Genomic DNA, 72089 nt, shown 5'->3' on the forward strand with positions numbered 1-72089 from the left:
TTCAAATTGAAATGACAACCTTGCCAGGTAGAATATTCTTTGTTCAAGGCCCTTCTTTTCATTGCATTAAATATATCATGTCTCTCTGTTCTTTCCTATAAGGTTTCTGTTGAGAAATCTGATGGTACCTGATTGGATTTCCTTTGTATGTGATCTTTTTTCTTTCTTTAGCTCCTTTTAAAAGTCTGTCTCATCCTTGCTCTTTGCCATTTTAATTATTATATGTCTTGATGTTGTCTTCTTTTGTCCCTTGTGTTGGGAGATCTGTGCACCTCCATGACCTGAAAGACTATCTCCTTCCCCAGATTGGGGAAGTTTTCAGCAATTACCTCCTCAGAGACAGTTTCTATCTGTTTTTCTCTCTCTTCTTCTAGTACCCCTATAATGCATGTATTGTTCCATTTGAATTGGTCACACAGTTCTCTCAATATTGTTTCATTCTTAGAGAACCTTTTTTCTTTCTGTGCCTCAGCTTCTTTTTATTCCTCTTCTCTAATTTCTATTCCATTTGCCGTCTCTTCTACTATGTCTAATCTGCTTTTAAATCCCTCCATTGTATGTTTGATTTCAGATTCAGAATTTCTTAATGATTGAATCTCCATTTTAATTCGTTCCTGAGTTCTTGAATATTTTTCTGTACCTCCATGAGCATGTTTATGATTTTTATTTTGAGCTGTCTTTCAGGAAGATTTCTGAGTTCAGTTCCATTTGGCCCTTTTTCTGCGGTTTTGAGGTTTTGGTCTGAATGAGGTTCCTTTGACATTTCATATTTCTATGTGGCACCCTCTAGTACCCAGAACCTCTACTCTCTGGAGCTGCTCAGAGTGACATTGGTTCCTGGGGTAAGGAAAGAGCTGTTTCCTGTTTCCTGGCTGCAGCGTCTGTCTCCAGTGTCAGAGCCAGTGGGACGAGCACACAGTTGTAAGCCTCTGTGCTTTGCATCTCTACATGTCATAGGCAGGCCTCCATCTGGCTGGCCTGATGCCAGTGCAGTGACTGCTAGTTTGTGAGTATGTGGCCGAGCTGTTGCCAGCAGGCCAGGAGGATGGCACGGCCAGTTGCATGTCACAGTGGGTGGCCTCGGAGCTGAGTAGCTAGCCAGGGGGATGCAGTGCCTGAAGCTCCTCAAAGTTCCCAACCTGCTGGGCCAAGTGCACCCAGGCAACCTTGTCCACCTATCCCTTCTCTCACACAGCAAGGTCCATGCAGGCCCCACCCCTTCAGCTGCCATCTTGCTGCTAGGAAGCCTTTTAGACCGCCCACTTTTCCTTTGTCCCTGAGCAGCTTGATGTGGATCCCTGTCCTCCACAAATGGTCAGAATCTCTCATGCACTCTGCCTGTCCCAGCCCCCCAACCACACAACCTCCAGAGCACCACACAATGTTTGGAGCACACTTTGTGCAGATCTCCAGGGCTGGATGCTCAGCAGTCTTAGGCTTCCACCCCCTCCCTGCTCCATTTCTCTTCCTCCTGTTTGTGAGCTGGGGTGGGGGAAGGGCCTGTGTTCCACAGGATCAAGTCTTTGGTACATTACGTGTTTCATGAGGTCTGCTCTGTTCTCCAGGTGTATGCAGTCTGGTGCAGCCTTCTTTCTTGTTGCTGTTTTAGTATTAGTTGTGTTAACTCTATTTTCATACTGTATTTGGTTTTCAGAGGAGTTCTCTGTCTCACCTCTCATGCTGCCATCTTGAATCTATACCTCTCCTGAGTGACTTTTAAAATGAAAAATTAGAGGAGTCTGAAGAGTTGTGTGAAGTACTTTCCCAATATGGTATTAGTACGTGGGATAAAACATCTTCCTTCCTGATATGTGTCAGCAGGGAAATTTCATTAAGAATGGAAGTACGGAGGAATAGACTATTAACAAGTGAATGAACATCCTATGACAGATGGTGATAAATACTGTGGAGAAAAATAAAGCAGAATTTTATTAGGATTTATGAGTTGAGAGTGGGGGTATATTTTATATCAGGTGTTCAGGGCAGGCCTAACCGAGAAAGTGACATTTGGGCAAAGACCAGAAGGTAGCGAAGACTCAAACAACACCCAGGGGAAAAGTTTTCTAGATAGAAAGGGGAAGAAGGGTAAAGGGCCTGTGGTAGGAGCCACTTAGTGCATTTAAGGGAGAGCAAGAAATGAGTAAGGCTGAAGTACAGTGAGCAAGGGAACAATGGATAGAAGGCCATTTCATGATATGTATTATATTGTATGGAGGGGTATATAGTATGTCTGACAAGCCTAGGCTAAAGCATCCTTGTTTGCCCTATATTTAGGATAAAATAGATGGAATGGAAATAAGTAAACAACTATGAAGAGAAATCAGATTTTAGTGCAGAGCCAATAAAATTATGATTACTGTGTGCCTGGAAAATACTTAACACTTTAAATGCATTATTTCTTTAACCCTCAATATTTTCGTTATTTTGCACATGAGTTACAGAGGAGTTAAGCAGCTTTACCCACATCAAACCAGGATTTAACTTCAGACAGTCTGGTTGTAGAGTCTACACTCTTAATCACAACAGTAGGAAGACTTTCTGTTCATAAGAGAAAGGCACAGCTGGTTGCCAAAGAGGATTCAGAAACCCAGGTTCTGTATAGCTCAAGTAAATGAGGCCCCTAGTCTGTGCCCAGGACTATCTGTTAAGCTAAACAAAGTTGGCCCCTTTAATCTCTGCCACATCCTGGTAATTTGTTAAACTCTGTATACAATTGGCTTTGGAGCCTACACTACTGAGGCATGAGATTCTCAATGGTATTCCCTAAACAACTGGCTGAGTATGATCATGATAAATCACTACTTAGGAAGTTGTTAAGGAAGATCCAGGGTCAGCTCCATGATGTGTTAAAAAAAAAACCATAACCATTGCCTGGTGCCATGTTAATGAACACTGCCAAGAGTGCAAGGGTTTTGTCAAAGATGATAGCATCCAATTATGTGGGAGCATTGTGGGAATGATAGCACCAAGAAGAAGCCTGTTTTCAAGAATGCAGGAAGTACTTTAGGGTGATAGGATGCCAGAAGCCAAGGCAATAGAGTCTGAGTTGTTCACAAGGAAAATAAAGTTGAAGGGAGGTCAGAAAAATTAGATTTTCTTTTTCCCTTTTAAAGGAGAGTGAAGACAGCTATGTGAACATTAGGCTCAGATGTACCCATCTGGATTTGATTAGGGAAAGAGAGCCACTATGAGTATTATGGGACTGAGATTTAGTGTAGGATTCGAGGTTATGTGAATGTGTGAGGAGCTGAGAGTGAAAGACTCCAACAGACTGTAGAAAAAGTCACTGAAGGGAAGTTCTAAAAATTATGTCTGGCTGCCTGACTCCTTGAAATAATGGTTTCTTCTTTGCTTCCACCTTCCAAATTTCACATGTCCCTTTCATTGACAAACTGTAATCTGAAACTACACAGGAAGGGGTTCTGAGGAATGTTGTTCATAGACTTAGAAAGGCATGGTTGAAGATTGGATTAAAGATGGCGGTGTGAGAGGTGAGACAGAGGCCTCTTCCTAAAACAACATATAATATGAAAATACATTTAATAAAACTAATGCTGAAAGAGCAACAAGAAAGAAGGCTGCACCAGACTGAATACACCTGGAGAACAGAGCAGACCCCACAAAACAAGGTAACATACCAAAACTGTGACCCGGTGGGACCCAAGCCCTTCCCCCACCCCAGCTCACTGGTGGGAGGAAGAGAAACAGAGTGGGGAGGGAGTGGAGGCCTGGGACTGATGAACTCCTAACCCTGGAGATCTGCACTGGGAGCACAAACATACATTTCATGGTGCTCTCATGATTAGAGGGTTAGAAAGCTAAGACAGGCAGAAATCCTGGAGAGACTGAGATTCCAGCCACTTGTGGAAAGCAGGGATCCATATCTGGCTGCTCTGGGACAAAAAGGCAGACAGTCTGAGAGACTTACTAACAGCAAGAGGCCTGTCAAATGGGCAAGGATTGCATGGAGTTTACTCCTCAGGAGAAAGGACAGGTAGACATAATTGTCCATGTGCACTCTGCCCAGCAGATTGGGAACTTTCACAATCTTCAGGTGCTCCAGCTCCCTGGCTGGCAACACAGCTCCAAGAACCCCCTCCATGATATGCAGCCTACTGTGCTTTCCTCCTGGGAAGTTCCACCTGGATCACAAACCAGAAAACCCTACCTTAGCATTAGCCCAGCCAGAGGGAAGCCCTGCCTACTGCAACTACAAACCGAAAGCATAGAGGCTTATACCTGTGGCCTTGGCCCACTGGTTCTGGCAGTAGAGACAGGAATAATAGCTGTAAAGCAGGAAACAGCTCTTTCCTCCCCCAAGGCACCAACACCACTCCCATGTGACCCCCAATATTGATCCAGGAGCTGAGCAGCTCCAGAGAGTAGAGATTCTGGGCACTAGAGGGTGCCTCATACAAATATGAAATATCAAAGAAACCTGGTTCAAAGCAAAATTGTGAATACACCAGAGAAAGACTGAAATGAAAGGGACCTCATGAATCTCCCTGAAATATATTTCCAAATAAAAATCATTAACATGCTAATGGAGGAAAAGAAAAATATTCAAGAACTCAGGAATGAATTCTGGTCAGAGATCCAGTCATTGAAGAGCACAATGGAGGGTATTAAAAGCAAATTAGATATGGTGGAGGAGACAACAAATGACATACAAAGAGGAATACAAAGAAGGTGAGGCACAGAGAGAAAAAAGGATCTCTAAGAATGAAAGAATATTGAGAGAACTGTGTGACCAATTCAAACAGAATAATATTTGCATTAAAAGACTACCAGAAGAAGAAGAGAGAGAAAAAGGGATAGAAAGTGTCTTTGAGGAGGTAATTGCTGAAAACTTCAGCAGTCTTGGGAAGGAGATAGTCCTGTAGGCCATAAAGGTGCACAGATCTCCGAACACAAGGGACCTAAGGAAGACAACATGAAGACATATAGTAATTAAAAAGGCAAAGACCAAGGATAAGGACACACTATTAAAAGCGGCCAGATAGAGAAACAACATCACATACAAAGGATAGCCCATCAGACTATCAACAGACTTCTCAGCAGAAACCTTACAGGCCAGAAGGGTATGGAATGATGTATTTAATACAATGAAGCAGAAGGATCTGAAACCAATACTTTATCTGGCAACATTATCATTTAAGTTTGAAGGAGAGTTTAAATAATTTTCAGGTAAGCAAAAGCTTAGAATTTACCTCCCACAAACTGTCTCTACAGTGTATTTTGGAGGGACTGCTATAAATAGAAGTGTTCCTAAGGTTTAACAGCTGTGACCAGAGGCAATAAAACCACAGTAAACAAAGTAGAACAGTTAATTACTAAGCAAATGCAAAATTAAATCATCTACCCCCAAAGTCAATCAAGGGATAAACAAAGAGCCCAGACTATGACACCTAATATATAAAGAATGGAGGAGGAAGAAAAAGGAGGAGAAAAAAGAATATTTAGACTGTGTTTGTAATACCATACTAAGTGAGTTAAGTTTCACTCTTAGATAGTAAGGGAGCTGACCTTGAACCATTAGTAACCATGAATCTAAAGCCTGCAATGGCAATAAGTACATATCTATGATAATCACCCTAAATGTAAATGGACTGAATGCACCAATCAAAAGACATAGAGTCACTGAATGGATAAAAAAACAAAACCCATCTATGTGCTGCCTACAAGAGATTCACTTCAAACCCAAAGACATACACAGACTAAAAGTGAAGGATGGAAAAAAATATTTCATGCAACTAATAGGGATAAAAAAGCAGGAATTGCAGTACTTGTATCAGACAAAATATACTTCAAAACAAAGAAAGTAATGAGGCAAAGAAGGACATTACATAAAGATAAATGGGTCAGTCCAACAGGAAGATATACCCATTATAAATATCTATGCACCCAACATAGGAGTACCTACATATGAGAAACAAATACTAACAGAAATTAAAAAGGAAATAAAATGCAATGCATTCATTCTAGGAGACTTCAACACTCCACTCACTCTGAAGGACAGACCAACCAGACAGAAAATAAGTAATGACACAGAGGCACAGAACAACACATAAGAAGATATGGACTTAACAGACATTACAGAACTCTACATCCAAAAGCAGGAGAATACACATTCTTCTCAAGTGTACATGGAACATTTTCAAGAATAGACCATATACTAGGCCACAAAAAGAGCCTCAGTAAATTTAAAAAAAACTGAAATTGTACCAGCCAGTTTCTCAGACCACAAAAGTATGAAACTAAAAATAAATTACACAAAGAAAATTAAAAAGCCCACAGAAACATGGAGGCATAATAACATTCTCCTAAATAATCAATAGATCAATGACCAAATAAAAACAGTGATTAAGCAATAGATGGAGACAAATGACAACAATAATTCAACACCACAAAATCTGTGGTACACAGCAAAGGCCTTGCTAAGAGGAAAGCATATTGCAATACAGGCCTACCACAGGAAATAACAATGCCAAATGAGCAGTCTAAATTCACAATTAATAAAACTAGATAAGGAAGAACAAATGAGGCCCAAAGTCAGTAGAAGGAGGGACATAATAAAGATTAGAGCAGAAATAAATAAAATCAAGAAGAATAAAACAATAGAAAGAATCAATGAAAGCAAGAGCTGCTTCTTCGAGAAAATAAACAAAATAGATAAACCCCTAGCCAGACTTATCCAGAAAAAAGAGTCTACACACATAAACAGAATCAGAAATGAGAAAGGAAAAATCACTATGGACACCAGAGAAATACAAAGATTATGAGATAATACTATGAAAAATTAAATGCTACCAAACTGGATAGCCTAGAAGAAATGGACAACTTTCCAGAAAAATACAGTCTGCCAAGGCTGACCCAGAAAGAAAGAGAAAATCTGAACACACCTATTACCCACGACAAAATTGAATTGGTAATAAAAAAACTACTTGAGAACAAAAGCGTTGGACCAGATAGCCTCCCAGTTGAATTGTATCTAACATTTAGTGGAGACCTAATACCCATCCTCCTTAAAGTTTTCCCAAAATTAAAGAAGAGGAAATACTCCCAAACTCATTCTATGAGGCCAGCATCACTCTAATACCAAAACCAGGCAAAGGACACCACAAAAAAAGAAAATTACAGACCAATATCCTTGATGAACATAGATGCAAAAATACTCAACAAAATATTAGCAGACTGAATTCAAAAATACATCAAAAAGACGATCCATCACGATCTAGTAGGATTTATTCCAGGGATGCAAGGATGGTACAACATTAAAAAATCCATCATCATCCACCACATCAACAAAAAGGACAAAAACCACATGATTATCTCCATAGATGCTGAAAGAGCATTCAACAAAATTCAACATCTATTCATGATAAAAACTCTCAACAAAATGGGTATAGAGGGCAAGTACCTCAACATAATAAAGACCATAAATGACAAACCCACAGCCAACATTATACTTAAGAGAGAGAAGCTGAAAGCTTTTCCTTTAAGATTTTGAACAAGACAAAGATACCCACTCTCCCTGTTTTTATTCAACATAGTTCTGGATGTCCTAGCCATGGCAATTAGGCAACACAAAAAAATAAAAGGCATCCAGATTGGCAAGGAAGAAGTTAAACTGTCCCTGTTTGCAGATGACATGATATTGTACCTAAAACACCCTAAAGAAGCAACCTAAGTGTCCATCAGTAGATGAATGGATAAAGAAGATGTGGTACATATACACAATGGAATATTATTCAGCCATAAGAAGAAAACAAATACTACCATTTGCAACATGGATGGAGCTAGAGGGTATTATGCTCAGTGAAATAAGCCAGGCAGAGAAAGACAAATACCAAATGATTTCACTCATATGTGGAGTATAAGAACAAAGAAAAACTGAAGGAACAAAAGAGCAGCAGACTCACAGAACCCAAGAATGGACTAACAGTTACCAAAGGGAAAGGGACTGGGTAGGATGGGTGGGAAGGGAGGGATTGGGGTGGAGGGAAAGAAAGGACGCATTACAAATAGTATACATAATGTGGGCGGGGGCATGGGGAGGGTTGTGCAACAAGAGAAGACAAGTAGTGATTCCACAGCATCTTACTATGCTGTTGGACAGTGATTATAATGGGGTTTGTGGAGGGGACTTGGTGATGGGGTGAGTCTAGTGAACATAACGTTCCTCATGTAATTGTAGGTTAATTATCCAAAAAAATTCCTAAAGAATCCACTCCAAAACTACTGTATCTCATATCTGAATTCAGCAATGTTGAGGGATACAAATTAATACACAAAAATCTGTGGCATTCCTATACATTAACAATGAACTAGCAAAAAGAGAAATCAGGAAAATAATTCCATTCACAATTGCATCAGAAAGAATAAAATACCTTGGAATAAACCTAACCAAGGAAGTGAAAGACCTATACTCTGAAAACTACAGGACACTCATGAGAGAAATAAAAGAAGATACCAATAAATGGAAACACATCCTGTGCTCGTGGATAGGAAGAATTAATATTGTCAAAATGTCCATCCTGCCTAAAGCAATATACAGATTCAGTGCAATTCCTATCAAAATACCAACATCATTTTTCAATGAACTAGAACAAGCATTCTAAAATTCATATGGAACCACAAAGACCCTGAATAGCCAAAGCAGTCCTGAGAAGGAAGAATAAAACTGTGGGAATTATGCTCTCCAACTTCAAGCTCTACTACAAAGCCACAGTAATCAAGACAGTTTGGTACTGGCACAAGAAAAGACCCATAGACCAATGGAAAAGACTGGAGAGTGCAGATATAAACTCAAGGAAATATGGTCAATTAATATACGATAAAGGAGCCATGGATATACAACGGGGAAATGACAACAACTTCAACAATTGGTGTTGGCAAAACTGGGCAGCTACATGGCAAGAGAATGAAACTTGATTATTGCTTAACCCCATACACAAAGTAAACTCGAAATGGATCAAAGACCTTAGTGTAAGTTATGAAACCATAAACCTCTTAGAAGAAAACATAGGTAAAAATCTCCTGAATATAAGCAAGCTTCTTCTTCCTGAATGCATCTCCCCGAGCAAGGGAAACCAAAGCAAAAATTAACACACGGGACTACATCAAACCAAAAAGTTTCTGTACGGCAAAGGACTCCGTCAACAGAGCAAAAAGTTATCCTATAGTGTGGGAGAATATATTTGTAAATGGCATATCTGACAAAGAGGTAACATCCAAAATATATAAAGAACTCACATGGCTCAACACCCAAAGAGCAAATAACGTGATTAAAAAATGCACGCAGGATATGAAAAGACAAGTCTCCAAAGAAGAAATTCAGATGGCCAACAGACACATGAAAAGATGCTCCACATCACTAATCATCAGAGAAATTCAAATTAAAACCACAATGAGATATCACCTCACACCAGTATAAGGATGGCCAACATAGAAAACACTAAGAACATCAAATGCTGGTGAGGATGTGGAGAAAAGGGACCCCTCCTACACTGCTGGTGGGAATGTTAGCTAATTCAACCATTGTGGAAAGCAATATGGAGGTTCCTCAAAAAACTAAAAATAGAAATACCATTTGACCAAGGAATCCCACTCCTTGGAATTTACCCTAAGAATACAACTTCTCAGATTAAAAAAGACATATGCACAACTATGTTTATCACAGCACTATTTACAATAGCCAAGGTATGGAAGTAACCTAAGTGTCCATCAGTAGATGAATGGATAAAGAATAGGTCATACATATACACAATGGAATACTATTCAGTCATAACAAATTCTACCATTAGCAACAACATGTGTAGAGCTAGAGGATATTATGCTCAGTGAAATAAGCCAGGCAGAGAAAGATGAGTGCCAAATGATTTCCCTCATTTGTGGAATATAACAATGAAGCAAAACTGAAGGAACAAAACAGCATCAGACTCACAGGCTCCAAGAAGGAACTAGTGGTTACCAAAGTGGAGGGGTGTGGGAGGGCATGTCGGGAGGGAGGGAGATGGTGATTGAGGGGTATTATGTTTAGTACACATGGTGTGAGAGGTCATGGGGAAAACAGTGTAGCACAGTGAAGGCAAATATTGAATCTGTGGCATCTTACTGCACTGATGGACAGTGACTGCAATGGGGTATGCATGGGTACTTGATAATATGGGTAAGTATAGTAACCACATTGTTTTCTCATGTGAGACCCTCATAAGAGTGTATATCAATCATACCTTAGTAAAAAATTTTTTTTAATAAAAGAAAGGCATTGTGGTGGTGATGGCACCACGTTTGTGGAAGACAAGATGGCAACATGTAGAATCTCCAAAAATGTAAGGATCAAGTGATGAAGAGAAATTCACCAACTGTTCTCACCAATACAGTCTGCATTTTGATCTCCATCCTTAACACTTGCTACTTCAAATCCCTATTTTGGATTAGTCTTAACCATTTACATCTTTCTGTTGTCTACACACATAGGAAATTATTCAGCTCCAGCTTTACCCCAATGTCTTCTTTCAGTAGCTGTTCTAAATTATTACTACTTTCGTTGAGCTGTAAGTCCAACACCAACCTCACTCTCTACTTGAAGAGAATATAATGATCATTTCTTAATTTTTTGTGATACTTCCTTAAGTAATTTCAGAGTTACCTTCTCCTGCACTCCTCCTGATCTCATGTTCTCTTGCAGTGCAAAAGGTGTCCCAACTCTGGCATAAAGGTAATCCTTGGTGGGCCACATCCAGTCATCTCCCATATTCTCTTACATCCTTCAGCCTTTCTTCTTGCTCTATCTAATCTCTCTGAATATTTCCTTTTTCTCCTTAGCATAAAAATGTGCTAATGTCTTTGCCATCTTCAAAATAATTTCTCCCTTAATCTTGCCCCATTTCTTAATTTTCCTGCAGAGCAAAGCTTCTTGAAAGAGTAGTTTCCCCTTGACACTCCTCTTCCTCCTAATTTTACCCATCCATTTCAGTATGACTCTGACTCCTTTTCTGCCACACACCACTGTAATATTAAAATAAAGGCCAACCTAATTGCTAAATTCAATGGCTATTTTCAGTCTTGACATTTTCTTGGTCTCTCTCTAGCAATTGAATATTTGACAGCTCCATCCTTTATATTATCTCCTTTGTTGGCTTCTGTAATATAACACTATCCTCTAATTCTCTTATTATTCTTTCATTGTGATATTGATTTTTTTCCTCCATGAACACTTTAAAGATTATATTCCCCAGTGATCCATCTGAAGCCCTCTTCTTTTCCTTATCTGTATGTTTTTTGTGACCTCAATATATCCATGCTTTGACCTTAACCAATTTGATTATCTACGCTTGTGATTTGATGACTTTTTTGTAATGATATACTGTGATCATTTTCTTTTTATCTCATGTATCTTCTATAGGTTTTTTCTTTGTGGTTACTATGAAGCTTGCATAATACTTATTGTTGGGATAGTCTATTTTGAGCTCATAAGAACTTAACTTCAATTGCATACCAAAACTCTAAGCTATTATCATCTCCCTCAGCATACACTGTTATTGATGTATTTTTATATCATGTATTTGTTAACCAATTTTTGTGGTTATAGTTTTTCTTAATACTTTTTTGTCTTCTAACTTTTATACCAGAGTTAAAAATGATTTATACACCACTCTTAAGGTATTATGTTATTCTGTATTTGTCTATATACTTACCTTTAGCAATGAGATTTATACTTTCATATGCTTTGAGGTTGCTTCTCAAGCATTATTTATTTCAACTTGAAGAGCTCTATTTAGCACTTCTAATAAGGCAGGTGTTTTCATGATGAAACTCCCTCAGTTTTTGTTTGAGAAGTCTTCATCTCTCCTCCACTGTTAAAAAACATTTTTTCTGTGTACAGTATTTTTGGTTAGGAATTTTAATTCTTTCAACATTTTGAACATAACATTCCACTCTTGAATATATCATCTAAGGCCCTGTACAAAAGCCCTGCTGAGAAGCCCACTTGTAGTTTTAAGGTGGTTCCCTTCTTTGTGACAGATCACTTTTGCTGCTTTCAAAATTTTCTTTTCTTCAGTATATATATAATGTAATTCAAGATGGTGGCATGAGAGGTGAGACAGAGAATTCCTCCCAAAACCACATATAGTGTGAAAATATAGTTAATACAACTAGCCCTAAAACAGCAACAGGAAAGAAGGCTGCACCAGACTGCATACAGACCTCACGAGCAGAGCAGACCTCACGAAACAGTGTAAGATAAGAAAGCCTTGATCCAATGGGACCCAAGCTGTTCCCCCACCCCAGCTCACTGGTGGGAGGAAGAGAAACAGAGCAGGGAAGGGGGTGGAGGCCTGGGACTGCTGAACACCTAGCCCTGGAGGTCTGCTTTAGAGCCCAAACCTACATTCATTGGTGCTTTGGAGGTTGCTGGGGTTGGGGAGCTGGGACAGGAGAATGCTTGAGGGACTGAGATTATGGCCATTTGTGGAGGACAGGGATCCACATACAGCCACTCTGGGACAAAGGAAAGGCAGGTGGTCTGAGAGGCTTCCTAGCAGCAAGAGGGCAGCTGAAGGGGAGGGGTTTCCACGGAGCTTCCCATGCCAGAGAAGGTATAGGTAGATAAGGTTGTCTGGAAGTACTCTGCCCAACAGCTTGGGAACTTTTAGGAGTGTCAGGTGCTCCAGCCCCTTGGCTGCCTACTCAGCTCTGAGGCCCACCACTGTGACATGCAGCTTGCTGCACCTTCCTCCTGGCATGCCGGCACTGGCTCTTAAACCGGCAGTCACTGTGATGGTGTCAGTTCAGCCAGAGGGAGGCCCCACCTACAACAGCTAGAGATGCCAAGTACAGAGGCTTACACCACTGTGCTTGGCCCACTGACTCTGACCCTGGAGCCAGGCACTGCTGCCACTAAACAGGAAACAGCACTTTCCTCCCCCCCAGGCACCAGCGCCACTCCCCATGACACCGAACTTCACTCTAGGGGCTGAGCAGCTCCAGAGACTAGAGCTTCTGGGCACTAGAGGGCACCACATCGAATTATGAAATGTCAAGGGAAGCTGTTTCAGGCCAAAATCTCAGAAACCCAAGAAAAAGGACCACATGAAACTGAACTCACCAATCTTCCTGAAAGACAGTTTAAAATAAAAAGCATAAACATGCTCATGGAGATACAGAAAATTATTCAAGAACTCAGGGACGAATTTAAGACAGAGATTCAATCATTAAGAAATTCCATATCTGAAATGAAACATGCAATGGAAGGATTTAAAAGGAGATTAGACATACTAGAAGAGATAGTAGATAGAATAGAAATTAGAGAAGAGGAATAAAAAGAAGCTGAGGCACAGAAAGAAAAAAGGATCTCTAAGAATGAAACAATGTTGAGAGAACTGTGTGACCAATCCAAATGGAACAATACACTCATTATATGGGTACCACAAGAATAAGAGAGAGTAAAAGGGATAGAAACTGTCTTTGAGGAGGTAATTGCTGAAAATTTCCCCAATCTGGGGAAGGAGATAGTCTTTTAGGCCATGGAGATCCACAGATCTCCCAACACAAGGGACCCAAGGAAGACAACATCAAGACATATAATAATTAAAATGGCAAAGAGCAAGGATGAGACAGACTTTTAAAAGCAGCTAGAGAGAGAAAAAAGATCACATACAAAGGAAAACCAATCAGGCTATCATGAGATTTCTCAACAGAAACCTTACAGGCCAGAAGGGAGTGGCATGATGTATTTAATGCAATGAAGCAGAAGGGCCTCAAAACAAGAATATTCTACCTGGCAAGGTTATCATTTCAATTTGAAGGAGGGATTAAACAATTTTCAGATAATCAAAAGCTGAGAGACTTTACCTCCCACAAACCACCTCTACAGTGCATTTTGGATAGACTGCCATACATGGAAGTATTCTTAAGGCTAAATAGATGTCACCAGGGGAAATAAAACCACAGCAAAGTAGAACAATTAATTACTAAGCAGATGCAAAATCCAATGAACGACCCCCAAAGTCAATCAAGGGATAGACAAAGAGGCATAATATGAAAGCTAACATATAGAGAATGGAGGAGGAAGAACACAGAGTAAAAAAAAGAACCTTTAGGTTGTGTTTGTAATAGCATATGTAGTGAGTTAAATTAGACTGTTAGATAGTAAGGGAATTACCCTTGAACCTTTGGTACCATGAATCTAAAGCCTGCAATGGCAATAAGTACATACCTATTGATAATCACCCTAAATGTAAATGGTCTGAATGCACCAATCAAAAGACATACAGTCACTGAATGGATAAAAAAACAAGACTCATCTATATGCTGCCTACAAGAGTCTCCAAACCCAAAGACATATACAGACTGAAAGTAAAGGGATGGGAAAAGATATTTCATGCAACTAATAGGGGGAAAAAAGCAGGAGTTGCAGTACTTCTATCAGACAAAATAGATTTCAAAACAAAGAAAGTAACAAAAGACAAAGAAGGACATTACATAATGTTAAAGGGGTCAGTCCAACAAGAGGATATAACTATTATAAATATCTATGCACCCAACACAGGATCACCTACATATGTGAAACGAATACTAACAGAATTAAAGGGAGAAATAGAATACAATGCATTTATTTGAGGACACTTCAACACACCACTCTCTCCAAAGGACAGTTTAACCAGACAGAAAATAAGTAAAGAGACAGAGGCACTGAACAATGTATTAGAACAGATGGACCTAACGGACATCTACAGAACACTCCATCCAAAAGCAACAGGATACACATTCTTCTCAAGTGCACATGTATCATTTTCAAGAATAGATCATATACTAGGCCACAAAAAGAACCTCAGTAAATTCAAAAAGATTGAAATTGTACCAACCAGCTTCTCAGATCACATAGGTATGAAACTAGAAATCAATTACACAAAGAAAATGAAAAGCCCACAAACACATAGAGGCTTAATGACATGCTCCTAAGTAATCAATGGATCAATGACCAAGTAAAAACAGAGATCAAGCAATATATGGAGACAAATGACAACAATAATTCAACACCGCAAAGTCTGTGGGACGCAGCGAAGACCATGCTAAAAGGAAAGTATATTGCAATACAGGCCTACCTCAGGTAAGAACAATCCCAAATGAACAGTCTAAACTCACAATTAATGAAACTAGAGAAGGAAGAACAAATGAGACCCAAAGTCAGTAGGAGGAGGGATATAATAAAGATTAGAGCAGAAATAAAATTGAGAAGAATAAAACAATAGAAAGAATCAATGAAAGCAAGAGCTGGTTCTTTTAGAAAATAAACAAAATAGATAAACCCCTATTCAGACTTATCAAGAAAAAAAGAGAGTCTGCACACATAAACATAATCAGAAATGAGAAAGGAAAAATCACTACTGACACCACAGAAATACAAAGAATTATGAGAGAACACTATGAAAAATTATATGGTAACAAACCAAATAACCTAGAAGAAGTGGACAACTTCCTAGAGAAACACAACCTTCCAAGGCTGACCCAGGAAGAAACAGAAAATCTGAATAGACCAATTACCATCAAGGAAATTGAACTTGTAATCAAAAACCTACCTAAGAACAAACCACTGTACCAGATGGTTTCACTGCTGAATTTTATCAGACCTTTAGTAAAGTCTTAATATCAATCCTCCTTAACATTTTCCAAAAAGTAGAGTAAGGTATACTCCCAAATTCATTCTACAGGGCCAACATCACTCTAATACCAAAACCAGGAAAACATAACACTAAAAAAGAAAATTACAGACCAATATCCCTGATGAACATAGATGCAAAAATACTCAATAAAATATTAGCAAACTGAATGCAAAAATACATAAAAAAGATCATCCATCATGATCAAGTGGGATTCATCCCTGGAATACAAGGATGGTATAACATTCTAAAATCCATCAACAGCATCCACCACATAAACAAAAAGGACAAAAACCACATGATTATCTCCATAGATGCTGAAGAAGCATTTGACAAAATTCAACATCCATTCATGATAAAAACTCTCAACAAAATGGGTACACAGGGCAAGTACCTCAACATAATAAAGGCCACATATGACAGACCCACAGCCAACATCATACTTAACAGCAAGAAGGTGAAAGCTTTTCCTTCAAGATAGGGAACAAGACAAGGATGCACACTCTCCCCACTTTTATTCAACATAGTTGTGGAGGTTCTAGCCATGGCAATCAAAGAAATAAAAGGCATCCAAGTTGGCAAGGATGAAGTTAAACTTTCCCTATTTGCAGATGACATGATATTGTACATTAAAAATCCTAAACCATCCACTCCAAAACTACTAGAACTAATATCTGATTTCAGCAAAGTTGTAGAATACAAAATTAATACACACAAATCTGTTGCATTCCTATACACTAATGATGAACTAGCAGAAAGATAAATCAGGAAAACAATTCCATTCACAATTGCATCAAAAAGAATAAATTACCTAGGAATAAACCTAACCAAGGAAGTGAAAAATTTATACTCTGAAAACTACAAGACACTCATGAGAAAGTAAAGAAGATAGCAATAAATGGAAACAAATCCCATGCTCATGGATAGGAAGAATTATTATTATCAAAATGGCCATCCTGCCTAAAGCAATCTGTACATTCAATGCAATTCCTATCAAAATACCAACAGCATTCTTCAATGAACTGGCGCAAATCATTCTAAAATTCATATGGAACCACAAAAGACCCCAAATAGCCAAAGCAATCCTGAGAAGGAAGAATAAAGTGGGAGGAATTATGCTCCCTGACTTCAAGCTCTACTACAAAGCCACTGTAATCAAGACAATTTGGTACTGGCACAAGAAAATACCCATAGGCCAATGGAACAGACCTGAGAGCCCAGATATAAACCCAAGCATATATGGTCAATTAATTAATGATGCAGGAGCCATGGATATACAATGGGGAAATGGCAGCCTCTTCAACAGCTGGTGTTTGCAAAACTGGACACCTAGAGGGAAGAGAATGAACTGGATTATTGTCTAACCCCATACACAAAAGTAAACTCAAAATGGATCAAAGACCTGAATATAAGTCATAAAACCATAAAAGACTTAGGAAAAAACAGGCAAAAATCTCTTGGACATAAACATGAGCAACTTCTTCATGAACATATCTCCCCAGGCAAGGGAAACAAACGCAAAAATGAACAGGTGGGAATGGGTTGTTTTAATTTGTCTGATTTTTCTCAAACTATTCAAATTCAGTTAGATAATAACCATCATATCATTGATAAGTTTTCACAAATGCCTAGGGTGCCTAACTGGTTTTCTTGGTTTCACTGGAGATGGCTGGTAAGTACAGGTATGCTTTGGTTATGTAACTATACTCCTATTATGTTAATGTGTGTGCGCAATTTAAGTAGTAGCTTAAAATATATACATGCTGAAGTTACTCTACAAGAAGATATGTCAAAGAAATAATCAATCTTCCCATGTTTTCTCCCGCCTGCTACTTCTATAGCTTTTCTTCTTCCTTCCTAATTACAACGAATTCTTAAATAGAATTCATGCCTCATATCAAATTTACCGAGTATCATAACTCCTCCAAGTGGTAAAGATACCTCAAGACAAATGCTGGGCATAGAAGCCACAGGGCATAAATATGCAAAGAAATAAAAAGCTAACCATTTCAAACAATAAGGCTTCTCTCTCACTTACCAACTTAACATTTCCCTGTATGGCCCCGGAAGATGACTGGTTAGCCAGAGACGGGTAAGATTCCTCAAGGGAGGAACAACCTAAGACAGGCACAGTCGCAGGGGGGTCATCAGGTGAGAAATTGGGGATCAACAGAGGTGAGGCTTAGAACCTCACCCCCCCTGTTCTGAGAGAAATCTTCTGCATATGTGGATGTTTTATTGCCCTTGTCTAGCTTGGATTAACACATAGTCTACAGGCACACACCTGATCATCTACATTTGCTCTCTTACAACACTAAACTATGTTTTCTACCTTTATGTTGTATCTACCTACCACTTCAGCATCTTATTAAAAATAATAAAGAGAGAAATGTGGTATCCACATATAAATCAAGTATAAAAATCAAATGTGTATTCATATTTGAACTGACTGTTTATAGTTCATAATGCATGAGCAAAACCAAAAGTTTCTGTGATGACTGCCCTTGTACTGTTCACCATGTAACTTATTCACTATGTAAGAATTTGTTCTCCATGTAAGAACTTGTTCGTTATGCTTCAGAAGATTGGAGACTGACGAAAATTAGGCTTGGGGTGGATTAATGATTGTGCATTGAGCATTGACTCCCCTATACAGAATTTTATTGTTGTTAACAACCATTTGATCAACAAATATGAGAGATGCCCTAACAACAACCAAGAAAAAGTACACACTTCCAATTGTAAAATAAATAAGCAACCGGGATGTAATGTATAGCATAAGGAATATAGTCAAAATATTGTAACAACTTGGTATGGTGATAGCTGGTACTTAGAATTATCATGTATATAAATGTTGAATCACTGTGTTGTACACCTGAAACTAATGTAATGTAATACTGTGTGTCAACTACCCTTCAATAAAAAATAATTATCTCAAAAAAAAAAAAAAAATGAACAGGTGGGACTATATCAAACTAAAAAGCTTCTGTACAGCAACAGATCTCATTATTAGAACAAAAAGACATCCTACAGTATGGAAGAATTTGTTCATAAATGAGATATCTGATAAAGGGTTGACATCCTAATTATATAGAGCTCATGCACCTTAACAAACAAAAATCAAATAAGCCAATTAAAAAATGAGTAGAGGAGCTGAACAGACACTTCTCCAAAGAAGAAATTCATATAGCCAATAAGCACATGAAAAGATGCTCCACATCGCTAATCATCAGAGAAATGCAAATTAAAACCACAGTGAGATATCACCTCACACCAGTTAGGATGGCCACCACCCAAAAGACAAACAACAAATGTTGGCGAGGATGTCGAGAAAGGGGAACCCTCCTACACTGATGGTGGGAATGTAAATTAGTTCAACCTTTGTGGAAAGCAGTATGGAGGTTCCTCAAAAAGCAAAAAATAGAAATACCATTAAAAAAAAAAGAAATACACACGAATATTTTGCCAAGACTACATTTTAAATATTCATTTACACTCTAAGATCCGTATCTTGATTTTTGCTATCACATATGAATGGAGCCTTTTTATCTTGTTTTCTTTATCTAGCATTGTATTGAATCTTTAAAATTTGAGATTGCCTGTCTTGAGAGCAATAAGGAAAAGATAGAAGAATGCTGACTATCTCTTGATTGCTTTGTAAGTATTTCCATATTCAATGATGTTTCAGTAGGTAAACTAATTCCTAGAAATCTGAATTCTTTTATGGTAAATACTGTTAAGCAAGAATGTGGTACACAGTTTGCCAAAGTGTGAATTTCTTTAAATAAACTCAATTAAAAATGTTTACAGCTGTTTCTTTTTCACATTGTTATTAGGCAGTATGTTTTATTGACAATAGAAGTGAATTTTTTAGAAATTCACTTTTAAAGAAAATTCTGCTTTTAAAGAAATTAAACAGCAGCGAGTGAATATACTGCCTCAAAACCATCTACGCTTAAAGTGAGGATCTTTGCCAACAGAGGTGAGATGCTCTAAGTCACAAATGGTACTATGAAGAACTCCAATCTCCTCCTTTTCTTCTTGAAGATGTTAAAGCTTCCTTCTGTAGATACTCTGCGGCAAAACAGTAGAATTTGGATATGATTTTGATTCAGTTTGAACTCTTGCTAGTTTGGCATCTAACTCCAACTGTAGTCTTATTATTTCATTTTCCTTTTCCTTTTCTCGAGTTCTTTGCATGTAACTCAGAAATTTCCACCCTTTTCCTCTATCAGTTCTTAATGGTTTTCTTCATTTAATGCAACTTTTTCCTGCATATCCTGATAAAGTTTCTTTATTTCTTTCTTATATCCCTTCTCTTTGATTTTCATTTCATTCATGAGTTTGGCAATATTATTCTTATATTCCTGTTCATAAGATTTTAACTTTTCTTTTATAAGATCAGGATTTATTTGTAACTTCATTTTCACCTTTCAAATTATGTTGATATTCAATGGTCTGTTGTAGCCCTTTTATCATACTATGAAGAGTAGCACATTCTTCTTTAATAGAGATCTCCTTTGTTTGCATTACTTTTAATAAACAGTTAGCTCTTTCCAAATGCATATCCAATACACTGTTCTTTCCACTGGTTTCTATAAATTTCTTTTCTATATGTGAGAAGATTCATACTGCTCATTTTTTTCGTACATCCTTGGCTGCTCTGATTGATGTCTAAACTGCTGTCACTCCTGGTTCTCCACAATCTAGAAATACCATTTGACCCAGGAATTCCACTCCTAGGAATCTACCCTAGGAATGCAGCAGCCCAATTTGAAAAAGACATATGCACCTGTATGTTTATCGCAGCACTATTTACAATAGCCAAGAAATGGAAACAACCTAAGTGTCCATCAGTAGATGACTGGATAAAGAAGCTGTGGTACATATACACAAAGGAATATTATTCAGCCATAAGAATAAAACAAATCCTACCATTTGCAACAACATGGATGGAGCTAGAGGGTATTATGCTCAGTGAAATAAACCAGGTGGAGAAAGACAAGTATCAAATTATTTCACTCATCTGTGGAGTATAAGAACAAAGAAAAACTGAAGGAACCAAACAGTAGCAGACTCACAGAACCCTGAAATGGTGGACTAACAGTTACCAAAGGGAATGGGATTGGGGAGGATGGGTGGGAAGGGAGGGATAAGGGGGAAATAGGGGCATCACAATTAGCATGTATAATATAGGGGGTGGTGACATGGGGAAGGCAGTATAACACAGAGAAGGCAAGTACTGACTCTATAGCATCTTACTATGCTGATGGACAGTGACTGTAATGGGGTATGTGGTGGGGACTTGATAATAGGGGGAGTCTATTAACCATGGTATTGTTTATGTAATTATACATTAATGATAGCAAAATAAAAAAATTCTCTCTTCGTTTTTGACTTTTGGCAATTTAACTGTAATGTGTCTCAGTGCAGACCTCTTAAGATTCAACCTATTAGGATATTTTGGGCTCATGAATTCGAATGTTTATCTCCCTATATGAGTTCTATAGAGAGAAATTATAGAGTATTAAGGAGACAGTATAACAGGGACACCTAATTTTGATTAGGGGTTCAGGGGATAGGAAAAGTTTACCTGAGGGAATATATTTAAGCAGAAATCTGGAGCCTAATTTTGGTACTTCTGTGATCACTTTCTTACTTCCCATTTACTTCTTAATCCACTGCTTTACCTCCTGCCCTGGGTGTTTATGTGTACATTGTTCCTTTGCCTCAAATGACTTGCCCTGCTGATAGTAAAATCCTTGCCATTATCTTTCATGATTTAGTTTCAGCTCCTTCTTCTCTGTGAAAACTTTCCCAACTCCTCCAGGCAAATTTAGTCATTTCTTCCTTATTTTTAATCTGCCTCTGTTCCAAACTAATCACCTTGAATATGAGCTCCTTGATATGAGAACCTACCCTATATTTTCTGCATCCTGCTACTGTCTTCTTCCCTTAGAACCTATGGAATATTTTGCGCAGTCTAAAAATCCCTGCTTCCCCCAACTTTCCTCTATTACATGATTTAAAATCCTAATGATCTCCTTTTTAAATGTGTTTTGACTTACAATATGTTTCTTGAAAAGTGTCATCTTTATGACACAGTTATTCATTCAATCAAAAGGTGTGATCTAGCTACATAAATAGAGGAAGACCATCATCTCCATTATTCTAAAGCTAGTTCTAATATTGTACTGAGTTTTTTGGCATTTATAACAATATGAAATCATACTGAGTTGGCTGTGGGAGAGTGACTAGTGATAAATCAGTTTAGTCTTATTTTATACCCATGCAGCTGGTTTTTTTGGACTCAAGGTAAGGACTTTACATTTGCCCCCTTTACACTTCCTGTTTTATTCAGCCCATCAATACAGCCTGCTAAAGTTTTTTTTTTTTTGAAATTAATTCTGACTTTAAAGTCTTTATCATTCTTTCCAGCTTTCTGTCATCTGCAAATTTGATGAGTCTGTTTTAGAAATCATTGTCCAAATGATTAATTAAATATTAACTAGAATAGGATGTCAATAGAATGCTAGCATGATACTATAAGCTTTATTAATAAAGGTGCTATTTTATTAATCATCACTTTTATTTGTGGTGATTATATAATTGTCCAAGCATCCAAGAGTTCTCTAACTTGTCCACAGGATGTTATAAGCAATCTTGACTAATGCCCCACTGAAGTTCAATGACTTCATTGAACTGACTCCTGAGTACTTGTTGAGGACTTATGAGACGGGGACCGTTGATGTAGTCAGAGTAGGGTGAGGGCCTCCAGAGGGGGCAGGGCGGGTTATTTGCAGTCAGAGCAATGTAACTACATGCAGGGAAACCCCCCTACTAAAACTCTACGTTAAACATTAAGCTCTAGAATCATTCTTCAGTGAGATCAGTTAATGTTCCCCAGATAAAGAGGAGTAGCAATGTTTTATTATGCTAACCATTTATAATCATGTGTAAGATTCACTTTAGCATACTAAAAGGCCCAGGCCTATGTGGTCTTTCCTCCTTCAGATCTGATGAAGTAATTTTGTGAACTGGGCAACTAATTAGTAGGTAAGCCCAGGCATAAACAACACAGTAAAAGGCAAGAAAGATTCCACCTTAAAGATAAGATTGCATTTTAATACCCAAGAAGTTAAGACATCAGAAATTCTTAACTTACTCTTTAGCACACAATACCTCAGCCCACTTTGGGGGCTGAGCAGGTGGCCTTGTTTTATATGCTCCCAGACCAAGATGCTAGTATCTCAGGGAGAAATCATCAGAGGAATTTGCTTGTGTAAGTTAATTCTAAATATTCAGGGACCACTTAACAAGTCCACACCCCTAAGTTTTTTTCATGTTCTCGAAAAATCCTCAACTGCCTATAAAACCCCCTAGACAATGCACCACTACGAGCTCTCTTGTCCCCTCCTGGCATGAACCAGGAGCTCTATTCTCTCACTTTATTTCTAAATAAAAGCCTGTACCTTGCTCTCCTACCTTGAGTGTTTGTGAAGCTCATTCTTTGGCTTCGTGAACAAGAACCCTGGCATCACTTACATGAAAATCACTGAAGAAATTACATGCAAATCTTGGCTGTAACCTTTCAGCATAATAAAATAATTATGATGTAGATTTATGTTGAGAGTGAAAATAATAGTATTGATACAAGATGGTATGAACAAAGAACATCTATTTTATGCAAACATGACCAATGAAGTAGCACCAGAATCTCACATGTGTCACTTTTAGGAGGTAGGACTTTTAGAAGAAAAATTTGAAAGTAGAGAAATTAGGACAATGGGTAGCAATTCAAATGACTGTAGATGTGACCATGAAAAGAGATTTAAAAATGGGAATACAGAAAATAAAATTAAGGGAAGGTACTCAATAGAGTTTTGTTACATATCTTCCTTATTTAGGTGTGTATCCCCAAAGAAATATATTTTAAAGGCTTGAAGAGTTAGGTAACTTGTAGCCAGAGGTGGAGCTGTGATTTGAACCTAGATATCTCTGACTGTAAAAGACTAGGAGATTTTGCTATAAGAGACTGCTTAGTTAAGGGAGAGTACTTTCAGGGAAAATCTAGAGGGTTAATGGGTGGCTTTGGGGAGAACAATGCAGAATAGGCACAAAGGACAGATCTTGGACTCAGAGAGAGAGAGAGAGTATTGTTTTTCAATGAATAATAAAACTAAGCCTGAAATAATGTTAGCTTGACCTTCAAGAGCAAGTCAAGTTGAAAGCAGCAAGGAAGGGCTGAGACACACTTTAGGTCCAGGACTGAAAGAATCACCTTTCCAGCCAGGGAGAGAGCCTAATTAATAAATTAGTAACTAAAATTGAAGCTTTGGCTTGAGAGAGATGGTTCTTCATAGCAAGACAAGGTTGATGAGAAAGCAGATCATGCTGGACCCAGACCTGGGAGCATGTTCCATAGACAGACCCCGGAGACTGAGCTGTCTACAGAGGAGATTACTAAGTAGATATTCTTAGTATCACTCATTTTATAGATGATGAAATTGAGGGCCAAAGACATTAAATAACTTGCCCAAGGTTACATATCCAATGTATGGCAGAAACCTGATATGAACCCAGGCCATCTGGCTCCAAGAACCCACTTTAGCCACTGATACTGCATTACCTCTTCAGATGTTGTAAGACCCAACGGCCTTATTCCGGTCTGTGCTTCCCCCCCAGTGAGGAGACGAAGGCCACGGCAGATCGATGCAACAAGCAAGAGGTTTATTGTTATTCCAGCTAGCTGGGGTCCAAGTGTCTGCCCGACACAGCGGGTTTCAACAAGGACCCCGAGCACTCAGAACCAAGGGTTTATATAGCATTTTCAAAACACTTAACTCTTAGTAATTTTCTACAGCTGCACATTATCTTTGCAAGACATACATCCTGGGGTTAAGCAAGAGCAAGATAAGACCACTCCTCAATTGTTAGGGAGGTTCTGCACGATAAGCTTGGTATGTAGGATTAACTGACCAAGGTTAGCTGACTGAAGGCCACAGCTGCCCCCATCCCGGTGTTCATGATTAACTTGTTTTCCAAGGCCTTACCCAGTTCCAGTTTTTTTTCTTTTAAGTCACAACTTCAGAAAACTGCTTCTAGGCCCTTAAGATGGCTACTCTTATGCTAACTTATTCTCATTCTTACAATGTCACCTCTTCTGTGAAATCTTCTTAGACTTGCCATCTGGGTTTCCACAGAACTAAGTTATACTTTCATAAGTGTTCATGCTGTACCTTTAATTACCCTGCATTGTAGTCTTTTTTTCTTTTCTTTAATTTTGTGCAGATGTGAACTCCTTAAGAGCAGAATTGGAGCCTTTTATTCCACCTGCCTTTCTGTACCAGCACTCCCTGGAATTAAGTGACACTTGCTTGATAGATGCCTTATCAGATAAGATTATTGGTTGTATGCAGCATTCATCAATTCTGGCTTACTTAGGCAGAATAGCATTTTATAGGAAAGATATCTAGTGGTTCACAGAACCCATTAGAAGGCTTGAAGAATATGTTAAGAAAATAGTCAGGAAACTAAGGAAGTTATGCAGCAGGAAAAAATCTATTCAGGATGCAGCTGAAAAAGTGAGTTACTACTATTAAGACACATTGAGCTTTATTAGTCACCTAGTAAGGGATTGATAATGTTTGCTACTATTATGAGCTGGGTCTTGAAGTGTATCAAGTTCATCTGGAGGAGGAAGGACCAGCATATGCATAGACATCCCTGCCTAACAGGGCATGGTATGTTAAGGTAATTTATGGAAGTTTGATATAGCCAGGGGATAAGGTATACCAATGCAGGCAATGCAAAGGTAAAGCACAGCAAAAGCAGAGTTTGGCAAAGGACAGAAACCAGACCAAGTAAAGGCCCTGTGAATCTTCATCAGAATAAAGTCCTTGTTTAGAATTTTTTCTAAGGATAAAGGGGAACCAATAGTGACTTCTAAACAGGGTAAGTGATGTGCTCAGAATACATAGGGTCTGTTTGTGAGCTGCCTGAGACCCATTTAACTGTAAATGATTGAGATTCTATGCTGGGAATGAAAGGGCAGTTAAGATTGGAAGACTTTGGCTGACTCCTGAACACTTGTTGAGGACTTACATGAAAATCACTGAAGAAATTACATGCAAATCTTGGCTGTAACTTCATAGAGGCACATTTGAAGCCATGACTGCTACAGTGACCCTCAGAGTCTGGAGGTGTTCATCAGGGAGGGCTCCCTGGGGTGGGCAAGTTGTGAACTTGGCTTGAAGAAGAGGGTTTGCTTGATCCCCTCATCTTATCAATGAAGGAAGGAAGGGCCAGAGATGAATGTATGGCCAATGGCCACACTGCAGAATTTCGATGGCTGACTTCTGTGGCACATTTTCCAGTACTGTGTGGCTGCCCCCTGAAGCCTCCACATGACCCTTCTGGCTGTGAGTCAGGGAAAATGTTCTCCTCATAGCTTCAGGGGCCATTGGGAGGAATCCTTTGTGAAAACAGCCATCAATTCATCTGTAGGATTCAAAGTGACCTTGTAAATGCTCTTCAACAATGCGCATGACCTTGAGCTTTGCAGGCCTGAAACTACCTTGTAAAGACTAAGGGCAGGGCTTGGAGAGGAGTACTTCCCACTGTGGAACACACATGTGTCTACCTGTAGAGCCAGCCTCCTCCTTGGTCAAAGCAAAGGGTCCAATCAAGGAAACCTGAATGGATTTAAAGAAACACACTTTTTTCTACTATAAAAGTAATATATATCTGTAATTAAAAAAACATATATATATATAAAATGCAGAAAAATACAAAGTAAAAGTCTCTTATAATTTCACAATTGAAACTTCACAATTCACTGCTAACATTTGGTTCAGTGTTTTGTTTATATGTGTGTATGTATGTATATGTAGTATATAAATGTATATGTGTGTGCATGTATATATAATATATTTTTATTGTAGTAAAATATATACAACACAAAACTTACCATTTTAATGATTTTTAAGTGTCCAGTTCTATGGCATTAAGTGTATTCATACTGGTTTGCAACAATCATCACCATCTACCTCCAGAAAGTTTTTATCATCCCAGATTGAAACTCTGTACCCATTCCTTCCTCCCAAGTTCCTAGAAACCATCATTTTGCTTTCTGTCTCAATAATTTGACTACTCTTTGTATGTTGTGTATATAAGTGGAATTATACAGTATTTATCACTTTGTAATTGGCTTATGTAAAATAAGCATATTAGCATAATATCCTCAAGATTCATTCATGTTGTAACATGTGTCAGAGTTTCCCTCCTGTGGCTGACTAATATTCCGCTGTATGTAGATGCCCAAACTTGTTTATCCATTCAGCCACTGAAGAACGCTTTAGCTACTTCCACCCTTTGACTATTGTGAATAATGCTTTTCTGAATATGAGTTTACAAATACATTTGAGTCCCTGGATTTTTCCCCTTTTGTGTAAGGCCCAAAAGTGGAATTGTTGGATCAAATGGTAATTTTCTGTTTTATGTAATTTTAAAATTGACAATATATTCATAATTTTGTATCAAATTGTGAGAATTTTCCAATGTTATTGTAAACTCTTTCAAACCTGATTTTTAAGGACTTCCTAGTATTTACTCCATTATCTAAGTATTCTGTTCTTAGAGATTTTGATTATTTCCAATTTTCTCACTATTACAACACTGTAGTAAACATCCTATACACAAATATTGTGAGATATCTAACTATTTCCTTAATATATAAATTCCTAGAGGTGAAATCATTGAGTCAAAGGGATAAATAGTTCTAAAGCTCCTGATGTATATTTATAATTTTATTTTCATAAAATTTGCTCCAGTTTCCCAACCCTCCAGTAACATTTAGCCCATCTTACTCTAACATTTATTAAAAAATAAATTCACTCTTTTTACAATGGCATCCCAGGTGTCAGGCCCACCAACAACACATTTCAGGCCCTGGCTTCCCAAGAACTGCAACAAGCTGAGCTTGTGGGTACACAGATTAGAAAGAGGATTTGGGAAGGAGTGTTAAAGAAGAACAGATTCTAGCAGTTTCTCATGTGAGATAAAGGTAGCCTGGCAAGAGTGGTGGGGAAAGATGCAGCACAGGGTGCCCAGGCTTGCTGAGATCTCTACATGAAGGTGTTGTGCATAGAGATCACTCTCCCAGCAACTCTGTAACAGAGACATGCTGATCCTCATTTTCGTGGGAGGAAACACTTCAAGGAAGTTCAAGAAGAGCCTTAGTTCCAAGTTCACAGATGGTAAGGTGGCAGAGCCAAGATTCAACTCAGATTTATCTGACACTCTGGCAGGGACTGACACTGGCATCTTCCCACTGCACCAGAATGCTCTCAGAAGACCAGAACCTGAGACATAGGAGGGACAGAGATGGGCAGAGTTGCAAAGTCAAAACTGAAAATGCTTGGCATAGACAAATTTTATTGTTAATTCCTAGATCCAGGGAGAGGGGAAGCTTGTCACTGTAGTATGAAAGGTGCTTCCATTTGGTGGATGGTCAGATTCCCTATGAAGGTGTGTGGGTTTAGCCCTTGTGGCATGCCACTGAACTGGATAACTTGATTAATTTCAACAGATACCACAAATCACAGAAGAGCCACCTGTGGTCCACACATTCACCTAGGTGAGGTGCTTATATGGGTTTAGGAAAGAGTAATTCAGCAGCTTATTCTGATGGCAAAACTGTACAGGGAGGCAGGAGGCCAACTAAGTGAGAAAGACCAGATCATGGGTGGAAAAAACATAAATCTGCAGTTTACCTCAGATTACTGCATTTCTGCTTAATCTGGGGATAAATAATACCCTATGTTAAGGTGTGACTTAATCTTTGGATTGATGTGGGTAAGGAGGTGTAATCAAATTTTACAACACCTACTTATAAGAAAAAAAAACACTTTGATGATAGGTATGGCTACTGATCTTATCACAAAATAGATGGTAATTAGAACAGTGAGTTTCTGGCTGGTGTGTCATGGAAAACAGAAGTGGATTTTAGTTCTCTGTTTTATAAGGGCAACTCTGCATGTATGGTGAGTGGCACACAGTTGGAAAAGATCCCTGAAGAAACAATGGTATTTTGGGACGGGGAGGTTGCCATCATGCTGAATAAAATTACGCTACAAGCACATCACAGTCCGCACCAGAGAATGAGGCCCAAGGAGCCATTTTCAGATGGATGATGGCTGTAGTAAAGCCACTTGGATTCATACCTAGGATAAAGTTTTTAGGAGAGCCCACAGGGCATGAGCTTTTGGTTATTTCAATATAGTTTCCACTATATCTATTAACTTTATGTTTGCTCCTTGACAGGAAGACTAGGTCTGGTTTATTTTGTCATGTGCCCAGCACAGAATTGGTGCTCAGTAAATTCATAGTAATATACAGATCAGCATGTAGCATAACATCCATTTTTATTATTTGTGATTATTAGGATTAGGATTAAAAGAAAAGGTAGATCTCAGTTTGTTTATGGAAATTTTCTTCTGTGCTGGTGACTTTCCCTTAGAAGAAAAAGACAGAAACCTTATGATAAAATACATCATAAAACAAAAGATTAATTTTTCTGGTTAATGTGACCCGGATTGTTCTAGTTTGTTAACTGTAAGTCAGATGCAGTAGCTGAGGCGCTAGTGATTGACTATGCACTCCCATAAAACCCTCCATTTCTCTGCCTGAGTCTCATGGAAAATAAGCCAATTAGAGATCCACTCTTCTTAGATAACAGCCTAATAATCTTGAGGCAGAGAGATGGACCAGTGAGAAACTGATTTTGTCATGACAGACAGGACAAGGCTTGAGAGAGGAGGGGGGAAGGTTTGGTGTTACATGGGGTATATACAGAATAATACCCTGATATTCAGCCCCAATTCCTAGTTTTCTTGGAGGTGGAAATTCCAACAGTTGACCCATGATCTAGAGCAGCTGCTTGAAAGCCACAGTTACCCTCATTGGAAGAAAGCCCAGCCCCTGAGAATCTTCTGTAATAGGTCAAAGTCAGGCTAATTAGGACCATTTATATTTTCTTCTCCTCCTTCAAACATTCTTTGCTTTATAAGTGGCTGGCCTTAAAGAATGCTTCATTCAATTCTCAACACTTTTTGAGTGCTAATGATGCCATGTGCCAGGCATACAGATACCATTATTTTCTCCACTTTGCTGGTGAGACAACTACTGCAGGTTCCTTGATCATGGACATACCTCTTGTAAGGGGGACAGCTAAGATTTGATTCCTGACAACCTGGCTCCCTACGTGCAGTCTCAACCACCAAACTCTATCGACATGGGATGCTCTATGTAAATCACTGCAATAGTCTGTGAAGTCTGAAATAGTTCAGGCTATTCTGCAGTCACACATGTTTGTGTAATGTATACAGTTGACCCTTGAACAACATGGGAGTTGGGAGCCCACTCCCCATGTAGTCAAAAATCCATGCATAACTTTTGATTCTCACAAAATTTACTAATAGCCTACTGTGGACTTACTGATAACATAGTCAATTAACATACATTTTGTATATGTGTTATATACTATATTCCTACCATAAAGCTACAGAAAAGCAAATGATTTTTCAAACTATTGCAGAGCTCAAAATTTTTTGATACATTTATTTTTAAAAATCTGTGTATATAATATATAATAATAATCCGTGTATAAGTGGACCCATGCAACTCAAGCTTGTGTTGTTCCAGAGTCAGCTGTATAGGTGTTACATATAATTTTCCTGTAAGTATAATTTGTATATGTATGTTTTACATACAGATGTATAATTTTTAGATATATTTTGCATATACATTTGCACATATAATTATAGACATACATTTTCATGTAGATATTTATATGTTAATTTGCAATTAGGAGAGGATCTGGAAAGGATGAAATAACAATGGTTATTTTTGTGCAAGAGTACTGTTGGTGTTTTTTTGTATTTGTCTCTGTGTCTTATATGATTTTTCTATGAGAAACATACAAAGGTTTGTAACTAAATTTTCTTAATTCAAAAAAAGATTTTTTTTCTTTTTTGGGTCATTTAAAAACATGTATTGACTGAGTTCCTGCCTACTCAATACAGGATTATACAAAGCCCAGGCAAAACCCTGGACACAGAGCATCACCTGGATGGCTGGTTACCAAAACTGGTTTACTTTGTTTTCTGGACAGGAGAATGGAGACTTCTAATAGCATGCATTACTATATTGGCCCCTGGGACACCTCTCCAATAAGCACTCCTCTTAGAGTTGGCTCTTCGTGATGTCCACACTTTTCCAGAGTATCCACATACTAGAACCAGTGTTCCCTCCACATTTCATCCAGAGCCATTGGACTTAAAACTGCCTCAGCTACCCTGATATGATCCCCAGGGAATGGGGATCTTCTTTCACATCTGTTTAGTGCTGTAAGAAGTTGCAGGCCCCTGTCATTCATGGTAGGAGGTGATGCTGTCTTGAGAGTTTGCTTATCTGTTTCAACAGGCCCCAGCCCTCCTCCTCAACCCTCCTGAGAATACTCTGGAAAAGGGGCCTTACAGATCTTAAAGCCTCTCCCCTCTCAGGCAGACAACAGAAGCAAAGCAATTTGGATGCTTTGGTTTCTCTTTTCCCTCTGTTAAATGGAAATATGTAAGAATAGGATGTGCTCCCTCCACCCCAAACTCTGACCGCTACCCAGAGATGTGGAGAAGGGAACCACCACTTATTACTTGTAGCTCACGTGTACATAGAGAACACTGTGGATGCACTACACAGAGCTGAGTGGTCTACACCAGTCCTGGGAGATGAAGCCACAGTGCTCCTGTGAGTGGCCAGGACATGGGCAGGACACATCCTTGGTCTCAGGCCCCCAGAAAAAATTCACAGACTATTCTTTTCTGCCTTGTGAGGGAGAACCACAGGATGTTCACCTCCCTGTTTCTGCACAGGGACTGCTCCAGAAATGTACTTCTTCAGGTGAGATAAGTACCTATACTTGGTATCACTGTCCAGTGGAGCCAAAGCCCTGGCAAATATCTAGCTCCACAGAGGGTACAAGGCAGGGCCTGCACAAAACCAGATGCAGGGGACCCATTTGTCAGTGGGAGTTGCTCTGTGAAGCGCAAACCCCTCCAAACAATCACACACACATAAATGCCTACTATCAACCCTGTGGCTCAGAGCAGTTTGGTTGGGTAAGTATGGAGATATTCAGGGCCACTTCTTCCAGAGTGCTGCTGTGCCCAGTGTCACACTACTGAGCCTGTCCTGGCTTCTGATACCATCTTTATTTCAGTAAAAGCTGATTTCTTGCAGGAGCTCCTTTGCCGGCATCCATCTTCACTGCCACCTGGGGGCAGTAGTGTAGAATACCTGATCTCTGTATGAATGGAAATGACTGGTGGAAGAGATTCACTGGGCCTTGGGAGTGAGACTTCAGTCCTTGAGTATCTACAAGGATATGGCCACTTTACACACTACAGGCAATGTAACTAGGGCTTATGAGCTTTGCAGGAGCTGACAAAATGTTTAAAACAAAAATAAATAATGTCTTTCTATAGATATATATGTATGTCAACTCCAAAATTTAAAATGTGCAAAATTGAATTCTACAAATGTTTAAAGGTCTAGAAATAAAACTTCATGAACCTCATTCATTGTTATAATTAGTATTCATAAAACTTCTTACTTGTTAACCAATTTTTAAAAACAGATTTTTCTAAAGAATGTGTACTGTAATTGCAAAGAAACCATAGCTAAAATCTTATAAATTTACTATATATGTAAATAATTTAAAAAGCAAAATTATTAAAATTTTTCCATAAAATTTAAGTAATTATATTTAATATAATTAAATATAGGTCTGTAGGTACATTATAAATATTTGATATGATATGGAAGGATGATTTTTCTAGCCTTCAAAAAGAGTAAGAGTCCATGTCAGAGGCTGTGAACAAATCCACCCCATTCCCATCAAGCCCCTCTATATTTCATCAGTTTTCCCTCTTGGTTCTAAAATTGTTTGAAAGAAACATCTATATTGAAGAAAATGTAAGTGAAATACCTGTAGCCAAAGTGTCTCACTTTCCTATAGTAGAACAGAAGTTGATGCAAAGTTAAAGGTGCAAAAAACTAAGCCAATGTTTTAAGAAGTTGTCTTTTTTCCATTTAATGTACAGTTTAAAATATAGACATTGCTTATAGTTTGTCTCACATCCCACAGGAGCCCTGAGCTTTTTATAACAGATGGCAGAAAAGAGGGAAACATGGACACACGTTTTGGGGAAATACTGAGTTAGACAAAGTTTCACAGATTTTTTTTCATTTCAGGAACTCACATGTCCTTTGATATGCCTAATGTGAGCCACAAATACCAAGGAAGGTGTTTCTCAAAGTTACTTCTAGATAAATTTCATTAATGTAAGGTCCAGTTCAATGTACTCAAGTTCCTTGGGAATCTGAGCTAAGGAAACACTATCTCAGTCACACACTCACTGTTGCAAAGTGCTTATCATACCTTTCTCACTACAGAAGACCCATGGAGAACAAAATGTCATTTATCTGGTTCTAGCACAGCGACATTACCAAGTGGGTATTTAAAAAATGTGAGATGATGGCGGCATGAGAGGTGAGAGACCTCCTCCTAAAACCACATGTAATATGAAAATATAATGAATACAACTAATCCTGAAAGAGCAGCAGGAAAGAAGACTGCACCAGACTCCATACACCTGGAGAAAAGAACAGACCTCATGGAACAGGGTAATGTACCAAAGCTGTGACCCTGTGGGGCCCAAGTCCTTCTCCCATGCCATCTCATGGGCAGGAGGAAGAGAAACAGTAGGGAGGGAGTGGAAGCCTGGGACTACTGAATGCCTAGCCCTGGAGATCTGCTCTGGGAGAACAAACCTACATTGCATGGTGCTCTGGTGATTTAGTGGAGTTGGAAAGCTAAGACAGGCAGAATACCAGGAGAGATGGAGATTCCAGCTGCTTATGGAAAACAGGGATTCATATCTGGCTGATCTGGGAGGGCAGTCTGAGAGACTTCCTAAAAGTGAGAGAGCTGCTAAAGGGCTGCTAAAAGGATTGCACAGAGCTTACTACTCAGGAAACAGCACAGGTAGACAAAATTGTCCAGTGCAATCTGCCCAGCAGGTTGGGAACTTAAATGATCTTCAAGCACTCCATCCCCCTGCCTAGCTATGCAGCTCCAGGGCCCCCCTCTGTGATACACAGCCTGCTGTGTCTTCATCCCAGCTAGCCTGCACCTGGCTCAGGCTCACACACCGGCAACCCCTGCCCTGGAGTCAGGCCAGCCAGAGGGAAGCTCCACCTATGGCAGCTACAAACAAAGTATAGAAGCTAACAACATGTGTTTGGCCCACTGGTTCAAACAGTGGAGACAGGGATAGCAGCCCAGAAGCAAAAAACAGCTCTTTCCTACACCAAAACACCAACACTGCTCCCCACAAACCCCGACATTACTCCAGAGGCTGAGCAGCTCCAGACAGTAGAGCTTCTGGGCACTAGAGGGCACCACAGACAAATTATGAAACATCAAAGGAACCTGGATCAAAGCAAAATTATGAATAAATCTGAGAAAGATTCAAATGAAATCAACCTCATGAATCTTCCTGAAAGAGATTTCAAAATAAAAATCATTAACACGCCCATGGGGATACAGAAAAACATTCAAAAACTCAGGAACAAATTTACGATGGAGATACAATCATTGAAGAACACAATGGAGGGTATTAAAAGCAGATTAGATTTGGTGGAGGAGGCGATAAATGAAATAGAAACTAGAGAAGAGGAATACAAAGAAGATGAGGCACAGAGAGTAAAAGGATCTCTAAGAATGAAAGAATACTGAGAGAATTGTGTGACCGATCCAAAAGGAAAAATATTCACATTATAGGAGTACCAGAAGAAGAAGAAGAGAGAAAAAGATATAGAAAGTGTTTTTGAGGAAGTAATTGCTGAAAACTTCCCCAATCTGAGCAAGGAGATAGTCTCTCAAGCCATGCACAGATCTCTCAACACAAGGGACCCAAGGAGGACAACACAGAGATATATAATAAGTAAAATGCAAAGATCAAGGATAAGGACAGACTATTAAAAGCAGCCAGAGAGAGAAATAAGGTCACATACAAAGGAAAATCCATCAGGCTATCATCAGACTTCTCAGCAGAAATCCTACAGGCCAGAAGGGAGTGGCATGATATATTTAATGCAATGAAGCAGAAGAGCCTCAAACCAAGATTACTTTATCCAGCAACATTATCATTTAAATTTGAAGGAGGGATTAAACAATTTCCAGATAGGCAAAATGTTTCTAAGGTTAAATAGCTGTCACCAGCGGTAATAAAATGGTTCAGAATATGGTACCTAATATATAAAGAATGGAGGAGAAAGAAAAGGAGGGAAAAAAGGACCTTTAGATTGTGTTTGTAATAACATACTAAGTGAGTTAAGTTAGACTCTTAGATAATAAAGAAGTTAACCTTGAAACTTCGGCAACCACAAATCCAAAGCCTACAATGGCAATAAGTACATACCTATCAATAATCACCCTAAATGGAAATGGACTGAATGCACCCATCAAAAGACAGAGAGTCACAGAATGGATAAAAAAACAAAACTCAACTATATGCTACCCACAAGAGATTCACTTTCAAACCCAAAGACATACACACACTAAAAGTGAAGGGATGGAAAAAGATATTTCATACAACTAATAGGGAGAAAAAAGCAGGTGTTGAAGTACTTCTATCAGACAAAATAGACTTCAAAACAAAGAAAGTAACAAGGGACAAAGAAGGACATTACATAGCGATAAAGGGGTCAATCCAACAAAACAATATAACCATTATAAATATTCACCCAAGAGAGGACCACCTACATATGTGAAACAAATACTAACAAAACTAAAGAGGGAAATAGAATGTAATGCATTCATTCTAGGAGACTTCAACACTCCACTCACTCCAAAGGACAGATCAACCAGAGAAAATAAGTAAGAAGACAGAGGCATTGAACAACACATTAGAAAAGATGGATCTAACAGACATCTAAAGAACTCTCAACCCAAAAGCAGCAGGATACACATTCTTCTCAAATGCACATGGAACATTTTCCAAAATAGACCACATATTAGGCCACAAAAAGAGCCTCAGTAAATTTAAAAAGATTGAAATTTTACCAACCAACTTTCCAGATCACAAGGGTATAAAACTAGAAATAAATTTTACAAAGAAAATAAAGGCTCACAAACATATGGAAGCTTAACAACATGCACCTAAGTAAACAATGAATCAATGACCAAATTAAAACAAAGATCAAGCAATATATGGTGACAAATGACAACAGCACAAGGCCCCAAATTCTGTGGGATACAGCGAAGGCACTGCTAAGAGGGACGTATATAGCAATCCAGGCCTATTTAAAGAAGGAAGAAAAATCCCAAATGAATAGTCTAAATTCACAATTATTGAAAGTAATAAAAGAAGAACAAATGCCCAAAGTCAGCAGAAGAAGGGACATAATAAAGATCAGAGTAGAAATAAATAAAATTGAGAAGAATAAAACAATAGAAAAAATGAATGAAACCAAGGGCTGCTCTTTGAGAAAATTAACAATATAGATAAACCCCTAGACAGTCTTATTAAGAAAAAAGATAATCTAAACACGTTAACAGAATCAGAAATGAGAAAGGAAAGATCATGACAGACACCACAGAAATACAAACAATTACTAGACAATACTATGAAAATCTATATGCTAACATACTCGATAACCTAGAAGAAAAGGACAACTTTCTAGAAAAACACAACATTCCAAGACTGACCCAGGAAGAAACAAAAAATCTAAACAGATCAATTACCAGCAATGAAATTGAATCGGTAATCAAAAACTACCCAAGAACAAAACACCTGGACCAGATGGATTCATCGCTGAATTTAGCAGACATTTAGAGAAGAGGTAATATCCATTCTCCTTAAAGTTTTTGAAAAAATAGAAGAGGAAGGAACACTTCCAAATTCATTCTATGAAGCTAGCATCACTCAAACACCAAAAACAGGCAAAAGACACCAGGAAAAAAAGAAAACTACAGACCAATATCCCTGATGAACATAGATTCAAAAATACTCAACAAAATCTTAACAAACCAAATTCAAAAATACATCAAGAGGATCGTACACCATGATCAAGTGGGATTCATACCAGGAATGCAATGCTGATACCACATTTGAAAAATCCATCAACAGCATCCACCACATAAACAAAAAGAAGGAAAAAAACCACATGATCATTTCCATAGATGCTGAAAAAGAACTTGACAAAATGCAACATCCATTCATGATAAAAACTCAACAAAATGAGTATAGAGAGTAAGTACCTCAACATAATAAAGGCCATATATGACACACCCACAGCCAACATCATACTTAACAGTGAGAAGCTGAAAAATTTTCATCTAAGATCAGGAACAAGACAAAGATGCCCACTCTCTCCATTTTTATTCAACATAGTACTGGAGGTCCTAGCAATGGCAATCAGACAACACAAAAAAATAAAAGGCATCCAGATTAGTAAGGAAGAAGTCAAACTGTCACTGTTTGCAGATGGCATGATATTGTACATAAAAAACCCTAAAGAATCCACTCCAAAACTACTAGATCTAATATCTCAATTCAGCAAAGTTACAGGATACAAAATTAATATGCTAAATCTGTTGCCCTCCTAAACACTAACAATGAACAGGCAGAAAAGGAAATCAGGAAAACAATTTCATTCACAATTACATCAAAAAGAATAAAATACCTAGGAAAAAAACCTAACAAAGGGTGTGAAAGACCCTGAAAACTACAAGACACTCTTAAGAGAAACTAAAGAGGACACTAACAAATGGAAACTCGTCCCATGCTCTTGGCTAGGAAGAATTAATATTGTCAAAGTGGCCATCCTGCCTAAAGCAATCTGTAGATTCAATGCAATCCCTATAAAAATACCAACAGCATTCTTCAATGAACTGGAACAAATAGTTCTAAAATTTATATAGAAACACAAAAGACCCTGAATAGCCAAAGCAATCCTGAGAAGGAAGAATAAAGCAGGGGTATCTTGCTTCTCAACTTCAAGCTCTACTACAAAGCCACAGTAATCAAGACAATTTGGTACTGGCACAAGAACAGGCCAAGAGACCTATGAAATTGAATAGAGAGTCCAGATATTAAACTAAGCATATATGGTCAATTAATATACCATAAAGGAGCCGTGGATATACAATGGGGAAAAGACAGCATCTTCAACAGCTGGTGTTGGCAAAACTGGACAGCTACATGTAAGAGAATGAAACTGGATTACTGTCTAACTCCATACAAAAGAGTAAACTCAAAATGGATGAAAGACCTGAACGTAATTCATGAAGCCATAAAACTCTTAGAAAAAAACATAGGCAAAAAATCTCTTGGGCATAAACATGAGCAACTTCTGCATGAACATATCCCCCCGGGCAAAGGAAACAAAAGCAAAGATGAACAAGTGGGATTATATCAAGCTGAAAAGCTTCTGTACAACAAAGGACATCATCAACAGAGCAAAAAGGCATCCTGCAGTATGGGAGAATATATTCATAAATGACATATCCAATAAAGGATTGACATTAAAAATACATAAAGAGCTCATGCACCTCAACAAACAAAAAGCAAATAATCCAATTAAAAATGGGCAGAAGATCTGAACAGATACTTCTCCAAGGAAGAAACTCAAATGGTGAACAGTCACATGAAAAGAAGCTCCACATCGCTAATCATCAGAGAAATGCAAATTAAAACCATATGAGATATCACTTCACACCAGTAAGGATCGCCACCATCCAAAAGACAAACAACAACAAATGCTGGCAAACATACAGAGAAAGTGAAACCCTCTTATACTGCTGGTGAGAATGTATATTATTTCAACCATTGTGGAAAGCAGTATGGAGGTTCCTTAAGAAACTCAAAATAGAAATACCATTTGACCCAAGAATTCCACTCCTAGGAACTTACCTTAAGAATGCAGCAGCCCAGTTTGAAAAAGACATATGCACTCCTATGTTTATCACAGTACTATTTATAATAGCCAAGAAATGGATGCAACCTAAGTGTCCATCAGTGGATGAATGAATAAAGAAGATGTGGTACATATACACAATGGAATATTATTCAGCCATAAGAAGAAAACAAGTCCTACCATTTGCAACAACATGGATGGAGCTAGAGGGTATTATGCTCAGTGAAATAAGCCAGGCAGAGAAAGACAATTATCAAATGATTTCACTCATCTGTGGAGTATTAGAAGAAAGCAAAAACTGAAGGAACAAAACAGCAGCAGACTCACAGAACCCAAGAATGGGCTAAGAGTTACCAAAGGGAAAGGGACTGGGGAGGATAGGTGGGAAGGGAGGGAGAAGGGGGGAAAAGGGCATTATGATTAGCACACATAATGTAGGGGGGTCTCAGGGAAGGCAGTATAGCACAGAGACGACAAGTATTGATTCTATAGCATCTTACGACACTGCTGGACAGTGACTGTAATGGGGTATGTGGTGGGGACTTGATAATTGGGGGAATCTAGTAACCACAATGTTGTTCACGTAAGTGTATATTAATGATACCATAAAATTAAATAATTAAAAATAAATAAATAAACTGATTGTGAATGACTGATTTCATTGTAAGTACACATTCAACAAGACAAACAGGATATACACATACCTAATTTTCTTCTCCAAAAAAAAAGACATCTTTTTATACAGAGGAAATACTTTCCTTACCTGCTCCTCTTCATCTGTATTTGTTATGGCAAATGCATTGATCCCGCTCTTCAGTGTTTCTCATGTACAGGAAGGATCCTTATCATGGTTCAGTCTTATTCCCTTAGGAATGGAAGTGAATGATCTAGTCTTTTCTGCATGTTGTACAGCCAGAGGGACCTAAATCAAAAATTACAATTTTCTTTCACTTATCTCATGTAAGAAGTAAAGAACACCTATTAGTGTTGTTAGTAAAAAGCAAAACAAACCTGTATGCTGGATGTGCAAGTCTTTGAGCACTTTGTAAATAGTTTTCCACTAAAGCAACAGATACTCTATTGAACCTCCAAGAATGATTATCATTCGTATGTTCGTGCAGCACTTGGTGTGTCTCCTCTCACATTCTGTGCACATTGGAGAGCCATGAAGGCAGGCAGTGACCTAGAAATTCAATTTGCCATTGGTGGTCCCTCAGCTGTCAGTCCATAGTCACAAGGCCTCTCAGGCATATGAATGGGCTCCCTGGACCTTGGAAACCCTTTAACTGCATGTCAATATTTTGCTTCACTTAAATTTTAGGAAGGCAGCTACTTTGATCTTTGAAACTCAAGGCAATAAACTGCCTACTTTGTTTTGGGAGATAGGGAAGATTCTGTTTTATCAGTTGGTCTTTATTCATATCTGACTTCTAAATTACTACCTGCTTATTGCAGAATTTTTCAGACTATAAAGAGCACAAAGCAGGGGGAAAAATAGTCCATAATCCCAATACTTAGAGACAAATCACTTTAACAATTGGAGTAGCTCTTCCGGTAGTTGCTGCTAACATTTCCAAAGTTGTTGAGCACTTCCAGCATCAAATTCCTTGAACCAATTTTTCTAATTAATATGTAAACTGTTAAGTTTTATTTCCTCCAGGTTTGATTTAGAGACCTTATTTTGTGTATTTTTGTTTGCATTCCTGAGTAAACAAGCTAAAGTTTGTTCATTTGTTTGTTTTAAAAAATTAGACTTTTTCTTCAAATTTATTGTTTAGAGATGTAGAAAATTGTGCTTTTAAGGTTATAGAATTTTTTTCTTCAGTTCTGGAATGTCTTATTTTGATCTTGCTAATAATGCTTTAGGTTAAATAATTTTTAATTTTAAATTTGGACAAATAACAAAGCATTCAATATCATACGTCTGCTGTTAGAATCGATAGGATTTTTTATTTTAATGAAGTTTTCTTTCCCAGTGTAAAAATACATATACATTACAAAAATATGGAAACAGAAAGGAAAAGAAAGAATGCAGGGTATTTTTACTACCTAGAACTCCCTGTTTTGTTCCTGTCTTTCCTTCAAGTAATTGGAAATCTAAAGCTCTGCCAAATTATATAATTTTTTTAAATGCATGTTTTCATGCCCATACTAACTGAAGATTTACATACCATGGGAATCCCACCACCCATCAATGACACAGTGTTCATTTTCTAGTATATTCCCACTTAGTCTTGTTTAAAAACATAGTTTTAAAAGCAGAGTACATTGGAGAAAGACAAGTACCAAATGATTTCACTCATATGTGGAGTATAAGAACAAAGAAAAACTGAAGGAACAAAACAGCAGCAGAATCACAGAACCCAAGAATGGACTAACAGTTAGCAAAGGGAAAGGGACTGGGGAGGATGGGTAGGAAGGGAGGGATAAGGGCAGGGAAGAGAAAGGGGGCATTATGATTAGCATGAATAATGTGGGGGGGCATCATGGGGAGGGCTGTGCAACACAGAAAAAACAAGTAATGACTCTATAGCATCTTACTATGCTGATGGACAGTGACTGTAATAGGGTATGTAGGGGGGGACTTGGTGAAAGGGGGAGCCTAGTAAACATAATGTTCTTCATGTATTTGTAGACTAATGATACAAAAAAAAAGCAGAGTACATGTCAATTAAGCTCTGTTAAAGAGTATTTACAGGTCCTAGAGAAAGCTAATGTAAAAATAAAATTTAAAGCAAAAGGAAAAAAGGCTTAACTTTCTTTGTTATTTTTAATTTCTGAAGAATTGACAATTCAAGTATTCCAGAAATTATTATCTACTGAAACTCACCTGAATGGAGAAAAGTAATTCTTCTCCCTTTTGCTTTCTTGAATCTGAGACTTATTTTATTGTTATTCTGTTATCTTTCAATAAACCTTTAAGATGTTTGCATTAAAAAAAAGAAACATCTATGTGGAAACTTTAAAAGTTTGAGGAAGGCACTGCTGGTAAGAATGTAAATTACTTCAACCATTGTGGAAAGCAATATGGAAGTTCCTCCAAAAACTAAAAATAGAAATACCATTTGACCCAGAAATTCCACTCCTAGGAATTTACCCTAAGGATGCAGGAGCCCAGATTTAAAAAGACATCTCTATATTTATCTCAGCACTATTTACAATAGCCAAGAAATGGAAGCAACCTACATGTCCATCAGTAGATGAATGGATAAAGAAGAGGTGGTACATATATGCAATGGAATACTATTCAGCCATAAGAAGAAAACAAATCCTATCTCATTTGCAACAACATGGATGGAGCTAGAGGGTATCATACTCAGTGAAATAAGCCAGGCAGAGAAAGACAAGTGCCAAATGATTTCCCTCATTTGTGGACTATAACAATGAACCCAAACTGAAGGAACAAAACAGTGTCAGACTCACAGACTCCAAGAAGGGACTAGTGGTTACCAAAGAGGAGGGGTAGGGGAGGGCAGGTGAGGAGGGAGGGAAACGGCGATTGAGGGGCGGTATGATTGGTACACATGGTACTCGTGATGGGGTCACGAGTAGGACAGTGTAGCACAGAGAAGACAAGTAGTGACTCTGTGGCTGGCGGGAGCCATGCTACTCAAGCTGTGTAGCAAAGCTTAGGCTGGAGAAAGATCCCTGCAAAGCAGGGGCCTTTGCAGCTGACTCTCCCTATTACCCACCTTGATTTTGTTATTCTCCATTGTACTATTGGCTTTGCTTTTGCTTGCATTTTTGCCAAAGAATAAGCTAACCTCTGATAAGCAGCAAAGAAAAGATGAGAACATAAATTTCCCAGGAGCTTTTCAGGACAGTGCTCCTGAAGAATGGAAAATGCAGGGGCCAGATGGCGATCTTGGAATGGAATACCGAAACCTGCAGCTAGTTAGTCAAGCATTGACTACCCCATCTCCACCTAAGTGGGAATGCCCCCCATTTTTGCAATGATAGTGAAATTAGTGATGAAGAGTTTTATAGGAAAATTAGAGAAATAGAGTTATGGGGGAATACTGAATGGAATAACCCTGTCTGACACTTAATCAATCTTCTCATGTTTTCTTCCATCTGCTACTTCTATAGCTTTTCTTCTTCCTTCCTAATTACAGCCTTTTACTAGAATTTGTGCCTCATATGTAAAATTACCAAGTACCATAATTCTTCCGAGTGGTAAAGATACCTCAAGACAAGTGCTGGGCATAGAAGCCACGGGGCATAAATCTTCAAAGAAGTGAAAAGCTAACCTTTTTGAAGAATATTACTTCTCTCTCACTTATCAGCTTTACATCTCCCTGTATGGCCCCGGAAGACGGCTGGTTAGCCAGAGACGGGTAAGATTCCTCAAGGGAGGAACAACCTAAGACAGGCACAGTCATAGGGGGGCCATCAGGTGAGAAAATGGGGGCCAACAGACATGAGGCTTAGAACCTCACACCCTCAGTTTTGAGAGAAATTTTCAACACCCATGGATGTTTTATTGCCCTTGTCTAGCTTGGATTAGTACCTAGTCTATAGGCGCAGACCTGATCATCTACACTTACTTGCCTTCTTACTGCACTAAATCATGCTTTCTGTCTTTATCTTGCATTTACCTACTACTTCAGCATTTTATTTAAAGAAATAAGATAAGAAAATGTGGGATTCACATATAAAGTATAAAAATCAAATGAATAATCATATCTGACTTGATTGTTTATAGTTTATGATTCGTGATCAAAATGGAAACAGTTTCTGTGATATGAGTGCCCTTACATTGTTCACCATGTACGAATTTGTTTTGTCCCTACAGTGATGGGACCATGGGGCCCTGCATGTGATATATCAGGGAAATTGTGGTATCCGTCCAGAGGGAAGAGAAATATGGATAAGATAGAGAAATTTATTTTGCTGCCTACTGTGCCCTACGAAGAGGTGTGTGATAAAGATATGAATTTATGGTTTTGGACTGATTATAAATTTATTAAAGCCTCTAGAACATATTTGTAGGACAGAATAAAATGAAGAAAATGAGCATGGTGCCTGTAGATGAGGGCAGAACGAAGGGTTTGGAAGGCACAATAGAATAAATATTATGAGGGGATAAAATGTACCCATTGCATTAGAAATATAGATGATGATACCTGCCTAGCTAACTGTGTCAGTGGGTGACCAGTACTTCACCCAGAGTTGATAGACTCCATAGTCACTGCTACATGCTGCACACTTCTGCAGTCACATGCATTACTTAGAAACCACTTTGCATAGAAATGAGAAACACAATAGAGTACCTGTTGCTAAGAAAAGTTTAGGTCAAGGAACAGGAAAAGGTAACCTGTCTGACACTTGGTTAACCATGTATAGATTAGAAGGAAATAGAAAGAAAAGAGCTTGCCTATGCTTGTTAATCAAAAGAATAAATAAAAAATAATCATATATACAAAACGTATAAAGAAAGATGTCATTGGCACTTTGTCGAGAGACCTCCTCCAACTGACTCTGCGTCCTGTCTCTCTGTGTGCTGACTCTGTCTCATCCTTTCGGGCAACCCACCCCTCATGGGAGCTGGACTCCAGCATGTGGCATCTTACTACGCTGATTGACAGTGACAATGGTGGGGTGTTGGGGGGACTTGATAATATGGGTGAATGTAGTAACCACAATGTTTTTCATATGAAACCTTCATAAGAGAGTATATAAATGATACCTTAATAAAATAAATAAATAAAATACGCCTACCTAAATACAACAACAAAAAATGTTTGAGGAAGGCCAGTAAATCCTAAGAGGAGGAACGTGATCAGGATAGAGCATCTTGATTACCTCGGTGAATGCCCTGTGGTCACAGGGGTCAGGACCCTCTCACAGGTCCCCAGGCTCCGAACCACTGTGAGGGTAGATCCTCCTTGTGAGGGAGACTCATATCTGCCATGCCCAGAGACTGGGACTGGTAAGTCATGATTTCAGTTCATCAGTTCACAACAGAAAACGTAACTGTAGGAAGGAGTGGTCATGCGTGTCCACTGGGCTGTGCCTTTCCTCCCACATGGATGGCACGCCATGATCAGAGGCTGATGATTACAGACTCAGAGGAGGGTGTAGTCCTCTGCTTTGGGGGTGCTGGCTTCCAGGCTTTCACCTGCAGATCTCTGTCACCACCACAGAGCCCGCCAAGGGACTTGGTCCTCCTGCATAGACACAGGCTGCTGTTATGGATCCAGCCTCATTGGCCTCTGTGACACCCCTTTCCTACATTTGGATGAATAACCCCTCTCCCTTATGAATAAAAGGTTAGTATATTAAATTAAGGTTTCAGTCTTCATTCTGTTAGCTTGAACACTATTGTTTTTTTTAAGGTTGACTGTGAATATGTCTCTGATTTGATCCATTCCAACGTTTTACATTTATAAGGAATCTCTATTCATTTATACCTAGAACTTTGGGGGGAATCTCACTGTAGCTTCCAGATCCATCCAGCAAGATATGGGAGGTAAGAAGGGGTGGGCTGCCTGCTCTCACCTTTCCTTGGTTTCACTGTTGGTTGACTTCTCTTTCAGAGCCATGTATGCCTTCACATTCTTCCCCATTTTTACAAAGTAACCCCTTTCTCCATTCTGGAAGCTCCCTGGGAACAGTGGTCCTAAGAATAGTCTATTCCAAGGTGTCAATGGACGCCATGCTTCCACAGTTAGAATCTCCTGTTAGGGCCAGAGATGGGATTGGAAGGGCCACTCTCTGTGACTTCCTCCCAATCCCTTTGGGTAAATCCACACATGCCCTTTTTTCTCTTTGAGGTTTGATCAGTCACTAAGTTTATAGCCAAAAGATCTGGGTTTAGTCCTACTTCTGCCATTTTCTAACTGCATGACTTTTGCAATACTATAGAAACTCCATTTTTTTCTCTTGATATAAACTTGATTATATTTGCCTTTTGACAGAGTCTGTGCCTTATACTTATGAGGACCCTTGTGATTTACACTGGACCCACCCAGATAATCCAAAATAATCTCAAAATGCTTAATCATATCTGCCAAGTCCCTTTTATCATATAAGGTAACATACCCACAGGTTCCTGCGATTAGGACGTGGGCATCTTTTGGGGAGTTGTTATTCAGCCTAACACATTTTATTTTCTCCTTGGAGATTTTCCTTACTTCCTGTAAGACAAAAATGCAAAGAAAAATATGTTTTATGTGGAATCTAATTATTCTGTTGTGGGAGCCCCTTCAAAGTACCTAGTCTGCCATACTGCCAGAAGCAGAAGTCTTTATGAAGTTTCTAAACAGTTTTCATAAGCTCCACTCCAAACTTTTGGACTCAGCACCTCTAGAGTTATGTTTATAAGTCTGTATTTTAAAAAACACTCCTAAGGTGATTTTTTAAATAGGCCGGTGTTGTTTTACTCCCTAACTTATTCATATCCAGCAGATGAGACATCATGAGAAGTCAGAACTGACATGGATGAGGAGGTTGGGGAGGGAGACTCAGATCTCTTACTCCTGGCTCAGTTCCTGGGATCACATGCATTTCATCTATCCCCTGAAGGGCCCCTGCCAGCCTTCTTCCATGTAACCTTAAGTCAGCCTTCCTATGTGACCTTACAGGTAAACAGAGACTTAACACTCTAGAATTACATGTAATGAAAGATGGAGACTAGTTTACCTACCTAAAACCTACTTGTCCTTTAAGGCCATTATAAAAAAAGCCTCTTCTGCTGGAAACCTTTCCTGATCCATCTCTGCCATGTATAAAACTATAATGTCTCCCTTTTTTGACTCATTGCAACTCCTGGAATCCCATGAAATATTTTCTCAACTAGATGATCTTCAAAGGTAGGGACCATGTCCAGTTCATCATCACTGCCTTTAGCCCATTATGTCAATAGGGACTGAATGGGACACAGAGCCCAGTTACTTAGGAAGGTTTTATTGATGCATTAGATAGATGGGGCAATAGATAGATGCCAGGGATAAAAGTAAGTCTACAAATCCCCACAAGCTGAAGAGAATTTAGCACAAATGGATGGTTTGTTTCATGTCTTTCTATTTCTGAGAGAGTCCACAGAGCAAAACAGGTAAGAGATTTGAGGATAGAAAGCACCTTGTAGAAATGATTTCACTGAGAAAGACCTAAGAGAGAAGTATCATGATTAAGAGATGATGTCCAACATGCCAACTGGACTGGTCAGGGCCAAACAAGCCAACCCATCTCCAGCTGCCTGCTTCCAGTACTGGGAACTAGAGTCCATCCAGGGCTGGGACACTCATGGCTTGTTGCTTTTGAAGTAGGAATGCAGTGCTGTCACAGTGAGGCCTTGCTTAATTTCTGGCTGGGCTGCCCCTGGCCTTGTGCTGAATGCATGCTGCTGTTCAGGCTGCTATGTTCCTGCCTTGGGACCACTGTCTCCCTTGTGTGGCCATCTGTGGGCTCTCTGTCTCCACCCTCCTGTCATATGCACTGTGGGTGAGTGCTGCTCTGGGTCTGTCTGTCTGTCACAGTGTCTGCCCTCCCCTGGGCCTGTGCTCCCAGTATGGCCTCTCCTGCCTTGCAGTCACTCACTGGTGTCCAACTTTGACCATTTCTTGACTACTCTGGGTCTTTCCCTCTTCTTTATCCCATGCATGGCTTGCAATATGGCTTCTGTCCTGCTTTGTGGTCTGGGTGTGTGTGGGTAAAATTGTAACATTTCCAGAATATCTCTCCTGGCTTTAGTACATCTGCATATCAATAGGTATTCTGAGGTGGAAAGTGGTATGGCTTTAGTGCATTTGCATCATTCCTCAGGGGTGGAGAGAAGTTCATCTCCATATCAATGGATGATTAACCGGGCATGCAGGGCTTATCTGTACCTGAGAGGTGAGGGGAAAGGCTAGTATTGCTGCTGCTGGAGCAGTAGAGAGAGATGGGCCAGACTGCAGTTTTGTAAGCAATAAAGGAGTTTCAAACTTTATTTCTCCCTTTGACAGATTTTGGTTCTTAGAGGTATTTTGCCCTGGGCTTTCTTCTCTCTGGACTAACTCCTGGCACTGTTGGCAAGGTTCCTCTGAACCCAAAGTCTGTTATAATGGGTGTGACCTTTGGGAAGGCCGCCCCAAGAAATGATGGGGAGAAGTGGCGCTTGCACTGAGGGACACATGTCTACACTCGTGTGATCATGGAGGCACCACCACCGCTGCTGGCCATGCCAACCCTGGCCTGTGACTCAAGCCTAAGGCTACTGCTTCTGCTGCCAGCTGGAGCCTGGTCACAACTGTGGGAAGGAGCAAACTTTCAGTACATCTTGATAGAGAAGCAACTGCTGCTGTGTACCATGCCTTGCTGTCTACGGAGCCCATTGCCAGAACAGCTCCGACCAAGGTAATAACCACCTATTCCATCACAGGGTGGGTGAGAGACTGGACCCAAAGGCCACAGAGTGGCATGGCACAGACACCTACAGTATATCGTGTGTCTGGCCATTTGCCTTGGGCTTCCCCAAGAAATGATGAAGCAGACACATTGGCTCAGGTGCGCTGACTAGAAGGAAAGTAGGCCTCTGATGTGGCCCAATGGCTACATCAGCATCTGTTGCACGTGGGGCAAAAGACAATGTGGGCTGTAGCCCATTGGTGGGGCTTGTCATTGACCTTTGAAGAAGTCAACTAAGCCTGGAAGGAGTGCCCTGCACATTGTACAGATCAGCAAACCACCAAGGACCTAGAGCGTCTCTGCAGCCTATGGCCAGTTGCCAGTGCTTGAGAGCCCTGGGGAGGCAGCTTCCAGACTCTTGAGATCCACAGGCTCCCTCAGGACTCTCAGTCAGGGTCTTGAAACAGGCCTGGGCAACTTTAAACACCAACACCAGGAATTCCTTGAATTCCACAGTCCCTGAGTAGTCTTCATCCAGCAGGAGCAAAACTTCACCCACAGCGGCCAGAACATGGGGTTTCTGGGGAGAAGATGAGGCTAAGTCATCATCCCTCCAAGGAGGAGGATGTGGTTGGCTGGGTCCACTCAGATTCTAGGCTTCACAACCCCGAGACTCAGAGCCCACCTGCTTGGCCCCACACACTGCTTTTGCCTTCATTTTCAGTCCTGTCTCTCTCTCAAGGGTAAGAAGAACCTTTTGTTTTATATCTTCTGTACCTGGTCTGGTTTCTGGCTTATAGGAGAACTGGATAAATATTTAGTGAATGAATAAATGACTGAGGTCATAATGATTCTTTGGGCTGTCCTTGGCCCCTGGCCAGAGCCACCAAGCCCATATTCTCTCCAGAGAGCCCAACACCAAGAAAGCACAGTGGGAACTTGGCCCCATGGAAATTCGATGAGATTTTCACCCAGGCTTGTTTTCCAAGGGAGGGTGGTTGGAAGTCTGGTGGGAATGTGCTGAGCATTCAGAAGCAGCACCTGCTATGCTCACACAGTCCTATCCCTGAGACATCATCTGTAGGTACAAACCAAAGGCAGGGAGATGCAGGCAAGTGCATCAATGCCTTGGGTCTAGTTTGCCAGGGACAGCCTCCCACAGTCTCCCCATGGCTGTTGTCTACCTGCTCTCCAAAATTCATTTCTGATGTGTCCATTCAGCTAATATTTTTGAGCAGCTGCTTTATGCAAAGCACAGAGCTATGCTTCTAATGCATGTTTATTAATGATCAAATTTCTGATAGATACAGGAAATGGTTACTATATCAGATTTAAGAAGCAGCAGAAAACAGCAATAATTTTCATTTCTAGAATATTCAAAACTCTGTTCCTCCCTGAGCTGGCCCTTTCTAGTCCTTTACCATGTCTCAAATTAGAATTAATTGAAGTCAAGGTCTTTTCTCTAAGGACCAGGCCTGTGAGCTCTGTGACCATCTGTGTTCCTTTGCCTTCCCTTTCTCTGCCTGCCCAACTACCATGAGGACACGGACGAGGATGGGCAGGCCTGGATCTAGCGGCTGCCTTCTCAGGTTCCAGAGGCAAAATGTCTGTAGGCAAGCCTGTTTTCCCTCTCCTCCTCTACCCTTTCCCCATCTTGCTGGGCACATCATACCACAATGTATGCAAAATCCTACTGCAGGAGCCTTTTCAGCTCCCCCTGGGTAGGCACCTCGCAGTTGCCCTCTGTCCTGGTGTAGCCCTCAAAGGCTTCAATGATCCCATTAATGTTTTGCAGTAACTGAGGTATCTTCAGAATCAAGCTGGAGAAAAAAAGAGATGCCCCGTTGGGATTCTGTAATCCCCTCACTCCTGCCTCCAAGTCCTTTCCTTGCATTTCCTACTCTGCTTCTACTCTTAGAGTGCGTCCCTCCCACCTTTCCTACATAAATGGATTTCATGAATGGGAAAGAAGAGCATATGGTGGTTAGATGCAGGCTTCTGAATCCAGACTTCTATACCAGCCTCACCTCCTGCCTGGTAGGTGGCTTTGCCTCTCCAAGTTTCAGTTTATCTTTGTAAAATTAATGTAATTCTAGTGTTTATAGGATTATTGTGAAGAATAAAAGGATAATTCATATAAAACACTTGGCAGATGCTGGCTTATACTAGGTGCTAGCTATTAAACATCATTAAGTTTTATACACATATATAATTTTTGTACATCTATATATACTGTACTGCTCACAAATCCCTTTCATGTGCATACATACCTCTGGTAATCCCTATTGTCACCACTTTTTAAAGGTAAAGAAATGGGCTTGGAGAAATTAGGTGATTTTCCCAAGGTCACACAGCTTGGAAGGGCCAAGAAATCCTAGAACTCATATTTCCTGAAACTAAATGCAACAAGCTTTTTAGCCTGCACCTGCGGATAGTCTCTCTAGTCTACTGTCACCTATCATAGGGCTTTAGGGTCCTGATGGGCACACTAACAGGCAGGAAATACATATGTGAGTAAACCCTGGAGACCAAGCAGGAACCCTGAGGGCCTAACTCTGCCTTTTATTGCTGCCTTTGGGGAAGATGTTCAGGAAGAGGTGGGCTAGAGCTGTTGAGAATGTTTGTGGCAGGGATGGGGGCAGAGGGAACTTCCCTTGGTCTGAGGCTTTCCAATTCTCAGAGTCTAAGTTCCTCTGACTATGATCTTTGTCCTCAGCTCTGGGACCTCTGAGGAAAGTCATTCTGCCCACAAGCACGTGGCTTCTTCAAGCCCATAACCCTGGTGTCCTGTGAGAAATGGTTCCTAACTGAAGGGAGAGCTTTTCTTTCTCATTACCTGGGGATCTGCATGCAGTTGGAGTGAGTCCAGGGTGTGGCTGGATGGGCAAGAGGGAAAGAGACCCTGAGATGCATTAAGCAGAAGCATCAAGGAGACCCAAAATAGATGGTAGCAGAGAGGGCAAAGTTCAAATGCAGGGGGAGATGGAAGGCTGCAGAAGCTGGGAATGAGGGTTGGGGGTACTGTGGAGATGGAGAAGAGAAGGTCATGAGAAGAGGGAGGCCTGATTAGAGATGCAAGAGAGTGAAGTAAGGAAGGAAGGCACCCATTGCTAGAGAAAGCAGGTAAGTGTGGTAAGAAGGATTCAGAAACTACAGACCTCAGTGGGCTATTCTGGGAGGAGTGCCCTTTCTGTGATCTGATCCTGTAGCCAAAAATTTCAGGCAGACTTTTCCTTTTATGTATATCAAGATACAAAACTCAAAATGTTGCACCTACACAGAGACATGAAAAGACCCTTTTTTGTTCCTTTGTTTTCATTTTTTTGCCATTTGGAAGACCTTAACCACTGACCTATAAACAGTGAAAATATTCCTATTGTGTTAAGTCAAGTCATCCAGTTAGTGAGTTTCACAGCATGTTCCTCTTCTGGGTTTGCCGCAGAAGGATCACAGGAACCGTTTGCAGCTCCTATTCCGCACTGTTCATAACTCACACTGGATTCCAGGAATTAACACTTTGTTCTTTCTATTAGATAGGTTTCGGCTATTAATCAAACTTATGCAGTAAATATATTGTACCTTTTCCTTAGATTATGCCTGGTTATAAATCAAGCTTTAAAGAGAAACTAAACTAGCAGCAAAGTTAATTGCTGGAGTGTCTACATTCCCCCCTTTTTGTTTAGCTTGCATCTTTTGTAACATTAATGAGAAGACTGCTGATTGCTGTCGAGCACGTTGACATTTCCAGGTAGCTCTTCTCTAGATTATACAAAACACAAATAATAAACATAATACAATTATTGTAAGTGTAGCAGTGGAACCTCTAAAAATGTTTAAGTGTTTTATAGGGTCCAGATTACTTATTCCATCTGCAATGCTTTCCAATAGATTAGAACCACTTAAAACTTGTAATTATTTCTGGAAAGTATCAGTAATGTGCTGTTGAAGTTCTATTATTTCTTGAGTCATATTACCATGATTTAAAAAATGTTTTTTAACATTATCCCAGAGAAAATAAGTATGATTATAATGTATAGGAGTAACACAAAATCTAGTTGTATTCCAATCACATTTCATAGAAATTTGACATTGCAAACTAACAATTTGATCTCCTAGCATAATAACTGCTTGTTGCAAATCAGTCAGTTGTGCATTAATTTCACTATCTATCTGTCTTTGGGTGGTCCACATTTTTGACAAATTAGCATGCCAATTATTAACAAAGTCAACAGTCTGAACGCTTGTTGTAGCAGTTGCAGTTATGGCTATGATCCCCAGGACAGCTGCAATGATTAATTCAATCATTCATTTAGTTATCTGCAGAAGATTATCAAGAGTATATTGGAGAAGCATCATGCTTGGAGAATCTTGCCACTTTCAGTGTAGTTGAACTGGAAGCCAGAGACCTGTTCTAGCCTTAAGAATATAAAGACTGTCTTTGTGGAAAAAGGATCAGAGTTATTAATACAATATAGAATGAATAATTTGCACAGGAGACAGAATATCCAGATGAATTCCATGCTGTGTGACCAATCATAATTTAAAAAGGCAATCTGATGGCCAACAGACACATGAAAAGATGTTCCACATCACTAATCAGTAGGGAAATGCAAATTAAAACCACAATGAGATATCATCTCACACCAGTAAGGATGGCCAGCATTGATAAAACTAAGAACAACAAATGCTGGCAAGGATGGGGAGAAAAGGGACCCCTACTATGCTGCTGGTGAGAATGTAAGCTAGTTCAACCATTGTGGAAGGCAATATGGAGGTTCCTCAAAAAACTAAAAATAGAAATACCATTTGACCCAGAAATTCCACTCCTTGGAATTTACCCAAAGAATACAACTTCTCAGATTCAAAAAGACACATGCACCCCTATGTTTATCGCAGTATTTTTTACAATAGCCAAGATATGGAAGCAACCTAAGTGTCCATCAGTAGATGAATGGATAAAGAAGATGTGGTACATATACACAATGGAATACTATTCAGCCATAAGAAAGAAACAAATCCTATCATTTGCAACAACATGGATGGAGCTGGAGGATATTATGCTCAGTGAAATAAGCCAGGCAGAGAAAGACAAGTGCCAAATGATTTCCTTCATTTGTGGAGTATAACAATGAAGCAAAACTGAAGGAACAAAATAGCAGCAGACTCAGAGACTCCAAGAATGAACTAGTGGTTACCAAAGGGAAGGGGTGTGGGAGAGTGGGTGGGGAGAGAGGGAGAAGGGGACTGAGGGGTATTATGTATAGTAAACATGGTGTGGGGGATCATGGGGAGAACACTACAGCACAGAGAAGGGACGTAGTGGATCTGTGGCATCTTGCTGCAGTGATGGACAGTGACTGCTTTGGGGTATGGGTGGGGACTTGTTAATATGGGTAAATGTAGTAACCACATTGTTTTTTCATGTGAAACCTTCATAAGAGTGTGTATCAATCATACCTTAATAAAAATTTTTTTAAAATAAAATAAAATAACATCTCCACTGCCAAAAAAAAAAAAAAAGGCAATCTGACACAGGCTGTAATATAATGACTCTCATTTATTGTAAAACTCAATCAACTACTTTTTTGTGATGCTATCATTCCACATATGGTCTTTCCAAGCTATCAGACTATAAAGCTGAGGGAATTTTCCATAAGTGATATTGCAGGGGCCCAAAAGGTAAATGTAGGGTAGGAGGAGACATCCCACCTCTACGCCAATAAATGGTCTCATTAGAAGAAGTGACAATAGTGTTATTAATGCCACGAATGTATTTATGTCATTTCAAGTTAAGCCCCTGTCTTTTGGTCTGGGCAGAACCTTGAGGGGTCCAATCAATGATGCTTCCATAGGAAGTATTAAGTAAAACCCGACCTGTTTCTCCTCAACAATTCATTCAGTGCACCCATTCACTGATTTTCATAGCTATTGGCTGGGTGCAGATGGGCAAATCAGGGGGATAGTCTGTTGTGTCTTTTGTATTACCTTTTTTGTGGAATTTGAATGCTTAAAGAAGGAACAATTTTTTATTGGTATCATTTTTGACAATGAATAGCCATGCAGCTGGTTGTATTTTTAAGCAATGGTTTTCATGTCCAACACAATTGGGTATCCCCTCTACTCTCACTGTATAATTCTTAATGTTCATGCCCTCTTCTCCTGGCCTTAGTGGGCCATGAGTATCATAAGGTCCAGGAGTCCAGTTGGAATCATTAACATATATTGGGACCATTTCGGAGAGCCAATGAATAACTTGATTGATTGGGGGGTTAGGAATGTAAGCCCAACATGAATGCTTAATGCCATTAGCAGAACTTACCCCTATGGTGACCACAGCAATCAGAGCCAGTGTCTTGCCAATGGGTTTCAGCCTGGGCAAGTTCGCTATGGATTCAGTGTAACCAAAGAAATTGACTGTAAAATGCTCTTTGTGGTGAAAGGGTCTTACAAAACTGCTGTCTGGCCCATCTCTCTCTCCTGCTCAAACAGTAACCACACCTGCCCTCCCTCTCACCTCTCAGGTACAGATAAGCCCTCTGTTGCCCAGGTAATTACCCACTGATATGGAGATGAAAGATGCAAATGTACTAAAGCCCACTTCTTTACACCTCTGAGCACCTGTTGATATGCAGATGTACCAAAGCCAGGCGAGATATTCTGGAAATATTACAATTTACCCACACCAGGAACAAGTTTGAAGCATTGCGTGCCTGTCTGGTCTGTTGTATAATTTTTTCAGCTTCCTGTGTCATCTTTTCTAGTTGTCCCCATGTTGGGAGATTCACTTTTTGAGTTCTTGGTAATGGAACTTGAACTCTGGATCTTCCAATAATCATGGCTTGTATCTCATCAACTGGAGGTTCAACATCAAATCGAGGCCTTCTGTTCATTTTTGGGGTTTTATCTTCTGTTAGAAAACAGCATAAAACCTGAATGTGATTTATTCCCACCAGGAGGTTTAAAACGTTTTAACAGTAAGGTATTAACAAAGGGCCATGTGGTGGAAGCTGCTCAGGCTGAGAGTGGGGGTGGGAATTGATATGGGCCTGGCTATACCTGTTTGAGTTTTTTAAACCTACTAATTAGATTAAGACAAATGTAAGGGAAAGATATAACTAACTTGGTGAATTCTGGGAAAGAATGTGTACCCTGTAGTACTTGGTCAATGAGGAACCAGGGGAGGGACTCATGCACTAGGAGAAAAATTGTTGGTGCCAAACTCCCTGGGTGTGCCTGTTCACCAGACACCGGATCTTGCAAGACCACCATTAAAGCCTCGCTCCGCTGTTCTGTTTGTCTCCGTGTCCACTTATTGAATTTAGACCAGTGAGTGTGTTGCTCACAATTTGGGGGCTCATCCAGGATCCTCTTGCCTGTGCGAGGTGGGGGCACAAGCGGAGCAGGAAGACGAGTTCCCCTGGCTTTGGGAGGCCCGATCTCTCTGGGCATCTCACCTTCACACGGAAGCCGAGAGAAGACCTGAAACTGCTGTGCAGAGACACCTTGACCAAAGCAGGGGAGTAAACAAACGCAGGCACTACAGCAACCGGGCAACCTCATGCATGAGCCAGTAGGAAAATTGGGCTGTAACTACTGCCTCGGTGGTTGGGCATTTTTCAGAGATCGTGTGTGTGGCTGAGACGTGTCCTAGATATGAAGCGAGTCTGGGGTCCCGATCCGCGGTTCCATTTGTTAGGGTTCGGGACTCCGGGGCTTCTCCAGAGAACAAACCACACAGGCACGGAGATGTAAATCCAAGCAAAGTCTTTATTCAGCCAGCTAGCTGGGGCCGACAGCACCTCCCCTGACACGCAGGTCGAGTCCGAGCTGTCGACCCCCAAGCAACATTAGGTATAGATTATATAGGATTTTCACAGCCGTTGCACCAAAGCCCACACATTACCACAACCAATGAACTTAAAACACATCCCATACTTTAACCAATAAAGTTGAAACGGGGACCCGCCACTTGCTTGACCTTTGCACAAGCATTCCTTAACGTCTTGTCACGAGTTTCGTCCCCCTTAGCGTATGGAAACTGGGTGGCTCTCGCTCTAGGGTGTTTCCTGCATTCCTTTACACATTCTCCCGTGAGGGAAATGGCCAGAGACAGATGAAGTGAATCTTGGGGTGTGTGCAAGAAACTTCCATTATGGGGGTGTGAGTATACAGGGACCTCTTGAAAGATGGGGAATACAAATTCTAGACCTAGGGAAGCAGGGAAAGGGAACCAGAAGAGCTCCCTTGGAATTCCCCCAGATAGCCTTCTGGGGTGAAGGTTAAAGTCCTGGGGGGACACCTGTACCTGGTTAAGGACAAACAGAAGATAATCAAAGTTTGCTGTTTTGTCTGGATTAAAGTTGGATCTGATGAAAACTGGCTTTGCCAGGTTTGTTATTTTTTTGATAGTAAAAAGCCTCCAGTTTACCTGAGGAATCTATTGGTTACCAAGGGCGCCTCCCCTATTTCCCCTCAACACCAGAGAAGGTTACACTAAGAGGAGGAACCACAAGAGACTTCCCAGGACAAGTCCGGTGTTGGGGGAAGTGTGTGTGTCTTCCTTGCTCCGTGTCTCCACCACAGCGTAGCATTGAGGTGCAGAGATATGGCGGTGAGGGGGAAGTGAAAATTTTGCTTGGAGTTACTTGGGAGAGAGAAAGTGCTGGCCGCCTCAGCAGGGAGGGGCGCCCTGGGAGGCTGGAGAGAGAAAGCTTTAAGTTAAAAGGTTGTACACTTTGAGGGTGCCAGAGGCCTTGGAGAGAGGAGTGCCCCAGGGGTTGGGGGTTACCCTTGTTAAGGATTCTTTAGGAGTGTGGCTAGGGGCTGGGGGTGTAGACTTGTTAGGTGGTCTCAAGTATCTTTGATGAGACATTATATTTCTTATCAGTCCTCTAGGTAATTCTGCAAAATTAGCTTAACACAAGAAATTTACTGCTTTAGTCCCCTCCCAGGATAGCAGCTTCCTGGTTTGGAAGCCTATCAGGACTGTCTGCCCTTCTTCCAAGGGGGCAGAGTTATTGTCTGTTTGCTAATGAGTAAGCTGAGAGTCTTGCTTCTTGACCTCCTGGGTATTAAAATGCAATCTTTTGGATGAAATCCTTCCTGCCTTCTGCTATGTTGTTTACGGCTGCGCCTGCATACTGAATTGATTGCCTGGGTTGCAGACTATTTGGGGTCGGAGGAAAAAATAAAAAGAAAACAAAAAAAAATAGCATATAGGAAAAGTTAAAAATAAAAGAAGAAGAAGAAGCTGGGCCTGTATGACTAACATAATAAAGACAGGCTATCCTGAGGTTCCCTCCTGTATCTGAGGAATATTCAAACATTCCAGGCCAAGTTGTTCCTCTCTTTTTGAGCTTTAATTAAATAACTCTGGGTGTTTTTAGTGGACTTTCCTGGCCTTTTTCTCTTTCCACCCCACTCATATCTATTTAATTTTGGGACCCACTTTATGTCTCTTTCCCTCTGGGTAAAATTGTAACATTTCCAGAATATCTCACTTGGCTTTGGTACATCTGCATATCAAAAGGTGTTCAGAGGTGGAAAGAAGTATGGATTTAGTGCATCTGCAGCTTTCCTCAGGGGTGGAGAGAAATTCATCTCCATATCAATGGGCAACAGAGGGCTTGTCTGTACCTGAGAGGTGAGGGGGAGGGCCGGGTTTTGGCTGATGCTAGAGCCTGAAAGAGAAATGGCCCCAGACTGCAGCTTGTGAGTAGTAAATAGATTTTAAACTTTATTTCTCCCTTTGATTTCAGTTTTTAGAGGTATTTTGCCCCAGGATTTCCTCTCCCTGGACTTAACAAGGTAAGAGGGACATAGAGTTTCCTTGCCTTCTGGGGAGTCCACCAGGAATCCCAAGACATTTCCATGGAGAGACGTCCCACTAGGACAAGGGGAAATTTGTTAATGCTCCCCTCATGGGTACTGAGGTGAGAAATTTTAAGCATTGTGAGAAGATCCCCTTGGCCTAGTGGACCAACTAGATCAATTCCTGGGACCTAATGTATATACTTAGGTTGAACTGATGCCCATCATGAATATCCTTTTCCCTGGTGGTGAGAGGGGGTGATCAGGAGAGCTGCTGTGTCCATTTGGGAACAAAAACACCTACCAGGCCAGGGTGTCCAGTCAGTGGAACAAAAGTTCCCAAATGTAGATCCTAGTTGGGATAATAATCTAGGGAATAGAATTAAATGCAGGATATTCAAGGGCAAATTATAAAGGGAATTAGGGAATTGGCCCCAAGATCTCAAAATGTTTCTAAGGTGTTTGAAGTCCAATGGGAAAAGGAAGAAATCCTAACTGCATTTTCATAGAGACTCAGGGACCAGATGAGAAAGTATTCAGGACTTGACCCCGAAGCTCAGGTAGGACAGGATCTTTTAAAAGTCAATTTTGTAACCAAAAATTGGCCAGATATATCTAAGAAATTACATAATTTAGATAGATGGAATGGAAAACCTAGAGAAGAATTATTGAGAGAAGCTCAAAAAGTGTTAGAAGAGAGGCTAGAAGCTTGTATTTCAAATTTTTAGAGGGAGATCCAGACCCTCTCCAAAGGACCCAGTGGAACTGCAAATTCTAGAGGAATTAAAAGCAATTTTTAGTCACCACCCCAGTCCTGGCACTCCCATCGTTAGAGAAGCCGTTTCACTAGTTTGTTACTGTTCAACAAGGTTCTGTGTAGAGTTTTGACCCAATCCTGGGGAGGAAAGAAACAACCAGTGGCCTTTTTGTTTAAACTACTGGACCTGTCTCTTGAGGACGGACTAAATGTGTTCAGGCCATTGCAGCCACGGCCTTACTGGTGGAAGAAAGCAGGAAATTAACTTAGAAGAACCCTCATAGTCAGTACTCCTCACCAGGTTTGGATCATGCTTACTTAATCAGTGGGCTGGGCACTGGCTAATAGATTTTCAAATTTTAAAATATGAACAAGTTTACTTGAAAAAGATGGAATATGTGCTGGCCATGTCTTCTAACTTATCTTCTCTCAAGCTGAAAGGACTCCTCAACCAGATTCCTCCGCTTGAGTTCTTCGCTCACTGCTTCCAGCCTAGAGACCTGGTGTTAGTAAAATCCTGGAAAGAAGAGCGACTCCAGCCAGCTGGAAAGGCCCCTACCAAGTGCTCCTGATCACGGAGACTGCAGTGAGGATGGCTGAAAAGGGTTGGACTCATTACACCAGAGAAAGAAACTGACTGGGGGATCTGGGGACAAAACAGAGAATTGACCGGTGTCCCAGGTGGCTAACCAACCCTTAAGGCTGAAACTAAAAAGAACCTAAAAATGTTAATTTTTGTCATTCTAACTCTGTATTTCACAGGCTAGTCACAGGGGGTCCTAGAATGAGAAGGAACTCCTGGTTATCCTGTCAAACTGGTAATCAATATTACTAAAATATCAAGCCCCAAAAAATTAGGTTTGATGCTTGTCAGGTTCTCTCTTGTGGTGACCTAAATGATCAAAGACAGCTTTCTGAAGATAATAAGTATCTCTGTCCTGAATGAACAAATCTTAATAGAATAAAAAAAGGCAAGTAGGTCCCATGTCCAAGGTGGAGCAGTATTTGGTGGACTACCCAGTTTCAAGGGTGGACAGTCCCTCATGTAGTAGAAAAATCTTTTAAAAAAAAGCTCCACTTAGCTAAAGGAATTCCTCCTGATAATTGCCAGGACAGACAGTGTAACCCCCTCTTGTTAACTATACATAAACCTCAAGATGGACTCAGTGCAGATGTCATTGGAGTAGATCCTGTGGGAAGGTTTGGTCTTAATTTAATCAAAGGCAAGACTTCACCCATAGTGGCCACCCGCAATCCTGAGGGAAATATTGAACCAGAGCTTCCCCAAAATGACCATAGACTAGTTACTGTAACAGAGATAAAATATCTAAAACAGACTCTTGAAACAGGTTTATAGAGACACCAATGCCTGGGTAGAATGGGTTAAATTTTCAGTACTCGCTTTGAATAAAAGCGATTGTTACGCATGTGTTGCTGGATGGCCACAGGTGCAGGTGGTCCCATTCCCTCTCAGCTGGGACACAGACCCCACTAGGATGAACTGCACGTTAACCCTGTACCAGGACAATGATGGTTGGGGAAATGAGACTTCCAAGGTCTCTTTCATGCACTCAAGAAGTCAGATCCGAGGGCAATCCCCTCCTTTTCTATAGGGAAGATGAATCACTCCTCATGCCTCTCTATGCAAGGGGAAGGTTTCACAACTCCTGTGAGGAACTTACTGACTTGTACCCACATCCTAAATGTCTCTAAGAGGGAAACTTCTTGAAATTACGCCTCCCCCTGAGCGGATGTTTGGTGGTACTGTGGAAAGAAAGGAGAACCTGCGCTACTTGTTGCCACCCAACTGGACTGGGACTTGTGCTTTAGTCCAATTGGCCATTCCATGTACCCTGGCATTTCTCTCCACACTCAATGAAAAAAATGTTCATAGAAGTCAAATGTATACATTGACTCAATAGGAGTCCCTGATGAATTTAAAGCTATAAATCAAATAGGTGCAAGATTTGAGTCAGCACTATTTTGGTGGTCCACCATCAACAAAATTGTAGATTAGATCATGAACTATACCAGGGATGCTCTTCAAGGAGTAGCTAGTCAACTAGTTGCTACCAGCAGGATGGCCTGAGAACAGAATAGCATATGTTAGCAGAAAAAGGAGTCTGTTATGTTAGGAGGAAAATATACTTTTATCCCAAATAATACTGCCCCTGATGGTACTATTACTAAAGCCCTATAGGGACTCACCACTTTAGCTAATGAATTAGCTGAAAACTCTGGCATCAGTGACCCTTTTACAGACTGGTTGGAAAGGTAGTTTAAAAAAAATAGAAAGGCATGATTGCCTTTGTTTTAACATTCCTTGTTATAGTTGCCAGAGTTTTAACTGCTGTAGATGCTGTATCATCCCTTGTGTGCGAGGCTTGACTCAAAAGCTTATAGAGGCAGCCATAAACAACATTAGAGAAATTTGAGAAAGGACCAAGCGTAAATTAAAATACATTACTGGGAATAAAATCAGAAATTCTTAAATAAAAAGAGGGGGGAACTGTTAGAAAAGAGTATAAAATCTAAATGTGATTTATTCCCACTAGGATGTCTAAACATTTTAACAGTAAGGTATTAACAAAGGGCCACGTGGTGGAAGCTGCTCAGGCTGAGAGTGGGGGTGGGGGAATTGATAAGGGCCTGGCAATACCTGTTTGAGTTTTTTAAACCTACCAATAAGATTAAGACAAACGTAAAGGAAAGATATAACTGGCTTAGGCGACATCTGGGAAAGAATGTGAACCCTGTAGTACTCAGCCAGTGAGGAACCAGGGGAGGGACTCACGTACTAGGAGATAAATCATTGGCATCAAACTCCCCAGGTGTGCCTGCCTACCAGACACCTGATCTTGCAAGACTGTCATTAAAGCCTCGCTCTGCTGTTCTCTTTGTCCACTTATTGAATTTGGACCAGTGCGTGTTTCTCACAGCCTAGTGGACCAATTAGGTCAATTCCTGGGACCTAATATATATACATAGGTTGAACTGATGTCCCTCATGAATATCTTACTCCCTGGTTGTGAGAAGGGGTTGATCAGAGAGTTGCTGTGTCCATTTGGGAACAAAAACACCCATCGGGCCAGGGGGTCTAGTCAGCGGAACAAAAGTTCCCAAACGTGGATCCTACATGGGATAATAATAATCTAGGGGATAGAACTAAAATGCAGGATCTTCAAGGGCTAATTATAAAGGGAATTAGAGAATCAGCCCCAAGATCTCAAAGCGTTATAAGGAAGTTGAGGTCCAACAGGAAAAGGAAGAGACCCTAACTGCATTTTCATAGAGACTCAGGGGCCAGATGAGAAAGTTCAGGACTTGACCCAGAAGCTTAGGTAGGACAGGGTCTTTTAAAAGTCAATTTTGTAACCAAAAGTTGGTTGCTAAGAAATTACAGAGTTTAGATAGATGAAATGAGACATCTATATAGGAATTACTGCGAGAAGCTCGAAAAAGTGTTTGTTAGAAGAGAGGCTAGAAGTTTGTATTTCAAATAGAGGGAGAAGCAGACCCTCTCCAATGGGCTCCAGGGAAACTATGAATTCTAGGGGAATTGAAAGCAATCCTTAGAGCCCCAGTCCTGGCACTTCCATCTTTAGAGAAGCTGTTTCACTAGTTTGTTACTGTTTAACAAGGTTCCCTGTAGGGGTTTTCGTAAACCAGCAGGGGAAGGAGTGAGCCTGCTGGACAAGCTCAGGCCTCACCAAACAAGGCAAAGAGACCAACAGGTTCCAGTCTGACAACATTCCAGGGCCTGATAGGATAACATTCCTAACTAGAGTCCTTCCCCCAAGCTAGAAGAATAGTAACTTTCCAGTACCTGGCTAAAGGCCAATGAGAGACCCCCACATATGCTAGGTGAGCTAAACCTCATGCCATTGTATACCTTTGCTCTTCCCTTGCCTTCTTTAAAAACTTGCTGCCTGCCCTGCTGAGCATGACTTCCCTAGCCTGTGATACCCAAGACTGGGGAACATTACCCAGGAATTCACTCAAACTGCCTGGCCCTTTGTTGCCTCTTGTCACCTGCTTATTTTGGTTGGAATTTATCTTACATTTTAGAATTTATCTTACAGTTTTGACCCAAGCCTGAGGAGGAAAGAAACAACCAATGGCCTTTATGTCTGAACTGTTGGAACCTGTCTCTCAAGGATGGCCTGAATGCATTTATCTGAGTAATATTTAAACATTCTAGGCCAAGTTGCTCCTATCTTGGATCCTCGTGGTCAGTACTCCTCACCTGGTTCGGGCCATACCTATTTAATCAGTGGCCTTAGTGCTGGCTAGTAGATTCTCAAATTTTAAGATATGAAGACCTGACATTAACCACAGACACCTGTCTCAATCCCACCAGCTTCTTATGTGCAGGGGAGGCTGAAGGCCAATCAGAATTGAGCCATAATTACATAGACCTCATAGAATATCAGACTCGGAGTAGTCTATACCTTTGGAAAAATTTGGACAGAAAGAAGTCTCATAAACAGTAACAGAAAGGAATTAATTCATGGGGAATTAATGAAGGAGGTTCTGGAAAATCTTTTACTTCTAGCTGAAATATCTATAATGCATGTGAATGGTCACCAGAAAAGAAATTCTTAAGTAGCAACAGGTAATAGAATTGCTTATGCAGCCACTAAGGAAGCAGCATCTGAAGATGAAATTAGACTTTTAAATCACAACTAATATTCCTAAAATGTCCTTTATCCCAAAGTTTTCTTTAGAAAATGGAAATTAAGAAACTGCAGGAGGTGGGGACATCTCGAGATGAGAAAGGGAGGTGGACTTTACCAGATAGGAGAAAAATGATCAGCTGACCTATTATGAGAGAGCTGATGAACACATCTTAGAGGGAGCCACTGGGGTCCCCAGATGATGTGTGATGCTTTGACACCAATTCTAAAAAGGTTTGTAGCAGTTTCATAATGTGCCAAAGAATTAAAAAGTGTATGAAAAAGCCAGTACCTGGAGGGAGACCCCCCAGGAATAAGACCACTCCAAAGTATCCAAATTGACTTTACTGAGATGCCAAAAGTGGGGAAGCTTAAATATTTATTAGTGATTGTTGACCATCTCACTAGATGGGTGGAGGCCCACCCATTAACAATTGCAACTGCAGGATCAGTAATAAAGGTACTTTTAGAGCAAGTAATTTCTAGGTTTGGGTTAATATAAAATGTTGATTCAGATAACGGGAGTCGTTTTACTTCAAAAGTACTACAGCGAGTAATGATGGCACTCCAGGTACAGTGGGATTTCCATACTCCTTGGCATCCACCATCCTCTGGAAATGTAGAAAGAATGAATCAGACTCTTAAGAAGCATTTAACCAAATTAATATTAGAAACCAAGTTGCCTTGGACTAAATATCTTCCTATAGCACTCCTAAGGATTAGAACTGCTCCCCAAAAGGATTTAGGACTTTCTCCTTATGAATTATTATATGGGCTACCATATCTGGGAAGGGCAACAGACTTGCCCACTATGGAAACAAAAGATCATTTTTTAAGGGAACATGTGCTGGCCATGTCTTCAACCTTATCTTCTCTCAGGTTGAAAGGACTCTTCACCCAGACACCCCCACTTGAGTTCTTTGCTCACTGCTTCCAGCCTAGAGACCTAGTTGTTAGTAAAATCCTGGAAAGATCGACTCCAGCCCAGCTGGGAAGGCCCATACCAAGTGCTCCTGATCACGGAGACTGCAGTTTTAAGAATGAGAATAAGTTAGCATAAGAGTAGCCATCTTAAGGGCCTAGAAGCAGTTTTCTGAAGTTGTGACTTAAAAGAAAAAAAACTGGAACTGGGTAAGGCCTTGGAAAACAAGTTAATCATGAACACTGGGATGAGGGCAGCTGTAGCCTTCGGTCAGCTAACCTTGGTCAGTTAATCCTACATACCAAGCTTATCGTGCAGAACCTCCCTAACAATTGAAGAGTGGCCTTATCTTGCTCTTGCTTAACCCCAGGATGTATGTCTTGCAAAGATAATGTGCAGCTGTAGAAAATTACTAAGAGTTAAGTATTTTGAAAATGCCATATAAACCCTTGGTTTTGAGTGCTCGGGGTCCTTGTTGAGACCCGCTGCGTCGGGCTAACTTGGGCCCCAGCTAGCTGGTTCCTGAATAAATTCCTCTTGCTTGTTGCATCAAGAGACGCCTTTCATGAGTGATTTAGGGCGGCATCCTCCTCTGGGGGAATCCAACATTTGGGGGCTCGTCCGGGATCTGCGCTCACCCCGCTTCACTCCCGAAGTCGCTCTTGGAGGAAGAGGTAAGATTAGTAGCGCCTTGGGTTGTCTGTATTCTGTTTTCTGTTTTTCAGTGAGACCGGTCAGAATTCTGAAAGGGTACCCATTGTCTGGCAGCTGTCTCCATCCCGTAAAGGGGTCGAGACTGTGGTCGGTAGACGTACTAAGAGCACCGCAGGCTGCAACCCTGGAGGACGCCTCGGGGAGGTTGGGGGGCCAGAGACGCCTGGTAGCCTCCCGTCTGTTTTTCCGGCAAACTGAACCTGATGAGATAAGATTGATTTTTGGGCGCCGAGAGTATCAACCCTCTGATTCCTTTCGGTTTCTGTTTGAGACTCTGAAGAGAACTAAACGCGGCCGCTGTGTGTCTAATTTGTGTGTGTCTTTGTTTTTTGTGTCTTTTACATGTCTAATTATTGTTATACTGACAATGAGACAGACGCAGACGACCCCCTTGTCTCTCATGACAGACCATTTTTCTCAGACGTTAGGGAGAGAGCTCACAATTTGAGCACGGACATCAAGAAGAGAAAATTTCGTGTTTTCTGCACCTCAAGTGGCCATCCTTTAACGTTGGCTGACTGCCGGAGAGAACCTTATCATTATGTCTCAGTCTGTATGTTTGTGTGTCTAAGTGTGTAAATGAAAATATCTTTCTACCTCCGGATAGTATTAATGAAATTGATTTAAAGACAAGCGCTTGTGAAAATTGGGCATTCTAAAACTTCCAGAAAATCTGATGGAAAATGTTAAGCATTAATGCTAATTTGAGTTTGCCTGAGGCGGGCATGTCCTTGTAGTTATCAGCTGCCAAAGTTTACTTAAAGTCATTTAAGTTGATGTTACCAGTTAAACATTTCAAGAAAATGCTTGAAGGAAAGCTTGACTTTGTCTAATGTTTAGTAAAAGTTTTCTAAGTAATCTGGCATAGTTGCTAAAAATAAGTAAACAAGTGTAGCAAATAAACATCTTAATAATAATACTGTATTAATGTATAACAGTGTGTATGTATGCAAACAGCTTGAGAATTTTTGTGGTAAATTTTTAAAGTTTGCTAAGTTATATAGACATATTTTGTGCCTAATGAGAAATTGTGTTGTAAAGCACATTTCCAAAAATGATAATATATGTTCATAGATGAAGAATGCTAGTGTAACAGTTTATAGTAGCCTGTTTTTCAGTGTTCACTGAAAGTTAAAGTATCAAATGATTTTAAGTTCTAATGAAAACTACTTAAATAAGGAAAACATTTCTCTATGCTAAAAGATGTATGTTTTAATAAGAGAAGGTATAAAGAATGGAAACCCGTCTGCATGCTAAAGAATGTGTTTTTTGATAAAAGAAAGTGGCTTTGTTCTAAAGTGCAGCTGTTTGTTAGAGAGGGACGGAGAGACAGAGACAAAAAGAGAGCAGTGTAGTGCAGCAGCGTGGTGCCTTTTGTTGTAGCGGATCCTCTCAGCCTGTTGCTTTAGAAGAAGGTCAAGATGTTTAGAGATAAGGCGGGACAAACCCAGGCAAGCCCAGGCATAATTCTCACCCGTTTATGTGCTTGAGACCATGGGGCAAATGAAGAATAAATTACTATATTCTTACAGATATAGTCATGCTATGTGAAATTAAAGCAAGTGAGTCTTGATATCAAGTGCACAGCAAAATTAGAATTTTGTTTCCAGTTAAAAAAAAAAAACCAAAAAAACAAAAAACAGTTTTCTTTAACTGTTTGTCTGCTCTTAATGTTGAAAGATTGCAAAGAGTTCTCTAATTGTTTTATCAAAGCAGTTTCTCATGCTTAAAGTACGATTGCATGGCATGAGAAATTGAATTATTTATTCCTTATATTTTTACAAGTAGAAAAATCTCTCTAACCAACAAATGATTAAAGTTGTTACTGATTATTTGTTTTCTTAATTTATCCTCCTAAACAGAATAGTAACAAAGCTTTTTTTAGCTGATTAAATGCACTTAGTTAACAAACCAAAATTTATTCTTAAAAATTAAACTGTGTAAAATCTGGACAAGATTATGTTTCTCCCAGAAAAACAGGTTTCACTGTAAAAGTTTAGATAGACAAACATGTGACCACTTTTGAGAAAAGTTGTAATAGATTTTTTTGAGAACCACCAGGTCTTCTTGTTTAATTTATATGCTGTAAATATGTTTGTATGTTTTAAAAAACATGGAGGACTCTCCATATTTTTTAATGCAAATGATCTTATAAGCTGCTATGCAAATTCTATTAAAAGCTCTATCTACTATTAAAGAGTAAAACATTCTTGAAGCTTTCAGGGAAAACCTGTAGACTTAAGCACTATCTCTGCTTTTTTGTATCTGGTCTTAGACACTTATGCTGAGTTATATTCTTATTATTTTCACTGTTTGTAAGCTATTGATTGTATATAATCTTTAAACCATCCAAATATCCAGCATACATTTCCATGTCACCACAACCCACTATTGACGCCATGATTGAAATAGCTGGTTAGAAAGCCAAAAGTCATCATTTCTCAATCCCTAAATAAAGAGGTAAAATGCCTGATCTCTTTCATCTCAAAGCATATTTCTGGTCAAATCTGAATATCTGTGTGAAAGAAAGAGACATTTAAATTTGAGATTCTGCTTAAACTTTTAAGTTGAATTTGACTATAGCCATATTCATTCTTTGTATGTATCTCTAACAGGTCTTTTGTATGCCTGGTGATATTATAATCTGCCTTGAGTTTAGACAGTTCTTTCAGCTAAATGTGAATTCTTATTGTAGCTTTTTTCCCCTCCTGAAGATGAAAGCAGAAAAATCTACCATCTGCTACCATTCTCTCAAGAATGCTTGGTAACCTAGATTATTTTGACTTTGTATATATTGTCTTTAAAAACTGACAGCAGCAGTCTCCCCTGCTGCCCCACCTTTTTAAGATATCTCATTTACTGTGCTGAGTATATAGACAATAAATGTGTAATGATAGACAGTTCTAAAAAAATTAAATGCAAAAAAGTGCTTTTACCTCTAGTTAACTCTGATATTTTCCAGAGAGCCCCTGAAACATGTCAGAAAAATTTTTTCTCATTAGAGAAAATATTTGACTAATTTAGCTTATCTGATATATATATATTTACCAAGAAAGCACTGTCAAAGAGAATAATGCTAAACTCTGTTACTGAATGTTTTGTATTACAGAAATATCAGAATTTCCTTATGTCAACTGTCTTACAGTGAGCTCTTGTCGGATCTTTGACCATTGTCATTTGTAAATTTTTTGTCATTTATAGTCACTGTTTTGTTGTTCCTGGACTGGTAAAGAACTAGATTTCAGCAGAACAGGTATTAGTTACATAAGATTACATAAACTAGAGAAAATAGTTTTGTGTCTTTTTGTTTCAAATGTTGCTGATAGAGTGTTTTGAGCTTATTCTCTTGAGCTGACAACGGTTTAGTAGATGGCTGTCTTTATAAGCAGAATTGAGACATCCTCCTCTCTACCTGATCCCTACAGAGTTTAAAAACTTTCGGTGACTGTTTTTGTATTCCATGGCAGTATGTTTATTTGCACGAGTTTAGTAAGAATCTGCTTTCCTTGTGAGAAGACTAATTAAGAACACTGGTTATACTGCCAGGGCTTTGGCTGAAATGTCATACCTGAGAGACATGTGCGTGGACTCAGATGTGAACAACTTTAAGGAACTAAGATTGACTTTATAGAGCCAACAAAGCCCCGTGGAAGAACTAGCCTAGTACCTTGCTTGCAGAGTTCCCAGCAGCCTTCCCAAGTGAGTAAAAAAAGTCGCTTCCTGGCAGGTGCAGAGACCTCGAAAAAAGAAGAATTCATCCAAATCTACAGGTACTGCAGGCAAAGCCTGATGGCAGGTCTGGCTTAGCTGTCTAGCCTCAAGAGGCCTTTAAAAGTTCAATCTGAAGTTCCTTGCAAAAAGTTCCAGCAAAGCATATTTAAAAGAGCCTGTGTAATCAATTGCTCTTCTTGCTGCACTTGTGCAAATAATCAAGCCAGCTGTTAATTATTTTCTTAACCTGGTTACTTCTAATAAAAATGAAAGTGATTTTAAAATATTGTTTCAATAACGCAGCCTCCTTCCAGAATAGAAAATCCAACTCCAGATGTTGCTACATAACTTAATAACACAATTTGTTTTATCTTGCCTAGAAGCCACAAAACTGCAAATAGTAATAGAAACAAAACCCAGGATAGAAGCGCCAGCCTTCTGAGGCCCTCTCAACTGACCAGTGATAGAGACCTAGCTGCACCCTTTACTGTGCCCCCTTCTCAGCACGAAGCAGCCAGAGCAGTCATCGCCCCTTTTCCCTAGCAGCAGCTAGAGTCTCTACCTGTAGAGAAGAGAATGAGACAAGGACCATAAGCTTAGACAAAATAAAGTGAGAGCCTCTAGAAGAAGTGGGGCGGGATATTTGCAATCAGAGCAATGTAACTACATGCTAGAACTCCCCCTACTAGAACTATGTTGAACATAGAACTCTAGAATCATTCTTCAGTGAGATCAGTTAATGTTCCCCAGATAGAGAAGAGTAGCACATGTTTTGTTATGCTAGTCATCTGTAATCATGTATGAGATTCGCTTTAGCATACTGGAGGGCCCGGGCCTGTGTGCTGTCTTTCCTCCTTCAGATCTAAGTAATTTTACAAGCTGAGCAATTGACTTAGCATGCAGACACAGCTGTATACGGTATAGTAAAAAGCAAGATTCTTTAGCAAATAGACAATATCTCAGCCCAGCTTAGAGGCTGAGCATGCAATCTTTTGATGTGCACCCGAACCAAGGCGCCAGTGTCCCAGAGAAAAATCAAAGAAAGAAATTATCTTTAATATTCAAAGACCCCTTCCCCGTTACCCAGACTGACAACCGCGATTTATATAATAAGTTAAAAGCTCTCCAGGCAGTCCAAAGAAAAGTGTAGACCCAACTAAAAGCAGTCTATGAGCCCGGCACTTCAGAAGCAGCCCACCTGTTCCAAGTTAAAGACTTTGTGTTTGTAAGGCGACACCGAGCGCAGACCCTTGAGCCACGGTAGAAAAGACCCTACTTAGTGTTACTGACCACCCCAACAGCAGTCAAAATTAGTAAGATTGCCGCCTAGATCCACGCATCTCATGTGAAACCCGTTGCCTCAGCCGAGACAGCTGACAACCATCTCACGTGGAGAGCCCAACCTACTGAGAATCCTCTCCAGCTTAAAAATCACCAGAAGACCCCTAACGTGACCAGGTGCGCGTCCAGAGACACTAACGCCATTTAGCTGACCCACGCACCGTTCTCAAAAACTCTATTCCAAGATAACCACGTCAGCTAGACAAAGACAACCCTCAAAAGCTAAGACTGCACCGTTCATATTGTGCCTTTCCCCTATTGCACTACCAAACAGATAACCTCTAATTTCATGATTGAAATAGTTACAAGAAGAAGAGGGGAATGTAAGAATGAGAATAAGTTAGCATAAGAGTAGCCATCTTAAGGGCCTAGAAGCAGTTTTCTGAAGTTGTGACTTAAAAGAAAAAAAACTGGAACTGGGTAAGGCCTTGGAAAACAAGTTAATCATGAACACCGGGATGAAGGCAGCTGTAGCCTTCGGTCAGCTAACCTTGGTCAGTTAATCCTACATACCAAGCTTATCGTGCAGAACCTCCCTAACAATTGAAGAGTGACCTTATCTTGCTCTTGCTTAACCCCAGGATGTATGTCTTGCAAAGATAATGTGCAGCTGTAGAAAATTACTAAGAGTTAAGTATTTTGAAAATGCCATATAAACCCATGGTTTTGAGTGCTCGGGGTCCTTGTTGAGACCCGCTGCGTCGGGCTAACTTGGACCCCAGCTAGCTGGTTCCTGAATAAATTCCTCTTGCTTGTTGCATCAAGAGACGCCTTTCATGAGTGATTTAAGGCAGCGTCCTCCTCTGGGAAAATCCAACACAGTGAGGACAGGTGAGAAGGGCTGGACTCATTACACCAGAGTAAAGAAACTGACCTGGGGGTTCTGGGGACAAAACAGAGAATTGGCCGGTGTCCCGGGTGGCTAACCAATCCTTAAGGCTGAAACTAAAAAGAACTTAAAATGTTAAGTTTTATCCTTCTAACTCTGTATTTCACAGGCTAGTCACAGGGAGCCCTAGAATGAGAAGGAACTCCTGGTTACCCTGTCAAACTGGTGATCAATATTAGTAAAACATCAAGCCCCCAAGCCATTAGTTTTGATGTCTGTAAGGTTCTCTCTTGTGGTGACCTAAATGATCAAAGACAGCTTTCTGGAGATAATAAGTATCTCTGTCCTGAATGGAGAAGTTAATAGAATAAAAAAGGCAAGTGGGCCCCCATGTCCAGGGTGGAGCAATGTTTGGCACACTACCCAGTTTCAAGGGTGGACGGCCCCTCATGCAGCAGAAAAATCTTTAAAAAGAAAGCTTCACTTAGCTAACGGAATTCCTCCTGATAATTGCCAGGACAGACAGTGTAACCCCCTCTTATTAACTATACATAAACCTCAAGACTTAGACTCAGACCCTGTAATTGCTCCTCATGTTTACAGACTTGGTGCAGATGTCATTGGAGTAAATCCTGTGGGAAGGTTTGGTCTTAATTTAATCAAAGACAAGACTTCACCCATAGTAGCCACCCCTGATCCTGAGGGAAATAATGAGCCAGAGCTTCCCCATAATGACCCTAGACTAGTTACTGTAACAGAGATAAAATATCTAAAACAGAGACAGGTTATAGAGAAACCAATGCCTGGGTAGAATGGGTTAAATTTTCAGTACTCACTTTGAATAAAAGCGATTGTTACGCATGTGTTGCTGGATGGCCACAGGTGCAGGTGGTCCCATTCCCTCTCAGCTGGGACACAGACCCCACTAGGATGAACTGCACGTTAACCCTGTACCAGGACAATGATGGTTGGGGAAATGAGACTTCCAAGGTCTCTTTCATGCACTCAAGAAGTCAGATCCGAGGGCAATCCCCTCCTTTTCTATAGGGAAGATGAATCACTCCTCATGCCTCTCTATGCAAGGGGAAGGTTTCACAACTCCTGTGAGGAACTTACTGACTTGTACCCACATCCTAAATGTCTCTAAAGAGGGCAACTTCTCGAAATTATGTCTCCCCCTGAGCGGATGTTTGGTGGTACTGTGGAAAGGAGAACCTGCGCTACTTGTTGCCACCCAACTGGACTGGGACTTGTGCTTTAGTCCAATTGGCCATTTCATTTACCCTGGCAT

The 72089-nt window shown here is 40.0% G+C and overlaps 1 protein-coding gene and 1 pseudogene across 1 annotated transcript; both read right to left on the bottom strand.

The window, feature by feature from the left end:
- Positions 1-19107: 19107 nt before the first annotated feature.
- On the bottom strand, positions 19108-45277 carry LOC118922390 (coiled-coil domain-containing protein 152-like; annotated as a pseudogene).
- Positions 38698-54928, bottom strand: CRNN (cornulin). The gene is given in 7 exon segments (XM_057499478.1): positions 38698-39630; positions 45753-47030; positions 47033-47272; positions 47275-47354; positions 48365-48618; positions 49711-49845; positions 54716-54928. Coding segments are annotated over 6 exon segments (999 nt in total). The 3' UTR covers positions 38698-39630; positions 45753-46953.
- Positions 54929-72089: the final 17161 nt, after the last annotated feature.

Source organism: Manis pentadactyla, chromosome 4, assembly GCF_030020395.1.
Source record: "Manis pentadactyla isolate mManPen7 chromosome 4, mManPen7.hap1, whole genome shotgun sequence".
Lineage (NCBI taxonomy): Eukaryota > Metazoa > Chordata > Mammalia > Pholidota > Manidae > Manis > Manis pentadactyla.